At 43.1% G+C, this 72,089-nt stretch overlaps 1 protein-coding gene across 1 annotated transcript; it reads right to left on the bottom strand.

Annotated features, from left to right (window-relative positions):
• Positions 1 to 15,519: 15,519 nt before the first annotated feature.
• Positions 15,520 to 67,180, bottom strand: LOC137924711 (retinal homeobox protein Rx1-like). Its single transcript, XM_068768129.1, has 4 exons — positions 66,802 to 67,180; positions 50,442 to 50,683; positions 17,376 to 17,532; positions 15,520 to 15,802 (listed from the first exon to the last, which is right to left on the bottom strand). Exons 1-4 carry the CDS (start codon positions 67,178 to 67,180, stop codon positions 15,633 to 15,635), a joined length of 948 nt encoding a protein of 315 aa, XP_068624230.1. The 3' UTR covers positions 15,520 to 15,632.
• Between the last annotated feature and the right edge of the window lie 4,909 nt (positions 67,181 to 72,089).

Raw genomic sequence — 72,089 nt, 5'->3', positions numbered from 1 at the left:
TGACATCTTCGTACTCCGTGATAAAGAAGAGTACACGACAAGAAAGGTCAGAAATGTACTCCAATAAGTGCATGCGTCTTGGACAAAACTTACAAAAGTGGATTGACAAAATCCACCACATTGTTTCCGAATCTTCAGCAAAACATAAAGCAGCGCAAATTTGTGTATCTAGATCAATTATTTAAATTTAATTAAACGACAGAGATACTACAGCAAGTTCTGATAATTGTAAGAGAGATGAACAAGTCGTTCAACAAAATCTTAGTCATGTAACATCAGAGAACGGTCGGAATTAGGAAGTGTAGCCGAAATATTTCATCTTGCCAAAGTCAAAAAAAGTCTGCAAATTTGACAACCATCAGCAATAGGAACGCGCGGCTGCCCGTTCTGCAGCCACGAAACCTGCAAACGAATGTTCCACGCAACCAGATGAACATTACCTGGATCGTGCTGGCTCCGACTACGGCAACAATCACATAATGTAACCAAAGCGATGTGTACGTCTGGGAGCGTGCGGGCGGGGCGGCGTGGGGCGGGGGAAGGGGGGGGGGGTAGGACTCTCGCAGAATTTAATATTGGAGCGCGCGCGGGTTAAGGCGACGTACAAATAAAACTCTCCGAGACCGCACCCTGGCCTGTTAAGGGGACGTTACTACGACTTTACGTGTTTTTGGAAAGTTTTAATTATTGAATTTCTATATTGACAGCAGTGATTTGGCTGAATTGTCAAAGCTAGATGTTTGATGCTGCCGTATGCCAGTCGGGTCGAACAGGGCTCGCGTCCGCAGACTGGCCCTGAGACTCACTGAGATCACTTAATCCATTACCACTTACATTTTTACTCATACACGTAACGGCAGCAACCACGACAGCCTCTTTTTATGCTTTTCATATTAGTGGTCCCACACCGTAAATTCTAAATGCTTCGTCGTCATTATCTCTGGCACTGGTCGTGCTTTCAGCCCATAAACGCTCAATGAAAGGCATAGGCTTCCCTCAGAGATACCTATGGGGGGGACACCACAAAAGTCACACTTGGCGGGTGGGTTGTCGATCGCGATCTGTTTGTGGTATTTTGGTACGCAGAAAACGCTGCTGCCCATCCTCTGGAAAATTGTTTGTGAGCAGTGGCAATATTATGTGATTAATACAAAAAGTTTGAATTATGTGAGATTTTATCTTAGGAATTGGTCCACAGTTATATTTGATTTTAATTAAATTGGTACACAGAAGAGCAGGTAGTATTTAAGTTTGCAATATTACTAACATTGTTGTATTCTTTTATTGCATTAAATAACGAGACGCGTCATGCGTTGGTGAACTTGCTGCCAATAATTTTTCCCACTGCGGCGGCATTTTTACAAACAGATGCAGCCGAGCTGAGCCGACCGACCAGAAGGTCTCCAAAATGAAATGAAGCTGTAACAAGCTCTGCCGGCCGCGGCGGGGCTTCCCCTTAACGGTGTGTCTGCGGATATTTTTACAAACGTTATTACTACGGCGGCGCGGCGCGGCTTCAGCTTTCTTTATTAAATTGACGTTTGGGGGTCGCCGCATTAACTCGACGCTCGGCGACTCAGACCTCGGCGGCTCAGCCCGGCTTGCGCTGAGCGCTCAGCGCTGAGCCGCTCCCCGTCGACTGTGGAGTGCCACTGAAGCGAATTCGGTTTACGAGTTTATTTCGTATCTGTAAGTGATATTGCGGAACCCGGACGCGGGCGGTATTTGTCCGGCGGCTGTCGCTGCCGCTACGCTGCGGTCGCGCCGCTGTTTATCTGTGTAAAGTAACTCTGCTATCTTTTAATTAATTTCATTGTATGTAATATGTTTCGTGGAAATTTGGAACATTGTTTTTTCATACAATTATAATGTTGTTCACAGCGTAATATCTCTTATTTACACGTCTATTTTGGCAGATTGCTTGTTTGCACAGATGTTTTATGATAATCGCGTATAACTTTAAAATATGAAGTTAACTTTATCTCGTAATCGAATTAATATCGCTTCACAACGCGAACAAGCAGCAGCACGGGGCGGCTTCGTCGCCAGAAGTTACCAAAGTCATGACTCGGTCGCTGACTGTGACCGCAACGTTGCCTTCAATTTGTGGATTAATTAATTAGAAAACAGATCGATGTACTAAACGTCAAACAGATTAACGTAGGGTTGTAATTTCGTATTTTAAAATATTATTTCGCACCGATCACTTTGATTGCCACCAACGTCCTTCCGCACGCATGCCGGTCCGCCGGTAAATAGCTGCTCGACGGCTTTCTGTGGATCGGGAGCCACCGAGCGCTAAGGTTGCTTAAGCAGACAGGGCGTCGGGCGGAGCGACGAACGCGAGGACCTTGAAACAGAACTTAAGCTTGGTCACTCGTAATGTGTTCAGCTTTGCGATCCGACAATATCCGAGGGGCCTAACTTTGACAGTAACACTTTACAGAGCGTGGGCGCTGAAAGAAGCGATGGAAGAATCTGCAGCATCGTCTTAATTACGTAAACCTGTCCGGTGCGCGGCGGCTTCGTGAGCGCGCACTCGGCTGCGTGTGAGCTGTTAGAAAATCTGTTCAATTTGGGTGTAAGGTTTTGTTGTCGCATCTTTTGAGTTGTGTGTCGGTCCCCAGAAGGTGCGATGCTTGAATGTCCCTATTTATAACAAGTAGTAGTTGGTTACACATAATCTAGTGGATCGGTGTGCTTGGAAACAGTCAGAGTACCGACGTAGCCTTTTTAAAGAATTGAGCTGCGGTGGTCCGCCGCGGGCGTACACGAGGACTTGCGCTGCGCGCGTGTCATGGTCCGCATGCGGCTCTGCGTATGTATCTGTTGTTAATTACCTCCAGCTCGATGGGCGGCTATGACAGGGGAGTTGATGACGATCCTCTGGCTCGGGCTGGGTTTTGATTATCAGATTTTCTAGAGCCTTGACTGCAATCTGAAGGCATCGACTTACGGCGTGCATATGCTCGATGTGTAGAGCAAGTGTCGTTTGTATATGAGGGTTAATTTTTCGTGTGATGTCTATGTAATACTGGTACTGATACGGGCGGCATTGGGACCAACATTACATACTTGTGGTACCCGGCCCAACTTGAGTGCGGTGACTGCGAGTACACTCTCTTGCTGCAATACTTTAAGTTTCGATCTTCTAAGAAGTCACGCACCATGCCCACGGGGCGGCCTGGAGTACCGTGTTCAAGCGTCTTGTCCAAGGTTTCGCAGAACAGGGCTTCAGTGTGCTGCTCGTTAACTTGTTCGTCATCTCACACCAGATGACTTACATCGAAGCGATGGTGCTGCATGAACGAAGTTGAAGAGAGAAATTGCTGTTTATGCTACTTGCAAGCATAAACAGCAATTGCTTTACAGTAAGATTTGCTATTAACTTAAACTTATATCATAAATAGGAATCAAGTTGCGTGCCTTCGACGACGTGCCCAGCGTCACGGTGCGGACTGCAGGGCGGTGTTTCGATGAACGGTTATTTTGCTACGAATCGCAATCTTTAATAACAATTGTTTATAAAATCATTCATAACCGCCATTCGATTAATCCGAAGTAAATTAAATCCAAAAAATGTAAATGTATATGCGGTAAAATAATAGAAATATCGTACTCCCAAATAAAAATCAGCCGGTGAGGCCATACAAATAGCATCGTAACATTTTTTTGCTCGAACTTTATTCTTTTGTCGAGAGCTGTCCCAAATAACAAGTTGACGTCGCAGCGCGCACTCCGCGCCAGATCTCTGTGCGACATATATATCGACTCGCTGCTGTTTTGAAAAGCGTTAGACACCGCGTGCGTGTGAATGATATTGTATGAAATATTTTTTCAGCGCGACACCCGCGCGGTTTTATGGTTAGTACATACACAATGAGGTCGACGCGGCCGCGTGGGCCGCTCGTTAAGCTGTTTGGGTTACGTACAGTTTAATATCAACTATTTTTCTACAAATATAAGTAATGTATTGACGATTGCGTTGCTGGGCGATAACTCGATAACGGCTCTACCAATTCGGCGGCCTTTTTTCACATTATACTTAAGGCACAAGGAAGTTTTCTTTGCAGAGGTAAAATGGTAACTCTACAATAACAAATAATAGAAGGCTTTCGGGTAGCGACGAAGAGAGAGTGCCGGTAGAGGAGGCGCGGGCGGGCGCGTCGATATGCGCATCGACGACACACTCAAGATTATTGTGTTGATCTTTGGGGCGCCTAATAGCTGATACGGAAGAATGAATAATTTAGTAAAAATAACCCTTTTATTTACCACGCAAACTATAAAATAAATAATAACTCTCATTTTAATTGCCAAACAGCAGAGGTCTATTTAACCAAAACAACGAGAGTGAAACTTTTGTTTCGGTACGGACGCTCACTGTTGTCGATACAGCATTTGCGGATTCAGCGAGCTGGAGCGGCAGGGCGCTCCTAGCCTAAGAGCTCTTTTAGGTCACTAAAGCTACTAGAAGGTTACCGAGAGAGCCTCTGCTCGAGCCGGTACTTACTACTATTTTAACGGGTTCGGAGGCCGCCGAGCTCTCAGACCGATGCTTCGGGCTCTCCGTGAACTGACTACACTCCGAGGCTGTCACTCGTCGATAACAGTTATTTGCTCTAAGACAGTATTTATATTGAATTACGCCCGGCTAATAGCATTTGCTAGTAAGAAGTCGACGCGACTTGTTAAAAAAGAATTATTCGCTAAGGCTTTTTGCTATTGCGCTAATATTGTTATTTACGAAGGGCTTATGATTACTTAATGCTTTTTATTTGTGAAGCTCACAGCAGACATGCCGCGCGCTGCACAAATCCTGTGCGGATTCAGGTAAGTCGTTCACGTATCGCAACAATAATGAGACCCGCGCCCCCGCGCCCCCGCGCCCCCGCCACTCCAACCAGATTACGTTTGCGCGCGCGATTTGCTGCCGGTCGACATTATCAACTTGCATTTATTGACATCGACTACGTCCGCGTGCGCCGAACTGTGGGCGCCGGCGGGTCTGATTCAACCAATACTACCAATACTCTGTGATAACTAATTTCAAATAATATATTTGATCCTCCAGCGTGTGCGGGTTACTTTACAGAGAGACAAGTTGTCTTGTGTTTATAAAATAGATTACTTCGAATAAGCTTTGCTGACCACTTTCGAACGAAGTCGTAGCGTTGATACGTTAAGTTGGATATGTATGTACACAGAGACCGATTTTAAAATCGCTTACGTCTATTTGTCAACCTTTGTCGAAACCTCACAAATAAGTTGCGGATCACTCTTTGAATATATTGTTACATCGGGCGTGAGCGCTGCGTCTCCTGGCTCCCGCTCCTCGCCTGTGCAAGTACAGTTGTTGTTACTGCGTCGTGGGCGCGCGCGTAATCAGCCCTTTATTGAGCGCTTATCGATGTGAGCTATTAAGCTCTGCTTGTCCGCTCACGGCGCCGCGTCCGCCCCGGGAGCTGGTATTTTTAACAACTCTGTTGTTTCACGCGCGGCAGATAAACTTCGATGCACCTACTCCCGTCACTGCGCGCGTTCGTTCTACTGCTCAGTAATGTCTATTCATCAAATTCACGTTTACAGTGGTTTAATTTATTATTCGCGCGGGTTTCGCAACTTCGATGACCTTAATTAACGTCGCTATAAATCCACGGCGACGATGTTTATCGCTAAATCTTTTGACGAATTCCGGAAAAGTATCGTATTTATATTTTAAGATCCAATGACTTTGGGGCTAGAAAGTTTTTGAAATAGTTTTGATTATTTTTATACAGTGAGTTTGTGTTTTGTTTTTGTTCGTTCCGGGCGCAGCGGCTGGTCGGCCGCTATCGACACCTTAACTACGAGTAATTTCGTGTTTTTAACCACAAACTTTGGTTTAATTGGGGAGAGCGAATAATGTTGCACACAACGCGCCAGGCGCTTTGTGCAACATATCAAATCCAAGTTTTTTAATGTACCTCTGCATTTAATAATTATGCTACTGCGTTTTGCATATTTTTGGGAAATAATCCTTTTTTAAACTGAAGTACCTGCTGAACATGCGCGCGCGTGGTTAAGGAAGTTCTGTTTCAAATCTTGTAAATCGATATCATGAACGAATAAGACGTCAAACGTTGCACGCATTAAGCGCGGCCGCGGCTAAAATCATTTCAGTTTATTGACTAAATTACTTAAAAAGCATTTTCCATCTTATTTTTTTCTACCTAATCTCGCCGTAACTTCTGTTGCAAAGAAGTTATGCGATAATTTCTAAAAAGATTATTTTATTTTAAAGTTATACATGTGATTATGTAGAATGAAAAAGATATGTTATCGTACTAAACTAGTTATCAAAATTGTCTAACCTTAGCTTTAACGCTCGCTTTTAAACGGTCGGGCCATTCGTCGATGGATTTACGAACGGTTTCCATTGGAAGCTTAGTCGCTGCTGCATCTAAAGATTTCATGACCGTCTCAATATTTGGTTGCCGCTTAGAGCAGGCTATGTCCTCTAGCACTGACCACAATTTATAGACCAAAGAGTTAAGTTCGGACAAGTCAAAGGCCAATCATCAACCTTTATGAAGTCTGGAACATTTAGCTCAAGCCAAATTTGGGTAATGCGCGCCTTATGCCCGGGGCTGAATACCGTTGCAATGTACACACTTCGTTTTTTGAATAAGGTGTCGTTGACAGGTTGACTGTTGCTTCTAATACGGTATCTTGATACACTTTGACTGAAGTTTTCACTCGTTTTTCGACACGCCCGAGACACCCCACCAAACCATGACGTATCCTGGATGATGGCCTCGCTGAACTTTGGTCACTATCCCGGAAGCTTGTTTAGAGCTGTGTGCATACACTCATCAGCGTTTTGTTTGTTGTAGTGCTCCTCGATTGTAAAATTATTTTCATTGGTAAAGAGAATATTTTCGTGTTTTTCGTCCACGTATCGAAGTAACAGTTGTTTTGATCTTTCGACTCTCTTTTGTTTTAGTGCCTGATTTACGGCATGTCCTGTGCATCTCCGGTAAGCCCCAAGACTTAAGTTCTGTTTGATAATACGAGAAAGTGCCTTCGGTGGGATTACCGTTTCTTTGGAAAGGATTTTCTGCTTCCATATGAGATTTCGACGAATTCTGGCCTGGACTGCATCAACGTCCTCGTTTGTTCGAGTTGACCGCGGTCGGCCGGATCTCTCGCGGTCATCAATAGACATGGTTTCAGTGAACCTTCGGATGGCACGATACACAAACATTCGGCTAATCCCTAGCTTTTTCAATGTATCAAAAATGTCGGCTGGCTACTCTGTGCAGTGCAATTACTGCAATTCTATTTTCTTTAGTGCCTACTTCATTTTCAAAACAAATAATGTCTAAACAAAAAACATACAATAATGGAAGAAAGAAGTCTATTTTTTAACGTAAGAGCTAATTTTCGAAATTCCAATTAACTTTTTTTTAATGTATGTAAACAGCCAGTAACAGAATTTATGGCTAGACTAGGTACAAATTATTTGTTATAATTGTCAACCTTATTTGTTTTGGAGGAAATCTTCGTATCTGCACGATTAAAGTGCCCTCAGCGACTGTCCAGATCAAAGCCGAGATACTTGTATGTATTGCCTCTCCCATGCCCCTCAAACAGGACACGTAATTTGGGGCTTCTCTTGTACACAGTAACTTGTGAAACCACAGCTCTACCTTTGACACATAAACGGCAACCTTTTCTGTAGAGCAGCTGATTTTTTTATCGACTTCTTACGCTGAATATTTAATTTACAGAAGCAAGCTCACCCCGCGGGTGCCGGACAGTAATTTCTCTAACGAAAGGCGCCCCGCACGTACGGGTCGCGTAGAGTTAGAAGCAAACTGAGTGACGTACGTGTGGCTGAGAGAAGTAAACACTCAACATCATTAGAAAGCTGTGAAGCGGCGCGAGGGCGCTGCTGTCAAGTGCCTGTTGAAGAATAAAGTTCGGTACTCCCCAAGGAATTATGCCGGGCCCGCCCTCTTCGCGCATTATGTAAATGGTGAACGTGATCCGAGTTGTATCTGTCGCAGATTAAAGTAGATTCAATCGCTTTAAAGTCTAATCAGCAATAGAAGTGTGTGAGTGCGAGTCCAGACTGCTGTCTGACATGAGATTGTAGGCTGCCGTGAACATATTGACTGTAGTTGATCAAATTATGAGATCTGTCAGGAGATGATTTAAGCCTTTTATGTACACGGCCCAACTGTGGTGATAAGCCTGAGTGTAACATCGCTTATTCGTTATTAAAACTACTAACGAACCGAGTTGACCGCACGCAAGCTGTGTTCGTAGACCTAAACAAACGCTCGGCTCACCGCGCGCCGCACAACTTGTCACCAGTGAAAACACGCTCAACGTTTTAGACAATTAATTTTATGTGTAATACGCACAATGTACCATTTTGTATAAATTGTCATAAAGTTACTAATTTTGTGACAAAATATATATAAATTTCATTCATACAGCTTTGGTCGCTGTCCCACTGTCGGCATCACGTGCAAACAATTCCGACGTTTGGAGCTTCAACACGCAGAGACATCAAAGCAGAGTCCACTACTGACACCGCACAGTAACCGATACAGTTTCACTAAATATGTTAGTAAGTGCTACGGCAACTTATTTTGCCTCCAAATCCTCGTAGACCGCACTAATTTGAAAACTGGTTTTTGCGCCACCTATTGACGATTGTAAGAAACATTTTTACTAATTGTGAAGTCGTTATCTAATTTAAACTTGATATTAAACTTTAAATATGGACGATTATCATATTTGTTTCTTGTCATTGTTAAATAATGACAAAACATAAATTTAAAAATCTTCTGAAAGTCTCATGTACCCATCAAAATAAATTTTTATTGAAATAATATTTGTTTTCGTACCTGCAATGTAGGAAAGTTTTTAATAATTTTTATTTAATACAATATTTAAGACACCTCTTCTGCAGCTAAACCTCTAAGATACTTATAATATAATAAGTTATATAAATATTAATAATTTGTACAATTTTGTATTTTAACTCAATAAAATACATTATGAACAATTGGAATTATTTAATATTATTTTCGTATAAATCCCAAGTAAGAGAAAATGTCCCAATCTAGATAGTATTTATTTTATTAAATTATATATTGATTTTTTAAGCGAGCCCATCTATTATGTAAAAATTACATTTAGAATTACATCTACTGGTCACTAGATGGCAAAACTGTAAGCATAATTTTCATCCGGTTTTGTCTTTTTCTGGTAGATGGCGGTTTGGATTAAATTGTTTGGTTTAATAAATTTAATATAATGGCGTATTTACACAATTAATAAAATTATAACTTAACTAATCGAACGTCTTTTTATTGCGGAGTACATTTTGCTTAGTATATTTATGACCAAAATAAAGATCTTTCTTTAACTTTAACGCACTAGACCAAAATGACTGAGCACAGCATCGGCCGCGTCGTCCAGCCGGCGCCGCGCCTCCGTGACGTTGCGGTCACAGACTCGTTTTGCAATAAAGAGCCAATAAAGCAATCCAATAAGCCGGCGGGGCGGGGCGCGGCGGGGCGCGGCGCGCGGGAGGGGTGCACTCGATAAACCCTCATATCTCGGGCAATTACGACAAAACAAATGAGAGCTAACGAAATTCACCTCCGAGAGAGATCGTGGCCGGAACAGCGATTCAGTAGAGTAATTGTTATATTCGGTATAATACTAAAATAGACGAAGACTTTTCGATAAAAATATGATTTACATTGTATTCAAATAATTTTAATTTCTTCAATTTTAATAAAATGTCAGTTTTAATTAAAGCAACTAGGCACACACGCGCTTAGCTCGTGTCGCGCCCGCCCGCGCGTTTCGGCCTGCGGTCCTCGTTTGAAATGAAGTAAACAACTTTTTTTTGTTACAAAAAACAAATTGTCTTTGAAGTTACATTGTAAGTCTTTTCCTGTTATAAAAGGATGATATCTACATCACTAGACTATATTAGACACTACACTACTATTTAAATTTATTCATATTAAAATCAAAATAAACGATAAAGTATATTTAAGTTTATTTTAGAGTTCTTTACTTTTATTAACATATTGAAAAAATTGTAATATTTAAAGTAATAATATAAATTGTTATCGTGATGATACGACTCTAAAGATTTTTGAACACTACGAACGCCAAAGGGCTGTGTGTCGGGTGTTTTAGGGTTTTTTCAGCGGCTTTGACTTGCAAATTGTCGTCGTCGCGCCCCCAGGCCCGATGTAATTAAAAATTGGAGCGACTGCAGCGCCGCGGCGGCGAAAGGAGAAAACCAAAACCTCATTGGAACCTACGTTAATATGATATTTTTACTTTTTGTTTGTTAAAGGTTATAATTATTTTTTTATTTCGCATATTAAAATGTATATACATTCATTAAAAGTATTAATAATTGAAAATGTTCTCGCATCAGTGGTTTTTATTTGTTTTTGCTATTTGACAATAGAGGGCAACTTTATCAGTTCCAAAGTAACTGTTTTTACACGATTCTCTAAGATATTTGATATTATTTATATATAAAGATCAATATGTTATTATTGTAATATGCTGCTTCGATTAAGAGACGTAGAATCAGAAACCGTCGGCGTTCATAAGAGAAAGTCTAAAGAATGTAAAGTCAGTGTCGAGCGCGTTACGGCGGAGCTGGGCAGCCTAATTCAAGGAAATTATTTATATAAAAATCCTTTACCTGGGTAGATCGTTGTCAAAATAATCTTTCTTCCTTTGAATCTTCGTTCTTCTTTCTCTTGGTTTTCTCAGATTTGAGGCATTTCATCCGAACAGGTGGTAGATTTAACATGTCAACAACAGATAAAAATCTATCGTAAGTTGATTGTGTATCTGCTGGTGTGAGTGCGCCCGCGACTGCTAGGCTCCTCAGTTATTACGACATTGTCAACAAGCTGCCGCGTAAATCGTCACGTCGCCCGCAGCGCCGCGAGCAATGCGCCTCACGTGCCGGCACGCTGGGGCGGGCGCGAGGGCGGGCGCGGGGGCGCCTACGACTCTGTTATGCGAGCAGCAATGTCCGCACGCATTCGCGCTCCTCGCGTTGTTTGCCGGCGGTTACATTAAATTATAACCAATACATGGTTTTAAGGCGACGTATTTAGATGACGAAGGACTGCTCCCCGCCACGCTCGGCTTGCTGCGCAACATTTAATTCTTCGCGGTCACAGCGGTGTCTCTGTTTATTTTGGACAGTTGAAATAATTCTCTATTTTGTTGGATGCGAGCACGTGAAGATCCCCTTTACAGGGCTCACATTTGTATTTTTTTGCTACTCGGTGTGCAATGCAGCGCATGTCCGTCGACTGCGCACTGCCCGGCGCCTGCGGCTGCGCGTCAGCCGTTGCAGCGCAGGTTTATTACTTAGTTTAACCTTCCCACTCATCATGCCTTCTCTGTGTTACTGTGGACTTTTCGTGTTACTGTATTAGCCAAAACAGTTATTAATGACATTAAACAGCCCTAATTTTTAACTCCACTGTCGTTGTTCCGCATTTGTTATCTTTTTATATACCTTTTACATTGTAAGCATCGCATGATCTTTGTATCGTAAAGGAGATATGCGTGTGGAAACTTAATTTTTTTCGAATCTCCCACGGATAGCACAAATTCTAGCAACCACTAACGACCTCTTTCAAAAACTTTATACAGCCGGCGTTGTAATATGTAATCTAAAAGAAGTGCTAACTACTTGTTCTTAATTGTTAACTCTGGTCATAAAGTTTTATTCTAAAGGTGTCATCGGTGGCTTAGCGCTCGGAGAGCGGGCCGGAAGTCTGAGGCAGTTTCGTTAGGTACACATCTAAAACATGAGTTTACTTATATTGGCTGGAAGGACTATTACGAGTAACAAGGAATTACACCTAAAACGAAGGACATTGACATAGGCGACGCGGAGGTCGCAACAGGTGAACGGTTCGTTCTGATCATGGCTGGTGAGCGCGCAAAGCAAACACAGCGGCCGGGCGCGAGCGTTGAGCCCGCAGTCTGTTTGTTAAATGTTGTGACGTAGCACCCCCCCGGCGCTACGCAGCCGCTACGTGCCGCGCTACGCAGCCGCTACGCGCCGCGCTACGGACCCCGCCGACGACCCTGCTACAGGCCACGCAAACAGTAATTTCATAGTCCATTTAAAATCATACTTTTTATTTAATAATGAGGGATCTATTTAACTAATTAGATCCGATTTTTTGTGCTGTACTTTTATGGTAGCACTCGCCGAATTCGAACTTCGGCATCAGCCGCCGGCGAGTTGGACAGTGTCGAATATCGAGCATCGAGGCCCGGCGCGTGAGACGACACCTAGCTAGTGAACGCGACCGAGGTCAGGGTCCTTCCCCAGGCAATGGATGTAAACTGCTGTGGCTGATGCGCGGGCGCATTGGAATGTTTGTTATAAAAAACAAAGGTCCGCTAAACCAACAGCACGCTTCCACGATCCCACGCCACTTGAAATGTACAGTTTCTTGCCAAGGGTTCAACATTTTTTACTCTATTGCAATTTCTGTGACGTTTCCCGTTTTTATAATTTTTTGGTTAAAATTTTAACTTACATGTATGGGACGTTAACATGCAACGTTACACATGACGTGAACATCGGATTTGTGTTGTATGATGAAATGACAAATAGCCAACAAGTCCCGCATCAATGCAAACGGTTGTAAAGAGAATCAATTGCTTAAGTTATGTACTAAGGATGTTTGCCAAACTGATGACAGAACAATAAATGTACTAAACATGTGACAAGCGCGTTTAATATCTGGACGCGCTTAGAACTTTCGTAGTGTTAAGTTAGCGGGCGCCATTGTCATCATCATCATAGAATGGACATGAAGCGCAGGACGAATGGCCACTGCGGCAGGCTTTGGAGTGAAGATAGGCAGACGACCTCGCTTAGAACGTCGTAAGTTGCCGGATGCAGGTCACTTTCGACAGGATCTATTGGAAATGTGTAGGATGGGGGTTGTTTTGTTGGAATAAAACTCCGAAAACAGTAAAAAGTATATTATACACACATACACACACACACACACACACACAGGTACAGAGTCTCAAATAACCGGAACAAGCGGAGGCGCGCGAGCGAGCGCTGCGTGTGCGCCGCAAGCGCGGCACATGCAGCGCGCGGCGCTCGCCGGCCGCCGCAACATTACATCGCCGCTCAGGTTTCCACGATGAATTTTTAATGTGTGCATATATGTTAGTGTATGCACGTCGTTTGTGTTTGTGTTTCTTTTAAATTATGTGTGCGTACTTGTAATAAATTAATAATTTTAATTTATATTAAGTGTTTATTGTTATGACGTAAAACATAAATGTACGTATGAGAGAGACATATGTAGCCGTGGACATTTCGCAGCTGAAACACTGACGGCGAAAGTTATTTATTGGGATTTACGTAGGGGAGGTCTATGATGACGGTGATGATGTTCTTCTGGCAATTTTCTTTTTTAGTGCACGGGTCATTACAAAGTGTGTCATCTAAAGTGAAAAGTAATGAAATTATATGTAATAATGAATTAATGGGCCGAGGAAAGGTGGGAGTCACCACCCCAACGTGCGCAGCGGCACGCGGCGGTGAAGTAAAAGCTTTATGTATATAGAACACATTTATTTATCTGTCGGCGCGTATGTACACATAAATATTTGAACTATACACTCGCTATGTACACCCGCGGCCCGCGGCGACTTGCAAAAATATTAATTTACGAGCGCGCGCCGCCCACGCACGCGCACGCCGCTGTGGGCAGCTTCTGCCCTGCTGCAGCGCGTCGCCGGCGCCGCACCGCACCGCGCACGACCTCAGCGACGAGCGTACAGCTACAGTATGTTACATCAATCAAAATATAAAACTAAACCAGCTTATTGAAATAAGTCATATTATGACAATGCGCATGGAAAGATTATATGACGCCTGAAAGAGATCAGGCCAGCGAGAAACTAAGAGATACGTAATGGCCGGTAGGTAGACAGTCCTCACTAAATTTGAAAAATAAGCTCTGAGGGTCGGCAAACCATTTCAATATTAAAATGTAAATGTGCTTCCAAAACAATATTAACAGGCTTAAAAGAAATACAGAGCTGCACGAATGTTTGACAATGATAACTGTCTGTGAACAGATTGTAAAGTCCTGTACGGCCTACGAACAAAGATTTGTAAGTCGTAAGAATTCTTTGGACAGGTCTCTGATGACTGAACTCGAATGAGAGTGTGTTCCGTTTAAAAACATCAAGACTGTATTCAATCTGAACACGACTTACTTCGTTAAAAAAATGTCACGCCATGGGAAGTAGTTCATCGCCATAAACAGTCAAAAACCGATCCAAAAATTTAGTAAATCTTTCTGGCTGATTGTAAGTAAACACAGAGAGAAATTTAAAGAAAATATTCTGTTTGACATAACACACTGCAAGTACTCTGGGCGCCAAAGTTGAAATGGAGACGGGCGCAGCGCGGGGCGCGACGCGTGCGACGAGCTGTCCGTCCCGCTCGCACATCGCGCGCCGAGGCGGGCACACCGCACGATCGCTTACATCGACTTAAAAATAACATTCACTCTGTATCTGTGCGATCACTGTAGCTCTATCGTACCTTACGCTATGTTTATATACACGATGTATTTACAGTGGACAGACGAGACAGAAGGATCGTTTCTGCCGGATGCAGCAGCACACTCCGCCGTCCAGCGGAAAGGTCGAGAAGTCTCTTTTGCGACTTCCAGCCTTCGATCGCGCTCGGTAAGTACGGAGATACCCTCACAAACCCAGATAGAGCCTCAAAAAGGCTACGAAAGTTAAAAGTTCACATTATTTACACAGGTTTTTGTTCGCTAAATATAAATCGCTTGTCCAGTACTTTCGGAATGTAATTATTTATTTAATCCTTACATCTAACGCACAGTGGGGAGGGGCGCTTAAACTAATTTATGCACTAGTTACACAATAGGCTACAGTATTTTGGTCTCGCAAAAAACGGAACAGTCACAAACGTAAATGAAACTGGGTTACAATTATATATAGTGTCACAGCTGCTTCTTCTCGCGGCTGCGATTTGTCACGCAACTGTCTAACTCACTTCTTCCAGATATTCGAACATCCGCCCACCGCTCCGCTCATGGTGGTCCGGGCCACTTGTGCTTTGCTAAAGCATCCAGCTCTTCTGATTTGACAAGTTGTCTGCTTCCCGAAGTGACGCGGTTTCCACAGCGTTTGAAGAGAGGTTTTGATTTAGAGACCTTCAAAAATGTTCTAAATTTAATCTTCTTCGAATCGCCCAATCCTCTCTTCTCCTACGTCCTGTCTCCCTCTATCGTGGTTACGTGGTGCTTTTTGAAAAGTTCGAGCCTGGGTCGTGATGCTTTTTGAAAAGTTAGAGCTGTCCACTAAATGTAGTGAAACATCCGTTTATTCCTGTTTGCGTCGAGGTAGGCTTCTGTGGCGCTGGGTAATCGTGTGCTTGGCAAAGTCACCTATAGCAACACAAGCTATGTAACTTCTAAGTGCATGCGGATGCTTGGCAGTCAGTTGGCCGACGAGGTCCTGGTGCGAGGGGAGCGGTGCGTGTGTGCCTGTCTTTATTAGACCATCTGCATGCCTTTGCTGATGGACTCGACGTGCTCTTTCGCCTTCATGCGTAGCGCGGCGATGGAGGAGGAGCGCGGGTCGGGGGCGGAGGGCGCAGGGGGCGCCGGCGGCGCGGGGGGCGTCAGGTAGCTCGGGTAGCCGGACGGCGGGTGGCTCAGGAACCCTGTAACAATAACACCAACGATATCAAACGAACTGCGCTACTTTCTACTTAATATCTACTCGCATTTGAAACGGCAATCAAAAGCGACTCCGTGTAGTCACATGGACAAGTCTCTTAATACATATTGTTATATGTGCAGGAGGTGATGAACGACTACATGTCACACATATCTCAGTATATCCTGCTTTTGGTGTAAATTGATTTCGCTGAATAGGACAAGGGAACGGTTAGAAAACCTATCGGTGCCCTGGCCACTGTCTCGAGCGCCTCGCGTCCGCGGTGCCGATCCTTCGCTGTAATCACAGCACCGTATTGTCACATCGGACCTTTTAGTTAATTTCAACAAGGTTCATTTTGACAGCGTGTTCATCAGTTATGAAACTTTTGAAAAGAAGCTCTAGCATATTAGCCAGATAAAGTTGATCAATGGATTTACTTTCGTTTTGTTTGGCTGTTGTATGCCAGTATCAAATAAATCGTAAATGTTGTAGACGCAGCAGCATCATAGTGTTTATTTGTTGTGTCGCATTGTTGTACCATTTTAAAGCACTTTGCTTTTATAATAAAATAAAAAAAACATCATACTAATCACTATCCCCGATCTTGCGTTGCACACGACTAGGACAGGTGAACTAAAATAAAACCCATTCACTTAACGCTCCCACTCCCGCGCACTCCGCGCTCCCCAGCGCTCCGTACACTCGACCACTGCGCCGAGTCAGTGTCCATCCATCTTTCGCACCAAACGGTCGCCCGTTAATTTACACTTCTTTTACTATTTCAGTCTTTTTCTAAAATTCATGTCTTATTATAACTTAATATATTTTTTTAAAATGCTTCTGTGTGCATAAATATTTTTTTTTGTAACTGAAGCTGCAGAATTCAATTGAAAATTTCTCTTCTTTCTAAAATTTTGCAGACCGTGAAATATTGTGACTCGTTTTTGGAAAGTCTTTTTGTTTGCATGTGTTGTCGTACGCTTAGACACAACGGATGCGAGCTCCTGTAGCTCATAGCGGTCGTGGGAAAGCGCGCCAAAACGCAGAACAAGTCAGGAACTCCAAGCGCCGCTGAAGTGTTTCATCTTACTAATAAAAAAAATATATGCAGCGTTAACCATCAGGCTTTGAAATGAAATTTGAAATGAAAGCAGAGATATCACAAAGACCAGAAAACTAAAAACGAAGTACAATAAAAGTTTTCATCATCACCATTATTTCAACCACAGCGCGCTCGCGTCAAGACCTTTTCCGTAGATTCCGATAAGATCGGTTGGAAGTCTTAGGGAATAATAATTATGTGTGTCGTACAAAGACTTATAGCGAGTGTGAGGGCGCTACGGAGGGACTTGTCAAGGGCAAATAACTAGAAATCGTCCCGCTCTGCAATGGACTGATCAAGAGAGGTCCCTCATGGAATCACCATTTGTGCGTGCAAGCTGTCTCGGGGAAGAAGACATGGTGCCGGTCGTCGACTCCTTTGATCACGACTGCTTGGTCATATCATACAACTAAGACGAAGAGCGCCAACTGTCTATAGCGGATGAGAGTTTAATTATTGCTGAAGTAGTTACCTGGCAGCGCAGAGAGCAGCGGCGGCGCCAGCCACGGGTCCACGGGCAGCCCCAGGCCCAAGCGGGGCACGGGTGCACCGTACTCCGCCAGCCCCAAACGCGCCGCCTCCATCTTCTCCTGTCGCCGCCACTTGGCACGTCGGTTTTGGAACCAGACCTGCGGACCGTTCCACGTTCACTATTAATACTGGTATACGTTATGCAAAGGCATAGGAGGCCAGGCCTCCACAGACGTGGCTGACTGAATCTTAAGAAATAAGAAGACATCGATTCATAACTGTCTAGCTTCACTTAGGGACGGAAGCTCACAACCCGGCGCGTATGGTTACGACCGCACCGAACGCGGCGTGCGGGCGGGCGGGCGGGCGGCGCGGGCGTGCCGTGCGAGCGCCGCCACATCAACGACCGTCACGAACTTGTAAATTGTCAAACAACAGTCAACTTAACAGATTAACGAAGTGAACACGCTCGTACGGGGCTGGCAGTAATTGATGCCGCGCCATTTATTAGAGCATCAAACTTTACGAGAGGGGGGAGCAGCAGAACCCCTAAAAGCTTCGCCGACGCGCAATAAATCACGAGGAACACGTCAGCGAACGGTTTGTGAGGCCAGACATAACAAGACGAAACTAACTTTGAATACTGCGAAGCATGAAACACGAGCACAATCACATGAATGTACCATCACTGCGCCTCCACCCTCAGGCCACTGGCGGCACACGACTTTAAACCTTGCCGCGTCTAGAAAACAGTTCACTTTGGCTTTAACGGTAACAGCGTATGTTGTGAATGTGGTGTCAAATTGTAGTGTGAAATGATATATTCAGGGGGTCGGCGGGCGTCGCGTGACCGCTTCCATTTGGCTCAGGAGACGGCAGGTTAGAGACATGCGAGGCTCGATGGCTTTTCCGTCAAACCTATTAAACGTATCGTGTGACTGGAAAGCGGTTACAAATCTGACGACAACTGCAGTGTGGGCACACGATTTATACAAAAGCAGAAGGAATTTGCACCTACTTAATGAGTGTGCAGGTACCACGAAAGGAATTTTATAAAGTCAACTCCCAAAGTACGCCGCGGAGGAGAACGAAATGCACGAGGATGGATACAACGCCGCAAGTATTGTGGCGAAGGTCTGGCTGACTCTCGGGATGTAATCTTGTAGCGCTAGCCCGCGTGCTGATCAAGTGCAGCGCGCTGTATTTTGCACACCGTAATACCCTTTCTTATACGAAACCAACTTCTTCCTTGTGAATGAATTGAAATATTAAAGTCATAAATGAAAATGAATTATTAAAGTCATATCTACCCTGTATGCCATCCATTGTAAAATCAGGTAGTACACACTCAAGTGCCTTTGAAATACTTTCTACTGATCCCATTTTACAGAAAAGAGGTTTTTAAAAACACCGAGTTGAAACTAGAACTGTGATCTGGTCTTTGTTTTATTTTAAAGGGCGCGTGAAGTGTTGTGTTTGCCCAACGACGGGATGCAGGGATAGGTGGACGCATTTCTTAAAATTATGTGTTACGTGTGTACAATAAGCACTTTGTAAGAAATTATGATAAGGTAATTAATAAAACCAAAGAGCAATGGAGAGCTAATCTGCTCGTTACGCTCGAATAAGAGATGAGAAGGTCTGCAGAAGAACCAAAGTCACGGACGTAGATGGAAGAGTTCTTCATCAGATATGGTTTTTTTTTGTGTTATTGGCCCCCGCTATTGGGGGCCTCTCGTACCCCTATCTGGTGTGGGACAGGGACTTTTGTTATAATTTATTTAGGTTTTCACATATTATTTTATTTTCTTTCCCTTCATGTATACTTCTTAAGTTCCTTCGTGCAGTTTTCTTACATATTTCTCCTTTCATTCCCTTTCGCTGTGACCTTTCATTCCTCCCTCGTTGCACATTACATTTTATATCTTTATTTCTATTTGTTTACATTATTATCACATTTTGTATATTACATTTTATCACATTTATTTCTTATTATCTATTTACATTTCTGTTTTCTTTAATTTTTGTTTTTGTGTATCACATTTATAATGATTTTTTTGCAATATGAGAGGAAGTCTTTTTTAGTGTTTTATCCGCTTATCAGGGAGGCTATTGACTCCTCCCTGATTTTTACGCCAGACCGGCACTCGAATTCGAGCCGGAGTCCCCCGAATGCGGGACACTGGGCCACAAGGTGGATCACGGTCTGGTCCACGCCCGGTTCACAGAAGCACGAGGGGTCCTCCTTGAGCTTAAACCTGTGGAGGTACTCATAGAACCCCCCGTGCCCCGTGAAGAGCTGGGCCGAGACCGCGTCCACCTCTATACTGCGGAGCACGCGTCAGATATGGTTGCGAGGCACACGGTTCGCACAAGGGTTCGAGTGGCGACCACGACGTCTACCAGAGACGCTGCACGGGTGGGCGAACAGATGGGCGCATGGGTGGGCGCACAGTTAGTGAACCCATGACATAGTCAACGTTACGGGAAATCACCGGACGCGTGTAGCGAGGAGGAACTTTATATTGAGCCGTCCGGCTGTCTAGCACGGCTGTAATTTTTTGCAGCTCATTAGTAAATAATATTACTCATTAAACAATAATAACCCCATCTTGGACTAAACCCATACGTATCAGTCAGATGACAATTTTTCTCTATCAATCTATTTTGTTAAAACTAACGATATAAAGTCGAACGTGGCCATTGAATTAATATTGTCGCACTTATCGGAGCTGAGCGGTGAACTGCTCAAACAAACATAAAGGCCAAATAAACCAACGCTCAGAAATAATTACGGGAACAAGAAAATAATTGTAAAAACTACGCAGAGACCGCCGGAATCTTGATAATCCGGCCCAATTACAGTTCGTTAAAATAGCGGCGCGCGGCGATAGCCCGCGTGCCCGCCGCGCCCGCCGCCCCGCGCCACGCAGCAGAACAAATTAAAATCAGTTCGGAAATCTAATTATAGAAGCCAAACATGAACGTTTTGGTTATTAATAAAATAAAATTTCACAGGCGAGCATGAAGCGAGCGGCCGCCGCGCTCGGCCTAATAAGTGACGCGGCGACACGCGACCGAGCCCCGGCCCCTCCGTCGATACCGACGGCGCGGACAATTATTTACGTAATCATTCATTTACATTTACGTGCTTTTGCAATTAATTCCCACCGTCGCCCGACCACCCGACCTGGTGTGCATCGGTTCCTATCCTCTGTCAGCTATCAGCTGTGCAAACATCTTTTGCCCCGTCATTAACTTGGTTACTTCTACATTTACATCCTTTGTTTAGTTACGTCATGCACTACTCCTGCTCTTATGATTTGTGTATGATATAAACCGAGATGCTTATTTTTATTTACAAATATGTTTTCATTGTGTTTGTAGTGACAGAATTGCAAAAATGCTTGATATTGAATTGTTTATGGAAACTGTATATTTTACGCATGGCGGGTGCACGATAAACAGGTTGGTTGGATAAAGGTGTAAATGTTTTAAAGGGGTGAATGTATAGCTCATTCGTCAATTAATAATCAACAGTTTCACAAATAACAAAATAATAATATAATAAGAAAAGGCGTTTTAACATTCAGGTTAATGCGCGACGTAATGATTCGTTGTTAACTGTTTGCACCGTCGGAATGATGCGCGCTGCACGTCAACACAAAACATAAATTAATGTGGCATATTTCAGAGCTGTTATTTGATTTTATCCTATATCATCTTATATGTCGGTATTAAAAGTATATATAAATTTAAATACTAATTGCTATTTCAAATGTATCTGAACGTATTTAACATGTCATGGTGATGCCATTAACGAAAAGGCTCGCAAGCAGCCTTATATATTGTTCTAAATTAATAATCTGAGCCTCCGACCTTTCTAACTTCTAAATGGCAATTTTAAAATTTGGAAAAGCTGTAAACAAAAATGTAACGTTACCAAGCAGCGCTAGCGGGCCGGTGTTCCGCCGCCCGCAGGCAATAAAAATTAAACGCAATCGCTTCGGCGGAGCCGTTTGTTTCGCGCTACTTACACTTTTGTTACGCGGCGACGTGAACAAGAACTTTCGCTGCGAAACGAGACTTCGCAGCCAGGGCCGCCGTAACTTCACTAAATATATTAACAACTCATTTGTTTGATTCGACGCAGTCTGTCGACTTAATATGTCAATTCTTCGTAATTAATATCTTAATTCTTACTTTTTACGTTTTTCAACACCTCTATGTTTAAGCAATTACATCAAATGTTATGTCGACGAGTGACGTCCCAAGCCAAGGTCCCCTAGTGGGAGTTCTCCGGCCTAGTTACTCCTTGGAGCATCCGCGTCCTGTGCGACCTAAGTGTGTGGAGGCCTCCCAATCCCGAGAAATTGTAGTATACTGCATATTCCCGGGGCCCGACCCGAGGCGCGCCAGGGAGCACTCGGGCCTCGCTACCTTTAAAGAGGCTTTAGCCTAAGGGTCCTGTGTGCTCTACCCCTTCGAATCTGTGTAAGCCAGACCAAAAAAATTAAATTAAAGAATTGGTTAGTTTTTTTAACAACAATATTTTTAGAATTATTTTTTATATTTATATGTTTTATATTAAGCATACAAACAAGCAGACTGTGGTTCTGCACAGTCCGCTTGACACAGTCATATGCGACTCTTCGATGTAGAATGACATGAACGTTTAAGTCATTTTAATTAGTAGCAGATTGTAGAAAAACTTCGCTGTAAAAGCACGCGCCGCGGCCATAAAGCTCAGCCCGATTAAATTAAAGCTCGGCGTCATAAAGCGCCGGAGCAACGGGCGCGAGCTGCCGGCGCCACTTAGCGCCGGCGAAGTTCGCGCGCATTAACATGCAACTGCAACACCGCCCGACACCGCCCGACAGCGCCCGACACCGCCCGACAGCGCCCGCCACCACCGCCCCGACAGACACACTTTTATTGTTTTCACGAGTTGATATTTATGTGTAACAGTAGACGTTGTCGTAGTAGCGTCGTGCTATACGCGCCAGTAGGAACTTTGCACCTTGTTGATGTTATAATACTTCCGTTGTGCTGCAACGTTGCATTTTAGCGTCCCGTACCTCTTAATTAAAATCTTTACCACAAAATATATATAAAACTAGAAATGTCACATAAATTGCAATACAGTACAAAGTATTTGACCCTTGGGGGGCACGGTACATCTCAAGTGGTGCGGGATCGTGAAGCGTGCTGTGTAGCGGACCTTTGTTTTTATAACAAACATTCCAATGCGCCTGCGCACCAGCCACAGCAGTATACATCCATTGCCCGGGAGAAGGACCCTGGCCTCGGTCGCGTTTAGAATAGAATCTTTTAATTCACGTCACAACCTTTATGTCGCCTCACACCCCAAAGGGGTAAATGTTGAACAAATATTATAAAAACATCGATATTAAGTATCGCCTAGCTATAAGTCAGATCTCAACATTTTGTCTGTGTTCATAGTTCCATCATTATGTATTGCTTATTATTTTTCAATTTGTTTATTTGTTTTTGTCTTCTCTATTTGTTTTACAGTGCTTTCAATTTTGTAACTCCGTTCTGACAGTAAACAATCACATCAACTGCGGTTTCGGTTTCTTCCCTTCCTTCATCGCAAGGCATCTCGGGGTTTACTGTCAGCGAGCAAATTGCACATATGTTTATATATGTATATTATAACTGTGACATTTATTCACAGGTGCGAGTTTAATACTAAAATAACCTTCTGTCATTGAGGTTGAATCTATTCGTAATTTGCACCGGATCGAACGCACCGTACCGGCGCTCCTCGTTTCGACCTGCTGCCGTCTGACCAGTCCTGGGAGGTCGTGCGGCTGATTACCATCACCATCAGGGGAGTACCGAGCTGCGGTGTTAAATCAGACCAGGTCTTCTGCACACTACCCTTTTAAAATAAATCTTTTTTTTCTTCCGTTTCCGAGATAGCTGTTTCCTTTTTACCTTCCACACCTTAGGCTGGCTAGAAGACGTAACTGGTACAATGCTAAAAATTAATTGAAAAAGTTTAGTTAGGAAACCAATGTTAGACATAATTGTTAGCCCTAATTGAATACCGGTTCTTTTATAAATGTGAATTGAAAATATGTGTAAAAGCTTTAAAGGCTTCAATATGCCGCACGCGTGACAGCCTGAACTTTACTAGCATTTGCACCTGTTTCCAATCAATTCATATAAAGTGATCACTCTGGAATGTGAAATATTTCAATCGGAATGTGACGGGCTATTAACTTCTGATAACGCAAAGCCGGCAAGGTCACGTCGTACACAATATTTAATGTTAATGTGCAGTGATCCGAATTTAAAAAAGCCTTTTCTTTGAATCACGTTACTTATTATTTGTGAAGTCAATAACTATAACATAAGACATAGAAGAAAATAATTGTCAAAAAATGAACTAAACATTCACCTATTTAAAGCTTTCACTCCCACTTACAATCACCCTATGCTTGAACAATAAATTTTTAAATGCAAATGTAAAGATTGTATAATGTGACAAAAAAGTGTCAATTATTGTACCATTTGTGTCAGTTCATAGAAGAAAAATATATCAACATGTGTCCAGTAACAAAACGTAAACAAATCAAATCCTACAAATAAACTCGTTACGAATGTTATTTTACCGAGAGATTGGATAAAGCGTCACAATAACATGAAGTAGCGCCGCCCGCGCCGCCCGTACCGCCCTCGCCAGCTGGCGCCCGGGCGGCGCGGGCGGCGCGCGGACCTGCCAGATGTCGCGCCCGCGCCCGCGCCCGCGCCCGCGCCGCGGCGCCCGTGATTCGATTATTCAGTCTTTTAACGTTAATCGAGTGACAAATTGACTTTTTAGCGGCATGTGTGTTATTATTTAGCGTTTATTGAATTTGCGATATTGTTTCTCTCCCGTAACGAACGGGTAATGGTTTCTTAATGCACTTATGTTCGGAATGGTTGTAGGCAGAGATTAATTTTAAACAAGCGCTGATCAAGCATTATTCGCGGGGTTTCGCAGTTTGGAATAATTATTTGTTAATAAAATGGTGAAATATCATTGACTTGAATCCAACTTCGTACGACTTGTGTTGATCAAATTTGCATCGTGCCTTCCTTTTCGATTTTAGCCACAATTTTGTGCTGCCCATAAATATTTGGCAATTATTGTAGCGACAAAATAATTCGCCGATTTTACATTTAAACTTTGGCCAATTGTTATACTTTTCTTTGAGCTTCGGAAAATTAAGTAGCTCTTTCGTGGGCAACTGTGTGTGGTATTACAATTCACTCCGGTGTAATGTTGCGATGTTACCTTGTAAGAAATTTAAGAAGTTCATTATATAAATATTTGTAAAATAATATTTTGATAGTGTGAAGGTGAAATAATAAAGTGATAATAGAGCTTGCCAAAAAACCCGTCCGAGCTAGTTGTGCACTCTTCTCAGATCAGGGCACGATTGGAGTCCTCGAAGTTTAAAGTTGGAGGATGCCTTATAGGAGAGTACAATCTCCTTCTATTTTCAATCAAATTGTACTCTTCTGTCATTTTTCTCAAGACGGACACGAGTGGTTACTTGTAAAACTCGTTGTGGAATATTTAATGTTAAGTTAAAAACACGCTCACGATGTAGTTGCGACAAAACGAGGTCTAGTAATAGTAGTGGAATTGGAGTGATTGCAAACACTTTGACACGCGTTGTTTGAACTACTGGTAAAGTTATAGATAAGAGTGAGTGTCGTGCATGTGTGTACGTGCGTGCGTGCGTGCGTGCGTGTGTGCGTGCGTGCGTGCGTGTGTGGTAACATTCGGGCGACCGTTACCGTAGAGAGCGCAACGAGCGGCGGCGCTGCAGTTGCTAACCTGCCCGTGTGTTACGTGTGCCGAGCGGCCGCGGTGCGCTCGCTTCTTTAGTTTGAAACTTCGCAATAAAACGGGTTTCAGAATTTTGATGTACTCACGTAATAACGAAGTAATTTATGCGTCACCTTGTATGAACAAATCCAGAGAATTAAATAAGATAACGGCCGAAGCGACATCCGAGTGACGTCAAGGACTCGCCTTTGCTAATCCCAAAGCAGCGCATGGCATCAGCTAGTGAGCTAGACCTGTGGTCTATGTCAAAAGCCTTTAGCGACCAGTATTTTTATATCTACTGAAGCCGTAAATGCTTACGGACAAATAGTATTTATCATACGTACATCTGTATTACGACATGTAATTGCAACATCAACGTCCGATATTGTTGTATAGTCGCGATGCAACAGCTGCCTGGCGAGGTGACACAGTGTGTGCGGCACTGCGTTGCGCGGAGTCACTCGCTGAGCTTATGATCGCATCGGTTACGTCTTCGATACCGCATCGTGTGATCGCGTGGAATTGATTATTGTAGAGTAAGCACGTGTTTTATATACATCTGATTCATTATCATCAACATGGCTGATTGACGTCCACTGCAGGACACGCTCTTGAGCGGCCCGCTCCCGCTTTCGCTTCCGACGGCTTCACGCGACCCTCACTGCTTCATCGGTCCATCGATATCTGATTGCTTGTTTATTATCGTTGTCGGACAATTAGTAAGTCACGTGGGTAAGTATGAACAGCGACGCGCCGATAATGCAAATAGGGAAAGATATCGTTAGATCTGCCGGAATGTCCGAATTTTGACCAAGGTAACAAACCTTGGCAGAGTAACAGGTGGACAGTGTAACAAATGGATTCTCCGAAACTTTGTCGTACTGCAAGCGTTTTGTAATCCGCAATATTATATCAGAGACATCGGCAAAGGTGGCATTGCACACTTTTTTATATACTATAGAGCTAATTCTGCGACATATACATTGATGCGTAGTATGTTTGTATGACCTTGGAAATTATGGAAAAGCACTGGACGCTGGCCGCTTCGAATCGGTCTCACCAGAAATTAATAGGAGAGGCTGATGTCCAGCAGTGTTGCGGCTGAAATGATGATGATGATGATGTTGATATTTGTAATGGTTGTGCAAACAGCACAATCGCAGAAGAACTAGTGTAAAGTTCATTAACTCATGTTTTAGTTAAAACAGAAATCTTTAAGTCGACATCTTATTGTACACCTTAAGTAAACAATGTTGTTAATAATGATTGCAGTGTGCTCGCGCAGGAACGGGCGCGGAGGACCGAGGGCGGAGGGCGGAGGGCGCAAGTGCCGCGGAGCCTCGCGTGTCAACAGCTCCTCGCGTTATTAAATCGGATGCGCGCGGAGAGGAGCCGGCAGCGGCGCGGGGGACGCGGGGGGCGCGGGGAAGGCGGTTGGCGCAAAGTAGTTTTGCCACTGACACCTCCGCGCGTAACGAGACGCAGCGCATGTTTGTCCGGGAATGTCACAGATATGACGACGACTACTGCACCGGCGATCAATATGCGGCGGGAGTGGGATCGACTAAATGAACATTATTGTGCCGCTCAAGAAAATCAAATCAGAAATCAGAAGCCTTCACGAGATCGAATCAATACCTCAAGAGGAGAGTTTACGGCCGATGTACCATTGATGACTTACGGCAGTGAAACGAGCTCTCTCACTTCGGGTCTCATTGGTACGCTCACAGCCGCTAAATGAGCCATGAGGGAGGGGGCTATGATGAGATTGGTCTAAATCATAAATGAGAAACGATCTGTTGACGAACGAAAGCAACTGACGTAGCATAGCAGATTGTTAAGGTGAAGTAGCAGCGAATTGATGAGTCAGAACATTCTGATAATAATAAGTGAATAGTTAATTAAAGAATAACGATCAACTACAATTACTTACATTAGGATATGCACGTAAATAGATTTATTGTTGATCTGCTTTTTATTTGCTAGTCATGTTTTTTTTTGTTAATGGATACTGTTCCTCTATATTTGGGTATGTATTGTTGTTAATTTTCTTGACAATCCTTAATACAAAAAAATAATAAAACGGTTTCCCCAGGCGGCACACTCACGACTGTAATATCACAAAGTTAAATATTTATTTATACTGAGAGCTACGTAGTTTTGTCAACATAAGCATTTCGTATGGAACGGCACATGGTCAGCTACACAACAGTGGATTATTTTAGCTGGGATAGAAAGCCGCTCTCTACTCGCAAATATATTAAAAATCACGTTTGTTTGCAGTCACAGAGTTATGCTAGTGCAACCATTTAACTAGGAATGTTACCCGAAATCAAAAAAAATGTAACACCATCATAGCACGGGCATGGCGGGCGGTGAGCTGCTAGCAAAACGAATTCCGACCGCGTGACTGTCGATATGAAATGAAAATGGCAGAGAGTCGCCGTCTGTCGCCATCGACAACGAGTGGACCCGAGATGCCCATCGTCCTGCGACAGCTCCTGTCAGGAGGAAGCCGCGAGTGCGACCGCGCCGTCCGTCATCGGGCCGGCTCGCGCGGCCAGTTGTCGCCAGCGCGCATGCGAATGCACTGAGTTACTTTGCTTTTGTATTTATCGTCTAGACTGCAGCACGTCAGCCGCACGCCTTACTGTGGCCTCCATTGAATTAGTGATTCAGCTCACGTGCAGGCAACTGCAAAATTTTTAAATAAACTTGCTCTCATAGGCCTCACCAAAGGATTGCCAAGATAATCGGTTTCGCGCTGCCCGCGTTCAGCGAATGTAATTTATCATACAATAATTTTTACAAATTGATCAAATAAAAACCGGCATAAACAACTTGCGAACTTGACTGTTCGTTGAGTTGAGTTGTCCAGGGACGCGATTGAACCTCTCGTAGACTCGATTTTTAATTAGAACGATGCGTTTCATGTAAATGTTATGCTGCTAGCCGGCCTGAGCTTTGTGCAGCCTCATCAGGAACAGGACCTCCGTAACCATATCCCACACGATGCCCACGTAAATAAAAGTGACGTAATCAATAATTAATTCCCGTCGGTTGAGAAATGCACAATATTTTGTACTTGTGTAAAAAGTAACTCGATTAGCCACGAGCCAGCCCCGCCCCGCGCCCAAATTACGTACTGAAACTACAGCTGTCAAACCCACCTCCTCCTCCTCCTCCTCCCTCGCAATCCCCCTCCCCCCGCTCGCCTCCGCTGCCATCCCGGCGCGTTATTGCGTCTCCTTGTTTTCCCTCTTCCCGGTTTTTTGGTACGTAATTGGACGCGTGAGCAAAGCCTGTATTGAAAGGGTAATTGAAGTTTGCCTTTTACGTATCTATACGGCGGCAGCTGCGCGATGGGTGCTGTGTTTTAGTTTCTGTGCGCCGAGTTCTGTGTGTTGAGTGCGAATTGAGTTGACCACTAAAGCAAACTGGTCGGTATATCAGTCGGAGCTTAGTACTCGACTTGTTATCTTGTTATATTATGCCGCTAAAACAATACAAGACACGTTTCCGTGTTTTCGGCGGCTTAATTAAATTGTAGGCAATTTATTCCTATTATTAACGACATTTAATTATTTATAGTAATCTTTAGCGTACATCACAAAGAGAACTGCAGAAGATAATTAAATAAAACTCATCATATATTAACAATTTAAAATGGCTACATGGATACAACGGCTCCGAGCTCGCTCATCTGAGCTTGTAACAAACTCAATCGTATTTTTTCACAAATATCCTCATCCGGCGCGAGCTTTACGCTCTGAAGCTACACGAACATAATAAATACTTGTCACAGTAATGGGATTATTTACTTGTTTTGGTTTAATAAACTTTTTGAATTTAGCGCGAGATTTCAGAGGCTTTACACTGCAGTCCATTGTAGAAGTGTACACAGTTGCTAGCCTGTAATTTATTACTACATGTTAATACCGAACAGATACGGCCGATGACAATATATAGGTACGACGAGGTAGTCACATAAATTGTTTTGTTCAAAACCGAAAGTACTAAAAATTGCAAGAGCTTTGTAATAAAAACAGACCACTGAAATGATATACATATATTAGTTTAGTTTGAAATTGTTCAACGTTTAATTAACGAAACAGTTTAAGAAAGGACTTTATAACTTCGCGTTAATACAAGTAAACGCCGCGTCGCGCGAGAACAAGAAGAAAAGACAAAGAACATGTTAAATGCGGCTCTAAAGGCAGCGGCGCGGCGGGAACTGTCCGCGGAGCAAAGACTTCATAAAACACATGTCAATGAGTATTTTTGAAATGAAACGTGTGCGCTGTCACTTGCTATGACCTGCGCTGTCGACACGTGGTGATGATCACAAATGCAGCATTTAGCCGGCGTCGCGGGCGCGCGGCCGCTACAAAGGGCGCCATCAAAGACACGCCGTCATTATCCCGTCCGTGAGCCCTCCCCTCAAGGACTCCCTACAGCACAAACCTTATTAATTTCAAATAACACCTGCTCGGTAAAAAGCGGCCGTGTCCCCCACTGCAAACGGTGCAAATTCGTGCGAACTGTGCGCGCGACTTGTGCCGTTCCGCATCGAAGGAGGTGAGTTATTGGCTAACTTTTGGTCCGCGTTGCATCTAAGATGGCGAAGCATCCTGTCATCTTCAGACGTGTATTTTTGTAGATATCGCCCTCTCGCTCCGTTTCTTGCGTAATGGAAAGAAGGCGAACTTTGTTTGTGTTGGGCGTTAGAGGGAGAGGGGATGTCAAGAGTCAATTGCGTTCGGAAGGTAAATAAAGAGGTATCGGAGAGGATCGATGAGAGGCGCGGCGGGCCCGGGCGCCTCTCCGCGCAACCCGAGACTTGGCATCGCATTCAACATCTAAACTCAGACTTGACCAAAAGATTAAAAATTCTCTCATAAACTTTTGAACGCGGAGCTCCTCGTGGCCGGTAGAGCGGGCCGCAGCGCACGCGGTTCAATAACCGACCTCTGTAACAACAAAGATCCAATTGATACTTAATAACAAACTAACGAGTCCTCCGCTAAAATTTAATAAAGTCCCAAAGTGCGCCGGCCGCTGCCGCTGCACGCGACTCGCGGCGCCCCGGCCGCTCGCGGCGCTGTCGATACGGGCGGAAGTCGGGCGCACGCCGCGCGGCGCTGCGAAAGCCCGCCGAGCATCAAACGCGAGCCCAAAAACATCAATCATTCAAACTGAGTTAATCCACTACTAAATTAACTCTCCACAAACAAGCTCAACTCTCCCTTAACTAAATTCCCCGACTCACTGATCCACCCTATTGCAATACGACAAGGTTCAATTTTCTGAACCGCTCCGGGGCGTGATTAACTGTTTCCTTTCTTGATTTTGAACTTTATCCCCAGGCAGTAAAGTTTCATTTCATCTTTGAATTGTATATCTTTCTTGATTTCATCCTATCCTCACATCGTTTACCAACTATATAGCGATAAAATGGCATAGAGGTCAAATGCAATGTAACTCAATATAAACTTTAGGTCGGTAGTGTTAAGGTTCAGAGTAGATTGTATATAGTTAATTTACTTGCGGGCTGTCGAGTAGGATTTTATTCCATTCATTAGCGGGACATTAGGGCGCTATTAAGCGTGAATAAACGATCTCTTGTGAGCGATTACTGCGCAGAGCGCCGCGGACTGCAGCCGCTCTTTGCTGTGAGAACAACACTAATTGAATTTTTTTGGTCCGCGCCGCGGCGGTGTGCTAGCGGCTAGCGGTTCAGCCGACGGCGCCGCTCGGCCGCGAGCCCGGGTACACTCTCACATCGACGGCACAGATCTCTTCTCTCAAAATTACGTATTGCTTTGGGCGTGTCCATCGCACAGACACAAACAAAATCACATTCTTTCATAATTTGGCCTTAAAGCTCTGAAGTTACGACCTCGGATCGACAAGTCCAGCTTCTGTCCACCCACCAGGTAAATAGATAACCTGTGTCCAGCAGCGGACGTCACGTATGCGCATCTTGATTTTAACATATTTATTAAATTCGTTTTATATATTTGTAGTTTGTTGTTTTTAAATAATTGGATTTACAACAGGTTTACGCAGGACACGCAATGAAGGCTTTAAACTTAGTGCGCTGCCTATCCGAGATGTATTTACCTTTACCGTTCACCCTCTTGCTGCACCAATTTACCAAAACCCTTATACTGTTCAGCCATTTTCTCCATTTCGCTGTATCTCTTCTTTTTCATTCTCTTGGGGTCACTTGAGTTCAGAAACTGCCGGGTTTGGCTTGATATTTCACTCTTATATTTCTCGGGACCTATTCAAGAATTTTTGCATGATTTGAATTCCGCTTGTCTACCTCTGATAACTTCTATGGAATCTTCTGTCCAGTTTTATCTTTTCTGTTTGGTCCTTTATTTCATAGGAATTTCTATGAAATCTTGTAATATCAAAAATCCATATTGTTGGGGCCGCTATAATTTCACGTCGTCTGCTTAGCTCGCCCACTCTGTCATATTTTAGACTTCTTGTGAAATGTTTGAGAGTAACTATTTTGAACGCCGCGACGATATATTGTATGTAATGAAACATCTTCAACAAATGCCCGTGCCCGACGTGCTGGCTTGGGCACGCTGCCGATGTACTCGGTGTGTACACGGAGCTGTAGTTAAAACATTCAACAAATTCACTTCAAAGTAAGACGTTTTAAAAACTCGACCACAGTTAGAAGACTATGTCACCTCAACAATGGAAATTGACATCAAATCAAAAAGATAGAGTTTAATAGCTCTAACAGCATTTGCAGTGTCCTCTGTATACTTCTGTCGATCTGCCAGTAGAGCTAAGAGTGCGCGCAAGTTAAAATCCATTGTTATTTTTGTAGCGACCAGCGGAGTAATCCTGAGAGATGACTGTAGCACGTCCAAGACAATTCTCCAGGACATCGGTTTACTTTGTTCGCAGTTCAATCAAAAGCGAGTGACAGTGATGAGTGTGCACAGTGCTCTGTGTACTGAACGTCACCCGCGCAGTCACTCGGGGCCGACGCAACGCGCGCCGCGTGCCTCTGTTTGCCGGCGCGCTCGATCCGGGCTCAGCGTGTGTCCTCATAGGCTGTGCCGACGCGAGGCTCATTACCATAAGTCACAGTCGCTAAGCTTAATATTACACGCGCTGACGTGCGGCAACTTTGTCGAACTTGGAGCTTGCAGATCCGGGATCGGCAAGTCGATTTTGTTTTTAGTAAAGCCTTAGTCCAATAGGTGGAATGTTTGCTCTCAGAGAGAGGATGTCGTCCCGGCAGTCTTCTTTTCATTCGTGTGTTGTTGGCAAATCAATCGTCTTCATTTTCTATCGACTATACGCTAAGTATTTGACGAGATCTAGGATGCTACATGCTTGTCCAGAAGTAACCTCCCAAGTTATAGTTAGCTGGAAACAATGGGTTGTTCCATTCTTTGGCTGTTCGCAAACTCGCTTTATTCGCAATAAAAGTAGTATCAAAACGCTTAGTGCTGGTTGAAGTGATTTTAACCGTGTATGGATGTCGAGAAATCCTCGTCTTGTTGACAGACGGAAGGAAGGAGATGACGAATCGGAATGAGATGATGGCCTTTAATAAATTAAATAAATTGAATTAACAAAATTTGTGAAGCAAGGAATAATCTTTAGCTACTGAAGGATGGAAACGTTAGCGCGCCGCTGACTCTGCAGTTTCTGAGGATTTCTTCTCCGGCGCCACATTTCTAAGCGCGTTTTTGTTCTTCCTCCTTCACCGACCATGGATGTACCATAAAAGTACTAAGGATGCTACAGCACGAGTACTTTGTTGGTGTCGTAATGTTACGATCCGCGTATATTTCGGACAATTTTTCTTACTGTGGGTCAAGTTATTGGTATCCACTGCTTGGTTTTATCATCCGAGCTTCTGCTATCCGAGAGCAGACTGTCCGGACTTCACAGTTTCATTAGTTGTTGCCGAGCAGGTAATTGATCTATTATTCGAGCCGAGGCCCTTGACGGAGTCTTTGAGCTTCACTACTAAAAACGAAGTTCAAACACGGCGCTGCTCGCACTCTGCGCCCACAAAGCCGTGAAGCCTACGTCACGAGGCAACAATGACCTTTAAAAAGCATACGTTACTGGTGTAGCTGCTTTTGCGGTGCACCACCATCACTTTGGTGGTCAGTCGTCCCAGTGGTGCCGGTGAAATAAATAGAAAATATCTCTCCGAGCGCAACGATCCCGCGTCGTGGGGCCGCGCAGCCCCGGACCCCTCGACCAAACAACATTCGACAATCAAATAATAGGGCCGGCCGTGTCGCGCTCTCCATTGTTGACGGAATAACAAAAAAAACGTTACATCTCTTTTTACGCTCACTGAGACAATTGTTAATTATGTGAATATGGTATATATCAGCACGCGTGACGCGTATTGACATTGTGTAAGCCGTGTCGTGTGAAAAGAGGACTCTTTAAATTATCAGTGGCGAAAGGTTCTCGTTTGAGGAGCAGAAAGAACGTGTCTTACGATGTGAGCTCCATCTAGTAGTGAATGGATGCAAGTAGTGTAGTCGACCGTTATACTATTAAGTTCATAATCATTTACTTTATGTAGTATTACAAGGTGGTACACTCACGTACGTTTCTTCGATTGAAACATTTGAATGTTTCAATGTCAATTTCAATGCTGCTGAAATGCACGAGATGTTTTTAATACGGTCATATAAAAAGCTTTACCGACACCTCGTTGTTACGCTGTTTAGTTCCCGCAAATTGGTATTAAAATCAATTCCAAGTGTAATTATCACCTCTGGCGCGCGTGGTTGCCCGCGCACGGCTAATTCGACAGCAATGAGAACGCAAATATCAGTAAAAGTTAAACATCGAAAGTTGCAACCGGAGCGCGGCGTGCACGTGACGGCCGCGTGACGGTCACGTGCACAGCGCTAATTACCTGCGCCGGCGCAACGCCCTCGTCCCTCTCCTGTCCCCGCTGTGAGCCGCGCCCGTTGATCTGCGTCAGTGTATCCAGTTACCCAGCGTTGGGCGGACGTTGTTTGTGGGCGGCGTCGCGTGCTTGTGACGAGCCTAATCAAGCGGCCGCCCGCGCACGCACTCGCTAATGGGAAGCCTTGCGGTGACGCATTATTACATGAATAAAATAAATGGTGCATGTTGTCCTCCGGCTTTCGAGAGTACGAAGTAGAGAAATGGTTTCCTTTCTTACGATTTTTTTTCATTGAGCCTTTATCCCACAGACTAATAACAATAACTTTACTTTTGTTTGTCTCTGCACGGCATCGTGAGCGTCTAGCTTGTACCTAGTTTTTATTTATCAAGCTCGAGGAGGTTACATTGCTTGGTAACTGGGTTTAAAGCTGCCCAGCTCTTGGATCATTTGGAAGGACTTTCTGCGGAGTTCGCCTCGGGCTTGCTCGATACGCCTTTAGCATTCCGATTGGAAAAACTACTACTTATCTTATCGGACTAGTATTGATGCTATGGAAAAGTGGAGGCCAAAGGAACAAACATCAACGACTCTTTTTACTTACGGTCATAGAAAGTTAGTCCAGTGGATGCCGGGTCTCGTGTCAGTTTGTTTCCGTTTCCGGCAGCAATTTTTGTTTAATTTGATCTGGGCAATAGAGTTCATGTCACTCGGAAAGTCAAGCTCGCGTCACGGTTTCGGAACAGGGCATCATCAAAGCGTCTCCTGAGGATTTGCTTTACCGGTGCGACAGCGAAACTCGCGGCCTCTAGGGGGAGCGTGGGCTCGAGCTGCTGCTATGATACTACAATTTCGTACAGGGAAAGTGTTATGCATTTTCTTTATAGTTCAGTCCGTTGCACAGATAGCGATGTTAGGCGACGCAGGGCGCGGGGCGCGGGGCGCGCGGCGGGGGCGGGGGAACCGCTCGTGCGGGCGGACAAATCGCTCCGTGCTAATTGCTTTAGCGCTCCGGCACCGGCTGCGCCGCTGTGGAGGCGGCTTCCTAACTAAATGCCAGAGTTGCGCGGCACAAATGAACAATTGAACTTAGGTGCCAGTGTTTAAGAGAAACTATTTAACATTTGTCGTGCTTGGATGACGAGTAGATCTATTAAGATCGCTTTCCGCCAGAGCCGTGCATACACGCCGGTGCTGATGAATCAGCGCAGCTACAATTCTTTAAAAGTTTGATTAAGCTGTCGGTTAGGAGTCTCATATTGCAAGAAGAAACTACGTACGCTCTTTCGTATTTCCTTAAAAAACTAAAGTTAGTTGTAAGAAATACGAAAGACGAGAAAAACTAAGAGATAGTTTAAGAATAAAGTCTCACTCCGCAGCGGCGCGGCGCGCCCGCGAGCTCGAGAGCCTTAATTAAATTTCGCTCTAACGCCAACTCCGCCAGACTTTGCTAAAAGGTTAATTTAGTATTTGTCAGCTCAACCAATCGGCACGCGGGCGCCGCAACCGCCGCGCGCCCTGCGACCCAAACTTAACTCTATGCCTTACTTAATACAGCACAAAATCGGTATTTGACTTTGAAACAGTTCAGTACATTTATTAAATTAATTTAATTTGAGAGTAATGGGATCGAAAAATACAATATTGCAAATATTTAATTTTAAACGCGCACGACTGTGTAAAAATAAACAAAATTAAACGTAATCTCGTTAACGACACGGTCCATAATCCTATAAACGTGTTCAAATAACGTGATCATATATTAATGTCTTAACCGACAGCAATTAACATTGTGAAATAAACTTTACTGGTATAATTTTAAAGTTTAAGGTTCATTATATTCGTCGAGTAATTATGCGGTTCAATTTGTACACGAGAAGAATTTCTCGAGCGGTGGCTCATTGGTATTTATTAAGGCAGTCAAGAGAAGTAATTAGCGATTAGGTAATTAGCGAGCGACGGCTGCGGCGCTAGCGAACCTGCCCGCAATTATTCACTAGAATCGCAGCCCGGTTTCACCTGCCTATAATTTGTGAACAACTTGGCTATCAACTGACATCCGTGTAATGACTACAGAAGCTGGAGGTACAAATTAGCTGCTTAAGAGAGGAACGCAACAGATAGATACAGCTGGTTGATGGAGCCAGGAAGAGTCCCTAGTGATGCGGGAGACGGTCGGTGAGAGACAGGGATAACCAAATCGGTCAGAATTTAAAAAGGATTCTCAAAAGTTGTTATTAAAAAATCAGACACAGGTCGCCCCGCGCGGCGGCGTCACGACGAAGTCAGTTCTGTATTTATTTATCTTAGATTTGCCAATATGAAGGGCTACGTGTAAGTTAGAAATTAGTATTTAAAGTCACGGCGCGCGACAGAACAAGAAATCGGAGGAAGTGTGGGGTGTAACGGAACCAATAAATTAAGAAAAAATTGGTAACAAATACTTGAAGGATCAACTCAACGTATCTATATTTATTTGTTTATTTATTATAACCATTAGTTTTTTAACATACATATAATGTTAATAAAAGGGTTCCTAAATAGCGATGTTTTGATTTTGTTTTCTTTAAAAAAGATAAAATTCCTTCATTGAACATTTGAATTTTTAACAGAACTCATTGATCGTCAACTTGTTATTTATTTATATATTTAATTTTGATTTTACCCTGCTTTGCAAGGCAAGGAAAAAACTCCACAACGTCACATCTTTTAATAAAGTTTAGCACAGGTTAATAAATATACAATTCATCAGATATAGCCTAAACGAGATCAAAACAATCAGGCGACGTCGCTACCAAGGATTCTTATCTTTCTTTCTTTTTCTAGGATACTTTTATAATGCGTTTTCAATTTTGTTAATGGTAGTCAAATAATGTTTTGCAGAATTTAAAAAAATATCTGGTTCCGTTCATTACAAATAAATTATAGACATTTGCAGTTGAAACTTAGGCACTGATAGTTTTTCACGGTGCCTTGTAAATACACTGTGCACGTCCCCTTTTTAATTTGTTGTAATTGATCTTTTTCTTCGTCGCCTTCATAGTTTCAGACCACTTCAAGGCATAGACTTCCTTCAAAGCTACCTTTGGGGGGATGTGCCATGACCACCGCGCTTGGCAGGTCTGGTGCGCGGGAACGCTTTCACCCATCCCCTGGATACTGGCCATAGTACATAAAGCGTAGGTTACATAAGATTAAACCTCGGGAATCGAGCCCGCGAGCTGAGAGGTTAAATTTTAGTTCTCACGGCCGGGTGGTAACGCTGCTTGTAAAAAGTGACAGTTCAATCGCTTGCCCCTCTCTTCTGAATCATTACTTGCAAGTTCCATATTACAATACACGATCACGTTACACTCTCTTTGTAATTTGTATAGATAGAGATATTATTTCTTTCATTATTATAAACACTACAGCAAATTGCTTAATGTGGTCACTAATTTTCAAATATTTTAATGGTGTGAGATTATGATTTTAATGATTTTAATAATGTGAAGTAATTAGAAATAAGTGTAAAGGCATTAAAGAAGTGAATGTATAGCTGTTTTTTTTCTGTTTTTTTCCCTGTTAGTTATGTATACATGTATAACTGGTTAAATATATAATTGGTAAATATAGTACATACACCATGCCTAAAAATCAATAGTTTCAAAAATAATAAATAACATCATCATAATAAAGTAACAGAAAGAGTTATCAAAATTCGGATTACTACATAATAAAATGAATTACTAGAGGTTTGTTGTTTACTAGAGGTTATTTAGTCCGTCGCATTCTAATAGAAAAAATAAATTGTTTATTACTTTATACAGTATGATGGGAAGTAGGTGATAAAGCTTCACAAGCTGTCTGCTGAGCAGCGCGCTGCGCATTTTTAATGCTTTTATACGTTTACCAATCATCCCGCGGGAGTAAAGTGAAAATAAATAAAGAAAGAAAAACAAACGCAATTTAATATTTTATGCTTAAAAGTATGTTTACTAATTGTGTTCTAGCATTTTTTGCACAATGTTTCGTAATTGCTCCACAAATGCTTGATATATAAACAAATAAATAAGCTGCGACAACACACTCATCAGACAAAACGATTTATTTATTCAAGATAGGATCACACGTAGTGACCACTACTGTGCACGACAAGGGGGATGATAGTAGATCTCAATTTATAGCTTAAAGTACGTATACAATTACGAGCTTTCTAACTTGCCTTCTCAACTCATTAAAAAATTTACAAAAAAAAACTTAATCGGTTATCAATATCTTTAATACAGAATTACAGCATTTAATTCTCAACTAAAAACCTCGCTGTTATACGACATTTTTACAAGTTTATCGTATTAAGTGTATAGTTCTGGTGTTAAATTTAGGTACATTGTTATTTTCCTTATTTCACTTTATTTATTCCAAAAACCAGCTTCTGATCGTCCAATAATATGTAATCAAATGCAAATCGAAACATCCCGGCAACCCAAATAGCGTTAAACAACGATTAACGCGCTTAATCGATTGTTAAAATTGATCGGCATTACAGAAAATGGCGGTCAGTTATAAAAAGATACTTGCATTCAAGTGGTGTACCCGGGCAGCGCAACTTGAACAGGCTTAAGCTCTTTGTGTCCGCGCGGCTGTGTGCTGGCCGCTTGCCCGCGCGCCCCGGCGTCGCTTGAGACACTAGCGGGCCAAGTATAACATTTCAACGTCAGACAATGCGTCGGCCCCTTAGCTATATGGATCCAGGGTAATCTCCGGCTGATCGCGAACCTTATACTTCCAGGAGCTTGTAAAGAAATCTACGGGCTCAATGACAATCTCCTATGACAAACAACCTCACCGCTGGCGACAGACCGATGTCTCACCTTTATTGTCTAAAGCTAAGATTGATATTCCCTTGCGCATGTGTCGAGGTAAATTGGACGTATATGTTTACACTGGATGCCGAATTGAATGCGCTTCGATTTTGAATTTGGAATTGTTTGTGAAATTGGAGGCATAATCCGCTTGTACGCCTGCGCGCGCCGCCATTGTTGTTAGTTGCGAAACGGCCGGCTTTTGCGTTTGAAAGCCTAACGACCAAATGTTTACTAATGATAATTGTGAACAAATTTTACATTCGCTTTGAGTTTGAAAAAAAAGCTCTTCAACGTTTATGGTGCGGAATTGAATTGGAGTATGCAACAATAACAATACACAAAGTAATAAACGATATGTTTCCGTGATTTCATTCCGTTGCGTATTATCTTTAACAATTAGTGTGTATATCTAATGCTGAATCTTAAACACGAAAATTACAGCGACAATACAAGAGATCACGAGACATTACAAGACGTTACAAGAGATTACTTTGTTTCTGTACATTCACATTTTGCAAAAGAATTGTGTTTGTGTACTGCCAGCAATTGAATAACTATTACATACAATGGCTTATTTTTGTTTTCTAACTCAGGGCGTTAGCTGCTACGTGACCGACATTTTTTGATGGTGATCACAGTCATCATTTTACTTCTAGGACGTCCACTGCTGGACATAGGCCCCACATGGAGGAAGGAGATGACAAGAAAGGCGGCCTGCATTCAGCGTTCTCGAAAACCTTAACAAGGTTTCTGTTGTCATATTACAATTTGTAGTTTCCGCGGAGCCACTGGTACCAGGTAGCAAAGCTCGATTTGAGCCATCGGCCACTTACCCCAAAGATATCTATGGCGGGATAAACTATAATCGCCACGCTTTGCAGGTGGGTTGGCGATTGCAGTGTGATATTATGACACACAGAGAACGTTGCTACCTATCTATGACAATCCTTAATAATTAAAGCACAAAGTGTGAATTACATAAGATTGTATCCCGGAAATCGAGCCCGCTACTTTGATCGCAGGTTTCAGTCTACCGCTGGGCCGCCACTGCTCAACCTGGTATATACTTCTGTATTACTGGACCAGAGACCGAGTTCTTATGTTGTTCAACGAGCTGCTCAATAGAGTAACCTGAAGTAAGGGCGCCCGAAAGGTGACCCCAGCTGGGGCCGACACGCAATACGTTCAGTATTGCGGGTCAAATGCGCTCTGGACGGGCACTCTCAACTGGGTCGGCTGTCTTTACGTGGTTAACATTATTAGCATACATTAGCAGTTCGGAAAGTGTTCGCGCTGCGAGAAGTAGTGGCAGAATAGGCTCCTGCAACGCTTCTATCTATAACGTTTGAGGATCATCGTCCGCTGTTGCTTGCGGGCGTCCCTGGCCGAGGAGAGCTGCTTTCTATGAAATATTTTATATGTTGCTCATCTTGTGTTGTCGCGCAGTCCGGCAACTCTGCATCTTTTTTCATTCCCAAGACGGAAGTTAGAAAGTCTTCGGATGACCAACAGTGTGGCAACCTCTGGATCAGTGATCAGTTTAGGCAGATAAAGGTTCGGTGTCTAAATACGTCAGGTATTGAGGTGTTGTTTCCTCATTTTAAAAGATGCTGTAGTTTATATGGTGCACAGAATTAATTTCCTCTACAGCCAAGGCAGCGTGGCATGAGTAAACATTGCACTCAACATCATCTCAACGCCCTGCTAGTATTGGTCCTTGTCAAAGATCATTCACCTAGTAAACTATAGAACCATCTAATCATATACTCGTGAAAGAAAATAATTTTAAATTAGAATAATTCTTAAAAGGCTTCAGTGAGAATTTATTTGCTAAAAAGCAATAAAAATGTCTTCAAAGATCTTCTTTATTAAAAAAAAAGCTTTAACAAAAAAAGAATCTGCGTAGAATCAATTCAATCCACTAAGTTTGTTACAAGTGCATCTGAAAATGGCGCTCAATGAGATAACCTTTTGTAGCGAAACGCAATCATCTCATTTATTTTGAGCCTGCTAGTAGACCGGGTACGATTCTGACTAGCGCACGACTCACGAGGAAAGTTAGACGGCGGAGGTGGGCTCGATTTTAACGTGTTTTTTGGGTATGATATAGGTATTCACTCTTTTTTCGACACGCCCGAGACACCCCATCAAACCATGACGTATGCTGGACGATGGCCTCGCTGAACTTTGGTCACTATCCCGGAAGATTCTTTAGAGCTGTGTGCATACACTCATCAGCGTTTTGTTTGTTGTAGTGCTCCTCGATTGTAAAATTATTTTCATGGGTAAAGAGAATTTTTCTGTGTTTTTCGTCCGCGTATCAAAGTATCAGCTGTTTTGATCTTTCGACTCTCTTTTGTTTTAGTACCTGATTTACGGTATGTCCTGTGTATCACCGGTAAGCCCCTAGACCTAAGTTCTGTTTTGATAATACGAGAAAGTGCCTTCGGTGGGATTACCGTTTCTTTGGAAAGGATATTCTGCTTCCACGTGGGATTTCGACGAATTCTGGCCTTGACTGCATCAACGTCCTCGTTTGTTCGAGTAGACCGCGGTCGGCCGGATCCCTCGCGGTCATCAATAGACATGGTTTCAGTGAACCTTCGGATGGTACGATACACAAACATTTGGCTAATCCCTAGCTTTTTCAATGTATTAAAAATGTCGGCTGGCTCCTTGCCTACTCTGTACAGTGCAATTACTGCAATTCTATTTTCTTTAGTGTCTACTTCATTTTCAAAACAAATAATATCTAAACAAAAAACAGAAAGAAGTCTATTTTTAACCGTAGAAGCTAATGTTCGAAATTCAAATTAATGTTTTGTTAAAATGAGTATTAACAGCCAGTAACAGAATTTATGGCTAGACTAGGTATATCTCTTAATAAATTTCTTAAGTATTAATAAAATTAAAAAAGCTATTTATTATACTATACGACAACATGTAGGTTAACTAGTTTTAACATTTTATACATCAAGTCCGAAGGTTAGAAAACCCGTTGTCGGGAGCCGTGGTCATGGCGGCCACGGAGCGGGAGCGCAACAGATAAGATCGTTAAACAGGTCGCCTGTACGCACTGCATTGGCCTTAAAAAGGTCGGCAAAGAAACGGAAATATCGTGTTCAGGGTACCGCGGCCGCTTGCGTAATCCACACCGATATGATACGCACGGAGCCCGACATTAGCCGCACAATAGCAATTCGTCCGCTTTGTGCGGAGCGCCAGCGCCGGCTGAGCCGCGGCGCGGGCCCGCCGCCGGCCGCGCGCCGCTCTCGCTGCGCTGGCGACACACTACACCAGTAATTCAATTACCCTTATATTTCGTTGTTTCCTGTTATGTGTGTGTTTTAAAGGGTTTTTTTTTCCACAGGAAGGAGCCGTCAAATTTTAATGAAATTATTCGCCAACAAAGCGCGTTATGATCGGCCCCGTATTCCGTTGAGGAACCTTTTAACTATTGATTAGGGCCATTGTGCTCGGAGGCTCATAGCTCGACGGCTCTCGTTCTCCCGCGGTTGCGCGCTCTTATTTGTGATTGATAATTAATAGACGCGTCCATTAGGGCCGGCGGCGCGGCCGAGTGACTCGACATCTCTCCGCTACGAACGTCATCACAAACGAACACGTACGAATTAGACGAACCTGTGTTTTTATTGTATGAAACGTATTACTGGAAAATGTTTTACAGTAATTTGTTCAATTATACGCGATCAGAGCGTGGACGTCAGCTGCCAGCCGAAAGTTATGCGGACAGGGGTGAGCCACCGCCCGTGTATGTATTTGTTCTTCAAGTTCAATCCAAATGCAATGGCGAGAACCACATCACTGATGGCGTTAGAATTAGAATCTGATAAGTGTTGTGGTCGTGGAAGGAGCGCGAATGATGTAACACAACTATTGTGGCCATAGTGGCAAGTGATACGAAGCGAGAACTTTATTATGAATGAGTGACAGCCGAAGCCGATGCCCTCTCGCGGGGGTACTTGCACGGAGCCTCCGCCGAAGCGATGTAAGAGGTCGACGGCCTATCAATTCGATGAAACAGTAGTATGTGCTTCGCTACACAAAACGGGTCTAAGGACGGGCGTGCTGCGCGCCTTGCCGCCGGCTCGAGCCCGCGGAACCTACAAACGCAACTTGGGCAGCAGTCGGGTCCGAAAATAAACAGAGCGTGAACGCTAAAATGTTTTTATCTATCGTCACTACATTTCCGAGTTATTTCCGCGGCGGCCGCGGAGGCATTTACATGTTTCTGTTATCGCGCACGCGCTTCCGATCCTCCATTTCCCAGCTATCATCACACCCTCTAAGTACAAATTTCCCTTGTAAACAAAGATCTCCCTCTCATCGCCCGGCCCTCTGCAAGTAAGACGGAGGGCGAGGAGGGATAAATGAGTCTCAGCCGCCAACACAATTTCCCTCCTATCGGCTGGCGCGCACGCGGGCCCTCCCACGCGTCTTACATTTGATGATGTCATTTTAGGGAAGCCGGAAAAATAGCAATGCAAACAAAGCTGTCGACAAATCGCGTCAGTGAGGTATGCGCAGAAATGTTAATAGTCGTCTGCGGGTGCTCCTTGATTAGTGCAGGTGCTCTACGGGAACCGTATCAATTGCTGCATTGAACATTCAGCCGCGGCCAGGAGGCGAGAGGACGAAGTGGCGGTCATTAATTACATAGTTACATAAACGAACAGATTGTGAGGACAAAGCGTGCGTGTGGTACGCTGTGGCTATGTTCGATTGGTGCTGGGTGTTGTTAGCCTTTCTGTCTGTTACAGGTTCGTCGGACGCACGGCATAGGGACTCGGATCCCGCGAGCTAATTATTTAAATGATAACTTCTTCAGACGTGTCACACGACGTATTATGTTCACTAGCTGATGTCTACTGGATTGTCAGCAGAGGACGAACTCCTTCTCCGAAGAATAGCTTAACGGATATTAGAGTTGGAAGAGGAGCGGATAAAAAACAAAAGGCCTCTTCAAAGTATCTAATCTCTAGTTAGCCTAAATGGTCTACATCATAACATAAAACATAATATAAGAAATGCGAACAAAACACAGTATACAATGAAAGTAGTTTTACATACAAAAGAGCAGTAGAAATGTGTACGTCGATGATTTGTTTTATATAATTATAACAAAAGAAAAACGAAAAGCAGCGCTCTGAGAGCACTCGCGGCGAATGAAATAAGAAAGCAAACAAACGAGATGCACATCGCTTGTTGCTTGCTCGAGTGCGCGTCGTCGGCCGAACGGATCGTGAGCAGGAAATAATAAGCAAGTACACGCGGAGGCTCTGCGTTTTTTAATTTAATAACAACATTAAATGATCTGATATCATCGCTTTATTTGTACTGAAAAACGTGGGCCCATTTCAAGTTTGAAAGTGAAGGTATGCAATGCCATTGAATAATGAAGTATAAACAGATTTTCTCGGATCTACTGCATTCAAAATGATAAATCTGAACACGCAAATTTTACACTTTATAATGATTAAGTGCGCAATAAAATGCCAGAGGCGGCCGAGGGCGTCGCGCTGACCGAGTCCGTCAACTCTGTTAGGCCGTTCTTTTACAAGTCCTTTGATATTTACGAGTGTTCCTATAAATTAAAAGTCGGCTCAGAAACCAGCGTTTTTTACTTAAAGAATATCTTTAACCTCTATTTATCATAAATAGCAGTTATCACAACCACAATGGTTATCTTCAAATCACATCTTACAATATTATAATCCGCAGAGTTAGGGATGACAGAGCATTACATGCGTTAAGGCAGGATCTCTTTTATATAACTAGGCTGGAGATAATAGTGATGCGGCCGCGACTTTCGTTAGGTGATGCATCCAAAGACAAGGCGAGCGATGAAGGCGGCGCGGGACTATTTTACTTTTGCGAACAGACGACCCAAAAAAATTCATTCAAAAACAAGGAGGGTAAACGTACCACTGACCACATGCTTCACGGAGGTCTCTATGGACACGTAAAAGAAGAGTTTTACGGACGATCACAAAATAGGTCAACATACAGCTTTACAAAACAGAACTCCTGAGCTCTCACGAGAGCTTCGATTCGGGGCGTTACATAAGCTGTAAGACTAGATTAAGAGATTACCAAGCTATTATTGAGTCGCTAGGATGGTGTACAAGCGCTATGTTAATATGGACTTCCACTTTGTACAATATATAAATACAACTACAGTTAGCTGTCATCAGATCTGTGATCAGATTATTTGACGATAATAATACTTTATCGGAAAACTTGTTATCTATTTAATTTTAACTATTTATTAATAGTTAGTCTGTAAGCTTTCTTAACTGAAAAACATAAAATTATCTAAGATTGAGTACCGCTCGTAGCAGGTTAGGCCGCAGGCAGAATTAGGCTTTCTCACAAAAAGAGAGTCTGGGCAGGAATTGATTACACGGGCAGGTCTCTCCGTTTTGTACTACTGCACATCATATATAAAGAAGCTTGTGCTGCTGGAGCAGTTTCTGAACCACGCTATCCTATTTTGCCTACGCCGCGCCACACGTGACATATATAGCAGCTTAAAAGGGAAAGCGACAACAGTTTAAATTCATTTGAAAACAATGGCCATGGCAGTTGACGGTGCGGTTACAACCACAAGCGGAGGCGGGGGCGAACGTGGAATAAAAACGTTTATTAACACATTCTCGGTTGGCGGCGGGAGAGAGGAGAGGCAGGGGAGCAGGGTGTCAGCGGGGGGCGCCATTCTATTTGCTCTCGTAATAATGCGTTTTATTAGCGCGCTTATAGCGCAGCTAAATTTATTACGCGCACTTTGTTGTGAGAGTGATCCGCGTACGTTTTGCACGTGTACACACGTTCAATTGTATTAAAATATGGTTATTTTGTGGAATATTTTCATGGGTTTGTTTTGTGAACAGAATTATTTGCAAACAAGCAACGCCTATACAGATAAATATTCGTTTTGTTTTAATGCAGCGCATCCCTTGCGGCGCATCCATACATTACAGTTATCGTAAGCCGGCTCTCTCACCAATACATTATATTAAATAAGATATAAAACATAAATTAAGCCACCCAACAGCCTATCGAGATCCGTTTCATTAGTCCTTCGAGCATCTGAAGTTGTTTGGGAATCGACTGCTGCTTAGCGGCCTGCTGCAACCCCGTCACCGTACATTATATATAAAAAGCACTAAACAGCCGCCAGCGAAATAGACAACGACACGAATAGGACTAATAACAATCTTGAAGTGGTTTTTTGTGAGCCGCGCTTAAAGTTTGATCGCAATTATCAGAGAGCGGGCCGCGGGCCGCGAGCCGCTCGGCGCCTAATTCCCATTGAGTTTGTGTTGGCGACGCTCCCCCGGGCGGCGCGTTTCGCAGGCGCACGCATGGCCGCGCCCAGCGAACGTGACCCCGCTGCCGACCCGCCTGCATCCGTTCCGCGGCTCAGTTGATGCTGGTCAATAACGTACAATTTCAGTTAAGCCGTCACTGGGAACGTTTATTTGATGCGGGGCGCGAGGCGCGGGGGGGGGAGCGAGTACAATGCCGTTCAAAAGTGTTTATGTGACTGATTTTGTAAAGAGGCCCTAACGTGCGGAGAATTGCGACTGCATCAGATAAGATGCTTTTAAAGATATAATTGGTGCTCGCCGGGCGTGGCGCGCATTGTGCCGCTGGTACGGGCCATTACAACTGTTGGAGCCTCTTGTAGGCACTAGGCGCGCAATTGTTTGCAACTGTACCCTTTACAATTACTTTGTAATGCGCCCGGTGTGATTATATCCCATTTAAGTCTATTGGACTCACTCAAGCGCTGCAGCGGCCTTTGTTACGAGCGCTGATCGCTAACTGACACGTCTTGTCGCATCCAAAAGCACTTTATATTCTCCTAAAACGTCTCCAATAATTAAGACACGAGTTTTCTTCAGATGATTACTGTTCCACCTTTGCGTTACAAGTTTTTCATTTGAAATACTCCTCCGAACACGCCACATCTTCATCTCATATGCGGTTATCTCCTGGTGTGGCGACTCTTCAAGGTCTCACTGTTATTGGTTTTTCTCCAACAGCTTTGTTTTCCTCATCGACCTGTTCCTAGCGGTCTAAGGTCCATCTGGAAGTTTCTACTCCTCTTCGTTCCTTACGAATCGTCCGCTCCAGAACTTTTCTCTTAGACTTTTGACTTGCATTAAGCTTTAAATGTGATCTTCACGCTTTCTTATCGAACCCGGGCAAGTTGCAAATGCCAACGGGCAAACAGCGTTGCCCAAATGGTTACTTGTAAATTAAAAGTTATTGGATTATGAAGAAATTGATTAGGTAGAGTGCCGTCGTTTGCGAGCGGCGGGCGGTGCCGGGCCGCGGGCGGCTGCACGAGCGGCGCCCGGAACTCGCGCTAATTGCTTTAAAGTCGGCCGACACCCGCCGCGCTACGCCGTAGCCGCGTAGCCGCGTAGCCGCGTAGCGACGCCGCACTCGGCCGCTGCTAATTGGCGAGCGCCCTCCGAATCCTCTCCGAATAGCTTTCATTAAAAGCTTCACGATTTCGTGATCTAATACACAGCGCTCGGCTGAAAGTTGCATCGTGTACTGATTTGTGTATAGCTTATCGCTTATGTCGGCGTGTGTTAGCGCCCGTGTCGGATACACTGTCGAGTGAGGCCTGTGTCCAACAGCGGCTGTTTTTAGACTGAAATAATGATGATGAGATGGTTTCCAAATATTTGTCTATTCCTACAATAGACAATTTTTAACAATAGAGCGATGTTACAACGCGGTTAGAGAAAGAGTTTCTCTTTGAAAAAAGTTTAGTGAAGAAATATTGTGATGGTACATCATTTAGTAATCGATATATATGACAATATAGTCTATTTTCATATAAATAGTAATTCATTAGAAAAATAATTATGTTCATTAAGTTATCACTTAATTGCTCTACTATTTAAAAAAGTGTCCACAAAAAACAACCTGTCGGAGGTGGCTATTAACTCTTCTCAGATCAGAATTCGTTCGGAACTCTCGTTGATGAATGTTGCTGTCAAAGGGGAGTTCAACTTAACTCTACTTTCTGTCGAATTGGGCTCTTCTGGCATTCTGCGCATGAGGTACACAAGAGATCACTAAATCCATGTGGATTTGAATATAAATAAAAAGTCAATATGAGAATTTTAGTCGGTCGGGGGTTGAGATAGTCTGTGAAATTACATCGCTTTGGACTTTAAGGTCGATTGGCCACGGGCGGCGCGCAATTAGCCCGGGGTCGAAAGGATCGCAGGCGCGTTAATTGCGACCGTGAGTTGCTGTTCCTCAGACGGTATGGCGCAGTTTTTTGTGACCTCCAGCTGCCGCGCCAGCTCTACTTCACACCGACTTTACCATCTCAACTTATCCTTCACAGCTTTTTTCACTAATTACAGAACTTATCGACGTGAGCTTCTGGGGATGAAAAGCCTTGCAAATGTTACAATTCGTATCACCTAACAAGTGAACAATGCTTCAGACCAGACCTTTTTTGTATCATGAATGAATAAGCGATATATACTTATTAAATAACAAACGCACTATAAATATAAACATAACTTAGTCCGTTACTCGCGAGAGCAGGCGGCAAACGCGTGAAGCACTTTTAGTGATTTTAGTTTTTTGAGGCGACGTGTTATTTGCAGGTTCGCGTTTACAGTTTCACCGAGTTTGAAGTGGTTAAAGACGCTTAATGTAATCTTGTTACTTATTTAATAGTTAAGCTTAGAATCAAGACGATCGCAGGAACCGCAGCCCAGAATATAGAGGTCACACAATGACCACGAGCTTGGACTTTTGCTGTCTCTTTCATTATCACTATTGCGGGTGCTCGGTAGCGACACTGAGGCACTCTGAATGTGCCCGTTGACCGTCCTCGACGCTGTTCCCCGGCTCCGTCTCCGGGACTTTTCTCGGCCGCGACTATTAACTGCGGCGGCCGTTAATGGCGCGCGGAAGTAATCTCCGGGCGCTCGCCCTCCCGCGCGCGGTGGACTTACCCTTTATTAACTAAAGCGGGAGATTACCAGGACACCGCACTGTTTAAACGCACGTCCCGCGCGGCGCCGCCGGCGGACGGTGCGCTCCGCCGGACCCCTACGCCTACCGCGTTGAAACTATTTTCCTCTGCACTCGCACTTTTTTATCGCGGTGCGAGAAAGCAATTAGGGAGCATTCAGTTTACCTTGACCCGCGCGAGCCGCTCCCGCTCCCCCCCGGGCGCCGGCGCCGCGCGCGCTGCGCAGCGGGGCCGGGGTCCGCGCGCGCTGGGCGTTGTGGAATACGCTTGACATATGTTAGACTCGCGAAGCCAAAGGGGATCGAGTGGCATAAGCCCCTTGGGCTCATTATTGGCCCTGCGCGCCTCTCCCCGAGGGCCCTTCGCGCTCTCTTTGCGAACAGTTTTCATTTCACTTAATAGAGTTCCGTGCAGTTGATTTTCGCCGGATGATTGCCGGCGGCGGCGGCGGCCGCTTGCGAACAAGAGCTCCGCATTGTTTGACGTGCGTTTAATACTCATTAAATTTTGCAAAACAAATACAGTCAAACCGGAGTGAGCGAGCGAGTGGGTGAGCAGGGCAACACACTACTAATGGGAGTATTTAGCAGGTCCCGTCGTTATATCCTTCTAAAGCCTCAATAAGTGAGAAACATGCAACCTGCACAGGTGAGTTGTTTTTCACGCATGAACCTCTTTAATTGAGCTTGCAATGCGTTTGTTCCAACAGTACACTTGTGCTATTTCATGGCGCATTTTTAATTTCAAAGAGCCTTTATTTCATAGGAATGACTAAGAGCAAAGTTTAATTATTTTGTCATTGTTCTAGGACCTCGTACTCGGTAGGTCAAATGTGCGGATCGGCTGGTTCATGAATCTGATGCAGTCAGTTCATTAACCTTTAACTGTGGACGCGCGGTCTCACAGACCACTTGCAGTTTGTAATTTTTGAGTTTACACCTTTCCCCTTGCTCCCTGCGTTTAATGCTCTCAGTAGCTTTAGTTTTAGCGCCGAAACGTATGTTGAGACGAGAAGTTGTGTCGGCGGCCACAAATTAGCTGAGTTATTTTACTTTATACTTTAACCGCGGTCTGTCCGACCGCACGTCCACGTTTCCTGCGTAAATAATATAAACGGTGACTTTTTTAATTTGATTGTTTTATGTTATTTTCATTCAAAATGTCAATGAATATTGAACGAGAAGATGGCCTACGCTCATTTTATATCGCATTCTTCACTTGGTTGTGGTATAAATGCTCATGTACTACACAATGAGCACCAGAGCAAAAAAATAGAAAGTGGAGTATTCTTAAAAAAAATAGCACGATCTTTAGTCGTTCCGCATATGCAAAGACAAGCAATAAAACCAAAAATAATGTCCTGTATTTTGTTTTTGACTGTGCAAAGAATTAGATGAGAGGGTGCGACTGACCTGCACTCGGACCTCGGGTAAGTTGACCTTCATGGCGAGCTCCTCCCGGGAGTACACGTCGGGGTAGTGGCTCTTCTCGAAGGCGCGCTCGAGCTCGTGCAGCTGGTAGGTTGTGAAGGTGGTGCGGTTGCGGCGGTGCTTCTTCTTGTCGTGCCTGGGCGCGTCGTCGTCGCTGGGCGGCGGCGACTTGTCGGGCGGCGTGCGCTGCGGGTACCCGTCGTTGCTGTTGCACGAGCCTTCGCCTGTACAACGCCCAAGCGTTACAGTTTTATCAATATTGAGTACTATAATAAACATTAAGTAAATACTAAAGTGTTAGAGTTCTTGTAGGACGCTGAAGCCTTCTCCATCGACTACCGGTGACCTTGATCAAGTCGTCGATACACTTAAATGGTCAGATACAATGAAACATATTTTTAAATTTAATGAAAGAATGTGCGTCATTTGTTGGTGGAATTGCGCGAAATCGAATTAAGAGAGAGTGGTCGTCGTGCAGTCTATTTTGTCAGAAATAAACTCAAAGCCGCTAGATTATATTTAAGCCTTCGTGATAGGCTTCCGACAGGGCTTGAATCAAGCGACTTTCGAAGACCTTAACGTTCAGTCGTCTGTCCGTATCAGCCCGCGGTCTTCACCCAACACCCTTAGACCCCAGAGGTCTGTTCATAATCAATATTTAATAAAAACAAAAAATTAAAGTAATCTTTTGACACAAAATTAAGCAATAACTGAAAATGAAAATAAGCAGACACTAGTCCGCAATATTTTAATCCTAAGGCTTCTCGTAATGAGGTGTTTAAACTTAAAGAATTAGGTTATGTTCATCTCCTGCTTTAAAATTACTTTAAGTGAAGGTTTGTTATTAGCTTCCACCCAACTAGTTCACAGTTTGTATGCATTTATTTTCTCAGATACACCAGCAGTACACATGAGTTAAAAATACATTAATAGTTACCGTATGAATAAAGGTTCTGTTATGTTGTTTTTAATGCACTTTATACAACATTTTAGAAAGATCAGATTCTATCAAATAAAAAAAAAACGTTTGAAGAGAAAAGCGATGCCAGATATTTCCGGCTTAAAACTTTAGACACCAAAAGATCAACATTTTAAAATGTCTCCTGCGCTGCGCAAATGTGCTTGTTTAAGACTGTGTGCTTAAAGATCCTCAATTAAAATAAAAATCTGTTATGGATGCAGTGAATTACGAGTATTAGACGGTTTCTAGAGACTCTATGAGAGCCGCAAACGACATCGTTGGACGCCAATCGTTCAACTATTCTGTGATAAGAACTGGACATTCGTGAGATAGGAGAGTTTGACCTAACGTTGGTCCGACATTGGAGCCAAGCACAAGACTTTCATGAGCGTCGAGGCAAACGGCACGAAACCTGCAGCCGAATAAACCTTAAAAGGTTCCCCAAGAGATTTGGTTATTTAATATTTAATGTAAAAATATTAGAGCATGTGCTAAGTGACAGTGTTGTATAAATATTAAAATTTCATATGTTAATTAAATAACAAAGTATTTAGTATCGATATCACGAGAAAGTGAAAAACTTTCTGATCATAATGAACACAACAATGCATCATATAAAAACGAAGTTGCCAAGAAAAATATAGAAGACGTCTCAAATCAGAGAGCATATGAATTTCTCATAACTTTGAAAAAAAAATGCGGTTATGTGGAAGTACAATCTGATTTTAGTTTTTAACGAATTGAGATCTTCAAGCATTCTTACCATGACGTACACGTGTGGTCACTGCAAATGATCCTGAGCGGATCATAAAAGTCGGGCCAGCGGCGCAGAACAGGTGGCTGAAGCCCCAAGTGCATAAATTTAAGAGTGATCTCCTGAGTTCATAGGGATCGCTGACGACGCCATTGTCGGCAATGTTCACACAATACAAATTACCGACTTTATATAAAACACTTAAGTTTGAGTGTAACTAAAGCTGTAAACTGAATGATTGAAATTTAAATTCGCGCTTACAAGGAAGCCAGGCTGCGCGCCCCGCCGCAGGGGACTGCACTCTGCGCGCGGTGGCAGCTGAGCACGAGGACTATACTCTGCGCGCTGAGGACTTTTTGCTTCTCTTTTTAGGAGGATATTTTTACTTTATACGATCGACATCTGTTCGTAGTAAAAGTGAGCTGCAAGTATATTGCCAATTGCAAAACTCTAGAATAGCTGTAACAATTCAGCCCATCTCTTCACAACACTGTGAAGGCCGAAGGTTTCTCGTGAAAATAAATTGAATAATTCCGTAAAAATTATATATAAAAAAACATTCTTTCTAATAGGATCCGTTCAAAGACCTGAATTCGTTTTTTTCCGAAATTTTGGAAATGTCCGGGGAAGGCCTATTTCTCGCAATGGACATCTTGCGGTTAAAATGATGATTATCTTTTGCCAAATACACAGAAAGGTAAATCAAAAACACCTGGTCTCAGCTCAAAAACGTTTGAATTTAATCAAAACCAAAAAATAACGTGTTGGATGAAAGCAAACAAAATATAACCTCACAGAGTCACTAAAGTCCTGCAGTGTACGAAATAAAAGAGAGTTGTCTGCACGTAATCTTTGTTTATTACTGACGCATTAAATGTCTCGTGAAACGATCCCTCCGAATTACATTTCATAATATTATCTACTACTTTGACAAGATTTGCTATTTAACTCTAACTTGTAGCAGTTCTGAAATAGATCTGTTAAGACAGAGAATTTGATACGAGAAAAAATAAGAACCTTCACCGCGGCTTCTACGTAAACGACTACAGTCCAGAAATATCGTTTTTTGGTGCAAATATTCCACAATTCTCGTGACCTTGTCTCTGGCAAAATTACGTTGATTTAGGTAGGCATGAAATAGAAACTTGCGCACACGCAGCTCCGATTTATATGGTTTGCAGTATGATTAACACGAGGTGGCTGTTACACCGGTGGGCTGGTGGTGGTAGATGGTAGGCAGCGGGTGGTGGCCGGCGCTACAATTAGGCGCGCGCGGGCGGATGCGCGGGTGCGGTAAATCAAACAACAATGTTTGCTTGCGGAAATTCACGGCCGGCTTAATGCAATTATATTCAAATCAACAAGCTCTGCCCCCCACGCACGCGCCGCCGCGCGCTGCACAACATTTATTGCGGAGCTGATACGAGTAAAGCCATTTATCTCTAAAGTTGTAATTTGTCTGTAGCCGTTGATCATAAGATTTCGCCACCTGGTCTTCGGTCTGACTTACTGCTGATAGCACGACATTAGTCTTTCCGTGCGTGACGTCATCATCATTATGTCAACCGATGCAAGGCCTCTCTGAGAGGATCCTCAGTGGACCTAGTTAGGTTGTGGACCGGTCTTACGCTGCCCGCACCCGACGGCTCTCCGTGGCTATTGGCGTACTCTTTTCGTATGATAAAAGTCGTTAAGCATAAGCAATTCTCGACTTTGACGTTGAAGACCAACGTCTCTCAAAACCTCGACTTGGATCGCTGCAAAGGTCTGACAACACCTGCTGTTTAGTAGCACTAAATACCGCAATGAAAAACGGACACGTACATCGCCGGCTCTAATTGCGGGGGCATAAATTATCGCGCACCGGAGCAGCGTTGTATTCGGACATGGCATTCGTACATGATATGTATCTGTATCGCGTGTAAATACTGCGGGGCTTAATTAAAAACAAAGGGAAGTAGCGGCCGCGGTGTTCACTTGCGTCGACGTCGAGCTCGCGCAGTTTATAACGTGTTGAAAGGTCACTTGGTCGTGCTAGTGTTTATAATTTTTAGCGGGGCACTGAGGCTGCTCTTTATCGTTTGATTCATAGGTAACCTTACAATTCTACAATAACTTTCTATTGTCTCTTGACAGCTTTCATAAGCTGAGTGCTTTGTGTAAGGAGAATTTTTACCGCTGGTAGAACTTTATAAGCACTGTTTTATTTACATAGAAACAGCCTGTTTCAATTCGTTTACAAATTATTTATATGTCGTTTATTTATTTTTGTACGTCCGCTATTAAATTGTCTGATTGTTATATGATTAATTGTTATTCTTTCAATTTTTGATTTAAGTTTAAAGTTTGACTGTACTTTACTCTGGAACTTGTTTAAGAAAATAAGTGTGCTTTGATGGTATTTTCCTCGTATCTTTAAACTTTTTCTTCTCCTAATTTCTCTTTTATCTATAACGATATAACTGTAGGATCTCTGCTTCACTTAAAGTTGTCTAGCGGATAAGGCCTACGGCAACATATTTAGATAACTGAATCAATAGTGCTTACATAAACTCTGCAATCAAAGCAATTACTTAGAAATGAGTCGATACAGACTGGTATAATAAGCCTGCGTCCGGGCACGAGCACGCTGCGAACATTCGGTGCTGTCATTTTTGTGTGATGACGATTAAGTAAACGATAATGATTGGTTCATTGAATTGAGAAACTATAACGTCTAATGTGAAATAAAGACAATGTCTTTTGAACATATTATCAGTGGAGTTCATTCGGGGTGCGGGACTCCAACTACGTATACCGTACTTCTGGTTTGAAATAATAAAGTCAAATACAGAGTGACCAGTTGAAGGCGTGTCATAAGGGAATAGCGAACAGTGTGCCCTCTATCTACGTTCAGTTAACTTGGTCATGTTGCGCGCGGGGATGCCTTGCTGATGGGACTTAATCTTGTGTTTTCTTCGTTGCATTTGATTTTTACAGCGTGAGTGAACAGAAATTGCCTGCACCCCGAATACAACTTCCAATGACCAATACAAATAAATCATTTGTATTGTTCGTTAGAGGTTGTAGCGTGGAGCGCGTCACGTCACAGCCCGGGTGCTGGGCCGCAGTCGCGTTAACTGTTGCATCAGACGAGTCACAACAAACACGTGTGCCCGCGATCGCAGCGTGGCAGCCTGTCAATCGCGCAGCGACAGCGATTAAGAAACACGCAGTGACAACACGCCACCGTCCCGCTCGCGCACCGGCGCTGCGCCGCGTGCGCGAGCGGGACAGCGCTCCACCCGCCACAAAACAAACACGAGGCCGGAACGCATTAAGACGTCGCACAGCGCGCGCGATACGATCGGCGTCGCTCTTTTTGTAACAATTATCGGTAATCTGGCAACACTCGGCATTGTCGTGCATAATGGCCCGTCTCGATGTTTTTTCACCGGCAACCCTAATCACACGTCGGATTTGCCGCGCATTAATCATTTGTAAAAAGCTCTTTAATAAATATCTTTTTTTCTATGCGCCGCGCATTAATTGGTCGTGATTGAGTTGCGGCCCGGCGAGGCGCTCGAACGATTTAATGAGTTAATCGACGTTGCGTTAGATGCGGCTGCGGTGCGAGCGCGCTGCGTGTGCGGCGCGTGTCCGATGCGGATGCAATACGGGTACGATGCGGCTACGGTGCGGCTACGGTGCGGTTCAGGCTTATCTGCCAGCGAATATATTGCCAGTTGGATCGACATTCGATCACCAACCAGTCTGGAAACAAGGCCGGATCATACTACGTAAAAGCATTCCCATATTCCTTTATCATCCCAGTTCTTTGCCCCGCGCTAACGCTTTCCAAAGTGGTAGTTGTGATATTATCTAGTGTGATATATCTAGGTAAAAGTAACCGACCAAGTCCAGGTTCAGTCCTCTTAAGTGCTTTTGTGAGATCCCTCGAGCCTAGTCACTGCATGGACCGTCTGGGCGGCGAATCTCGAAGAGATCTCTCCCACTCCGGTAAAACAGTACGAGGCACCCCTAGGCCCACCCGCAAGCCGTCGAACTTCGCAATGCCTTCCGCGCTTTGCCGCCTCGGATCCGCGGAGTCTGCAAATGGCATTAAAACAACGGGGAAAGTCTGGTCAAAATAAAATGCTGCTATTAATCATGAAAGAACCCATAGATTAGCTGTATACATTGATTTCTCGCTCTAAAGGTGTAGTTGAGCCGCTACTACAATAGGCCGGTGGATCCAGAATTCGTCCCGGACCCACGGCTTTTACTTGCTTAACAAATAACGTTCAAGTAAAGTGTGCGGCGTGCGGGCCGGCGGCGGCGGCGGCGGCGGGGCAGGAGGGTCAGTAATCGAATGCTGCCCCTAATGGCGATTGCGAATCGATTCGCAGCCGCAAAATCGAGTTGACGTAATCGAGTTCAGTAATGAAGCTTTCGATTATTCGGCCGCAGTGCCGGCCCGCTGCCGTCGCAGCGCGCCCGCGGCCCGCGCGCCGCACGCCGCACGCACGCTGCCAACACGCTGTGTTATGATTATGCTTATGCTAAATTATTTACTAATTTAAAGAAAGAATACAAACATATACAATTTAGATATATCAAGTAATTTATCATATGTGCAAAAGCTTTAATGGGGTGAATGTATATGTTAGTAAAAACCATTAATATTTCTATTTCCAATAACAATGTTTCTAGTGGTTACTGTAACTAAATATATGTTAAATTAATTGTTTTTATCTATTACGATGAAATAAGTCAATAACTTTCGGCAATACGAAGTGTATATGACAATTAGCTAACAATAATTAATTTGGATATGTTGTCTTTTTCTTACTATACTATCATTACTTTATTTATTATATCTGAAAGCGTTGATTTGTGAATAAGGTGTATAACACATTATTATGAGACAGAAAAATGTAGGTGTGCATTAACTACTTCACAGCTTTAACACCTGCAGCTAATCTTCTTGTATGTAATGTACATATAAAAAGTAAATGAAAACAGTTTGATATGAAAAAGTCTTTATAAAAAAATAAATATAAGACACATCACACAACAAAAAAGCTATAAATAACATGACAGCTTTTTAACGAGGTTTTTTAAAGGAGTAACTTAGGCTAATTTTATTTTAGAAAAATTCTTAAACGACCAAAAAAACTAAATAGTCTAATTATTTTTGGCTAAATTCCACGCGGACGAAACCGCGCGTACTGCCAGTACAAAATATAACACTGTAAGTGTTAATAGTGAGACTAAACTATATCAAAAAAAGGAACGCACAACAATTGTTTCAAGTTATCTTTTATTTAATTCCCGTAATTTGTAACGCTAAGATCTAATGTTAATGACGTGATTAAAAGATGAAACGCTGAAGGTGGACCCCTTGTAATCTGTGTTATTGGACCTCTATGGGGGCGGGATTTGTCCAGCAGTGGGCGTCCTGTGACTGAAATGATGATGACGAGGAAAAGATCTTTTTAAGTTATCTAGCCGCGTGTTCACTTGTGTTATTCGCACCTATTGTCTATCCAGGAAAAGACCTCTTTTATGTCGTGTTGTGTCGTGACAAGTAATGAGATGCATTAGAGTCAGCTGTAAACAGTAAATACCAACTTTAAAGGGAGATATAGTCATAATGTTCAAAGGTATAAATGTAAATAGGTAATTCTTGAAATGTTATTAGAACAATATAATTTAGGATTCGTTTGTTGATTTATAATTTCAGGAGCACTGATGATAAGTTATAAGAAAGTGTGAAGTGGAAATAAAAATGTTGACTGATAAAGTGAAGAAATAAAGAATTATCGTTGTCAATACAAAGGAATGATTGATAGAAAGGGCGCGATAATAGATCTGAGCGCATCAGCTGCAGACGATTTAAAAGAGATTATTGTTTTTGTGTCGCGTTATTACCGGCCGGAGAAGAGAGTTGTTGTGAGAAGTCATTAAAGAAATTTACTAACGAACTGCAAAGTTTTTGCGCCTGCTGACTTTAGGTGTCCGTTAGTCCGGCGCCAGAAGCGGCAATGAGGCGACTAAACGCGAGTGCACGCGTTGAGAGAACTGAGACTACCTACTGTCATTACATTTAAAGCGGTGGAGGCTCTCGTCTCTCGGCCCGAGTTCGAAATGTGCAGCAGAACAGAGGAAGAAAGCGTCGCCTGCCTCGTCGCGACGATAACCGTCGCCCTGCCTTCCCACAGTCCGACTGCGATACGGTCCGACTGTATTGTTTATAGAACACAGTTTTCTAATTTACTACATTACAAACCCGAGTTGCACTGTCGAACAGTTGAATTCCTCTTTGGTCAATTTTAAAAATACTTGTGCTGGCGAATTGGTGTTGTCAAACTTTGCGATTACGATGACTCATTATTTTAACTGATTTATAAATAATAAAGCAGTTCAATTGCTGCCGATACAAATAAATTTAAGAGAAATAGTTTAGTAAATACAGTCCATACTGTGTTGTAGATACGGGGGCATATAGCCGCAAGTCAGTAGTCAAGCAGCATTGTGTGCGATCGTATTAAAACCGATGACAACATTTTGTTCAGAAAATAACTTTCGCTAATATTGCTTAATATTGCTCATTCAAACTTTTAGTGTTATTTTATATGCAGCGCATACTAAATTAAGTCGCTAGAATAACACCCCATTGTTTATTATGTTTATACCTTAGCAATTCTATGAAAATAATCACACATGCAATGATTATAAGCTGCAAGTTGGTAGTGCGTCTCTGCTTAGAATATAGTCAGTTAATTATATTCTATCGCCGTGTCCGTGTCTTAGCGAATTCACAAATTTGCGATATCGGACTGACTAAACAAGTCGGAGATGACAGCTACTGCCGTGTTTGCTGCTATATACTTAATGCAGTCGTCTGTCGCTTGCGTCGCCAACCATTTAGTGATGGGGTTAATTTGAGTCTTAAAGAACACCGACATCGAGAAGAGCAGCGCCGCGGCGGCGGCTCGCTGCGACGCGCCCGCTGCTCAAAACTTGCTAATTAGTACAAACGGGGCACTCGGACGCAGGGCGGCCATGCAGTCGCGGCACGCCGGACTTTCCTCGCGGCACTAGAGACCATTGGCTAAGATTTTTGTAGACTTGGTAACACTTTACATAACTATTTAAATTATTAGCTGGCCTTTCGATGAAGCCTACAGTGACGAATTTGGAAAATCGCCGAGTGTCACAGGAGCCTTGGAGAAAAAAAAGTTAGGAACATATTATATTAACCTCTGGTTATGTCGTATTACGACCATCATCGCGGTACCCCAATAAGAATGATAGTTTAGTTTACAAGATACATTATCTGTGTAAAATCAGCTGATTTAAAACCATTCGGTATATTTATTCCATAGCAACCCTGATATGATTGACGTGTTAAAATTAAATCAGTTATATCTGATATCTATATAAAAATAAACTGCCTCAATTGGTTCTGTATTGTCAAAAGGTATTGGGCTTTTGCATTCTAGTGGAAAAAATAAAAAAAAATTAAATCGTATTTAAAATGATCACTTTATCAATTAATCTGACAATTTAATAATAAACAATAATTAAATATAGTTTTATAGGAGCATTATATTTACATTTCGTACTCTGCAGTTATTTAGTAATATCTTAATGTCATTGTAATGCTTATGTAGCATTTGCACAAAGCGTTACAATGGATACACAATCTAACTCGCTTTTTTCACGTTTGTTGTAAATTGCTTAACATGAAGGACATATGATTTTATTATCACTGTATTTTTTACGGGAAACGAAATGTATCAAATTTATACAATTTTCCCAGCATTTTTTAACTACGTAATATACTTCTTCGATGAGTAATTATCTGAATTGTATAAACTGAGTTTCCCAATAGATATGCTTTACTTGTGCAAACTAAAAACACTAAATTAATTGAAAAAAAAAATCAGTTCAAAAGTACACCAAGGAATGTAACAGTAAAAGATGTATGTAAACACATCCTTATTGCGTTGTTACCAACGAACTAGTGATTGATACTGGATCTTTAGATATTAGAACGATTCAGCGAATCGTCAGTGGCCAGCCGCCCGCCGCGCGACACAGGGATGCCCCGAAGTTCGGCGTAATGTCCGGCCCTGCGCCGCCCGCGCAGTGCATGCGGCGATTTGCCGCGACTTTGGACATGTCGTCGGACCAGCTAGCTCGTGCCCTGCCCGCGTACACTGTTACAAAAGGGAAGTAAATGCTTGTGGGCATCACTTCTATACCTCGGAGGTCCGGCTGAAGGTCCAGCATAAACATTCAAGTCAGTTAATATGTTAAAATAAAAGTTTACGTTTTTATTCATTGTGTTTATCGACGTAAGCACTTTACATTAAACTTGTATACTTAAAGAGCAATTCCAAGTCAAGTTCACCTCGGTCTAGGTCCGCACTGTACACACCAAACAACACCGAGCGAGCGCGTCGCGTGCCTGCAGCGGACACGCGACGCGGCTTATTTGGTTTGCGCGGCCTACTCCACTGCCGCTACTAAGATCACGAAAAATTAACGGGAATTAAATGTGAAACATTGATTTTTCACTTTACATTTGCGACGGCGCGCTTTTTTGGGCAGCGCCAGTCTAGGGGCAGGCTGAGACTTCCAACCGTAAGTCGTGAGTTCGATTCTTAGGATGCAATCTTAAATGTTTCACAATTTATACTTAAATTATATAGAATTGGTACTGTTCACTAATAAGTGTCAAAGTTATTAGTAGCAGTGTCCTCTGCGTACCATAGAACTATATACCCTTCTGCCAAGTGTGACGATTGTGGTGTATCAGCACCTAGACATCTTTGAAGGAAGCCTATGCCATGCGGTTAATACTACTTATTTATTTCGTCATTGCCGGCAAAATGTCACTTTTATATATTTTCAATAGGTCCGGTTGGCACCGGCTAGCATCCCGTGCCTTTCGAACTCAACAAAGCAGTTTACCTATCTTTTGGACGCACCGTCTACGCTGGACTTATTTTTATTTATTTCTGCAGCGATGCGTGGAATCACTCAAAGTGCGCAGCAGATCAATTTATCTCGGCAATCACGTGTGATGTATAGACTATATTTTCACAAGAGATTTGAGAGTATCGGCGGAGATGTGTGTGACAATAAATATTATTAAACTATGGTCTTAGGAGTCACGTTGTCTATGGTAGAGTTATCAAGATCACAGTTTGCCCATATTTGCGATGGAAGGAACAACAGTGGGTAAATTAATTTCTAGCAAAATCGCTCCAAAGTTTGTGCGCGCCAAGTACTTTGGCAAGGACCGTCAGAAGGCTCGTACAAAGATTCTCATGACCACGACTGCTCCGCCAAGAACATACTACCAAGAAACTTGGAGACGGCCACAATAGATTAAATGCAACGTTTTTTTTAACGCACTACAGTTCGTTCGCGTTAATAATACACTGATACGTCATTGTTGGCAGTCCTAGTCACCCTTAAATAATTCAGTCGTCGCGTTGAACAGTCCGGCGCGCGACGAACCTGCAGTACCCTGGGTTTTACATTTAACTTGAGCGGCAGACACTTGCCGCTCGCAATGCGCGTTACTTTCTAGTTCAAAAGTAGTGGTAGCTATGGCCGCGCGCGATGGCGGCGGCCGATAGAGCGATTATATTAATTAATAATTTCACACAAATTAGGGCGGCGGCGCGCGTGACGCCGGCTCCACGAATAATTAAACATTTGCCGTAGTCGCGGGCCACGGGGCCTTGTTGCTGTTCGCCTAATCAAATTTTATGAACCACGCTAATTTGATACACTTACTTTTAAAAACGTAATTTTTCTACTCTTACAAGATTTCCGTTGAAATAACCGAGTAGGGCACGCACTGTGTTTTGGTTTGAAAGCGACGTGTTGTTAAAATAATAACAGTGACATTCTTCCATGTATAAAGGCGGCAAGACAAACATAAATGATCATGATTTTAGTTATAGGACGTCTGTTGTTGGACATATGCCTCCCGCAAAGATTTCCAAGAGCGTTTAGACGATCTAAACAACAACGTCAGTCGGTGGACGTCAAGCGCTAAGCTTGTTGAATTCAGGTTTCGAGCCCAGAACCTTCATGACATCCGTCATAACTAGCCATATCTTTGATTAACAAAAAGTATTATTTATTATCAAGAATATACCTTGCCAGTAGTCTCTTTGTACTTTAACCTCTCTGTACAGCACGCACAGACCTTCGTCGTGGCGTTCGAGTATGCCGTCACCACGCGGTTAAATAAAATATATCGAGTACACTGTACTGAATTACTCAAATTATTTTTTCTTCAGTGACCAAGGCGTAAATTTTTTATAAATAAGTCTAACTCTGGTGTCGATTCAAAAAAAGTAAATGTTGATAATAATAAGGAGAAATATTAAAAGCAATTAATCATAGGCAGGATTACGAGTAGAAAGCTGGCGCCTGGGCCGGACATTACCTAACATAACGGGCTCGAGTCAAAGCCAAGCAGAACTCGTTATTAGACGAACTTATTATTATAACAAAGTATACTTGTTACTGGTGCACCGGGCTGCAGATCTCGCCGGCTTAGCTTTTGTCTTCTATCCTATGCAGAGTTTCCCAAGACGGATGATATCGACTTTGAGTCGACTAAACAAATTTTGAGCAAAGATGACTTTAAAAATGTGCTATTTTTGATAATCTGATATTTTAATACCCAGGGTAAGGTATTAAAATATCTTGCCTAACGTAATTCTAATAATTAACAAAAGTTTTTTTTTTTGAAGTTTAAAAACACTCTTGTGTTATGTATACTATTTTTTGTTAAAATTATTTATACACATATATAATAGGTTTGTTGAAATCATCGACGTCGTTTCAGTGGACAGATGCGCACTGCAAGACTTAGGCCCGCCCTGAAAGTGTCTTCCTCGTTCACTCCTATTTATAAAATCAAGCTTACTTTGATCATGTGAAGTCAAATTATTCAACGCACTTGCGGATTATGGAAGAATCAATTATAATACAAAACGTGAGAAGATCAAACAGTGTTGATAAATTTCAGTACATTCAAAGTGTTTTGTAACTTGGGTAAATTGTTTTTTATTCTGATCCTAGTTTCAGCATACAGATACCGTGAAGCATAGGCCTCCTCCGCAGATATCTATGGGGTATAGATTATATAGTTGCCATGCTTGGATGACGAGTTGGCCATTGCTCTGTAGTATTATGATACGCATAGGACGCTGTTGCCCATCCTCTGGAAACTTGTGCATGACCAGAAGAAATTCTTTTATTCTCATCTCAGTTTTCTATCGCTGGGCTGGTTTTGTTAAAATACTTCCATTGCAATTTTGTTTATGTCATAAATAAAAGTTCCAATTTCACGTCTATTTCAATGATAATATTTACTCGTTATCTCTGCAAGCGACCAATTGTTGAGTCATGTCCAGGCGTTGCATCACGCGGGCGTCGCTGCGGGCTGTGTGCAAATCGATCGCGGACAACACGGCGATAATCACATCGCTTTTAATTGATTCACAGATCATCGGATCGATCTCAAGCCCGCGTCCGCTTGCGCAACCCGCCCGACATTTGAATAATGGCGGCCATTTTGTTTTAATGCAGTTAAAACTTGCTGAACAGATACTTAATTGGGTTATTACATGTTATAACATATGAAAAAGCGTTCGATTGTATTAGATATTTAAGTGCGTCATGCAAACTACATAAATGCATTAGGAGCTAATCATTTAAACGAAGTGGAATCTTTGCGTGACATCGACATGCTAACGCTTTCGTAGAATCGGATATTACGTTATGGATTGAAATGTGATGTCTTTTCTACGAATTGCAAACAAAATCAGTTTTGATGTTATATAACAAAAACATACCTCTAAAACTATCGTTGAGCGCCAAATTCACGGACGGCTCAATAAGGTCCGCAAACTTTTGTTCCTACTCTCTTTAAGGTACAATGAAGGTTTATATGAAAAGTAAGCGTAGAATAGTTATGAGGTAATTAAAAAACCCCAGAGTAAGTTAAAACACATATTTTAGTTGCCAAATATTTCCCGTCAATCGAAATATGAAAGAAGTCATATCAGGATGTCGTCGATCGTCGTTTCTGCCCTTAGACGCGCACCACAAGACATAGGCCTCCCCTAGAGATATTTATAGGGCGCATTTACCATAATTGCCTTACTAGGCAGACGGCTGGCGATCGTAGTGTGCCATGTATGTGGTAAGGTGGTCGTAGCTCTTGAAACTTGTTCGTGATAAAATGAATGCACAAAGTGTGAGTTATACAAGTTTGTATCGCCGGGAATTGAACCCGCGACCTACGACCGCAAGTCTCAGTCATCTCTCGCTGGGCCACCGCTGCCAACCAGTATTAGAATGTAATCAAACAAAAACTGTGTGTTGCAATGTACAAAACAGTAAGCTTAGTTTGTTATAGAATACATTCTGTATCATTACGAGCGTTAACATATTTTAACGGTTGGCTGTTACAGATATGTTTAGTATAAGAAGATACTACAAATAAGCTAATCAGGTGTTTTTTTTGGTACGGACTGTCATTGCTGCCCAAACGGCACGGTGCCTAGCACAAAACCTTTTTTAAGAGCAGCAAATTTAGATAGCATCGATACACGCTCCTTGAGTGACAAGGCTCAAGAGGCTCCACGAAGGCACCGCGGCTGGTATGTCACTCGTTGATAATATCCGCATAGTATTCTGCCACAAGAGCGCCCGAGAGGGCACAACCTCGACATGGTTGCTACAGCCTGGCTTATATCAGCACTACCAGTTTGGGAAGCATTAGCGCTGGGAGAAGAATGACAAAAGAAATTCCAACAAGCTTTTAACCAGTGAGACTTAACATCGCACGTCTGTTAAAGAAACCGTAAAACTGCTACGGGCTCAACAAAAGTAACTCAATTGTTATTACTGTGGATAATTAAATGCACTGACGACATTACAACAATTGTGTTTACAAGTGGAGGCTAATTAAACACAAGATAAGATCTTATATTAAACATCGTTAACGAACTTTTGAATTTAATGAGTATGGCTAATGTTGAACCTTTCAGTTAATATAATCTCATTTTATGAATTGTTCAAAATTAACACGTACATAAATTTAATCTTGAAGTAGGAAAATTTATATTTATAGCAGCTTTCTTTGCAGGAGATTTGTAGAGCCTGACTGCGGTAGCCGACGGCGAAGGCGAGGCGATCCTATTAATTCCGCTAAGTTGGTTTTTAAATGATCTTTACGTTTGTTTTTATAACCTTTACTAAATTCTTATATGCTCTCAATGTTAAACTGTAAGTTTAAATTTTGTCGCAAAACACAAAACAACTGGTTTCGCGCGATGGGTTTTAATCTTTTGAAGAAACTGTGCCAGGTTTAAAAGGACGCGAAGCACGCAGTGTTCTGGTAATGGGTTCTCTTCAACAGCCCGTCGGCAACATCTGCGCGCAGGATTTTTTTTTATTTTTAACCAATTTCGCATCCACTATCCCTGGTTTCAGTCTATTTTTATTACTCTCTCTCTCGTTCTCTTTCTCTTCTATTAGTTCTATTTCTCTTCTATTAAACTTTAAAGTCTTTCAATCTTTTTTTTCAAAGCTAATGAATAACTTTTACCCTGATAAATTCCTTGCTATTGGAGAAGCAAACAACAATTTTTGTTTTAGAAATGAACACCTAATTTTATTCTCTTTATTTCGTACTTTTAATATTTACACGTGGATACTTAACAGATCCATAACGTATTATGACGGAAAGACTGCGTTACCGTCATTGAATAAGAGAAAGTGTGACTTGACTTTGATAGTATTTTCAGCAGAGAATTAATAGAATAAAGAAGAGGACGCAGCGCGTTCGTGCAGCTCCGCCCGCAGCTGTTGTGAAGCGATTCGATTCTTAGACAACAGACGGGTGTTCCAAACCTAAATCACCCCCTCATCTAGGCAAATAAAAAGATTTGGATAGATATTACCAATTAAATGAATTCTTCAGCAATAATGTTGAACCAAAACTAATTTTCTGCGCGCATAGTGTCTAACAAAAACACCTTTTTAAACATAGACCTTCTAATGTCAATTTGAGTATTTACAATCAATTTTAATAATAAATAATGAGTATCAAGGATTGTATATAAAGAGATTAAGTGGGCATAAATAAATGTTGATCGCGGAGGTTTCGACGGCTTTAACGAAACAATTGCATAGCTCAGTTATAACTCTCCCGGTCGGGCAGGCCGCGCTGCATCTCGCGCTCCGGCGGGGGCGGGCGGGCACGCCCACTCTTTATTTTTATTGCACTTCGAGTGCAGTCCCCGGCGACGGCCGGTCCGCCTACAGCGCGGACACGTCCCAGTTATTATCGTTAACGTGAAACAAACAAAAAGTCAAACAACTCTGTAGCTCGCGTGTAACTTTTTAAAGAAATAAGATTACAATTAAGGACGCAATCATGTTCACAACGATTATAAGATATAGATAGAATTAACATTCGTCCCACCTAAGAATTAGTTTCAAATAAAAATGCCGATTATAATGTACATTTTGATGGTAATGGTTGGTTTAATTCGGAACAGTTTGTAGTAGTTGGTAGTCGGAAGCACAGCACTCACCGGCACTCTCGAGCGCACCCGGCGACGAGGGCACAGGCTCGCTCTCCTCCCGGCGGCCCTCCAGGTCGGCCGGCACTCTGCTCCCCGCGCGCCCACTGCTCAGGCCGAGGATAGCGTCTATGGTGTGCCTGGGCCCCTGACTCACACTGGCCACTTGAGTCAAAGCCAGTCTCGACTTGACCGCGTCGAGGCTCTGGTTAAGCTGCATGTGTTGCGCGTGGAAGAACATGCCCATCCTGTTGAGCGTGTCGATGCTGTGCTGGTGCTGAAGGGAAAGCGCACCAGAGGAGCTCGAGTTGGGGCTGCTCATCTGCGAGCGCGGGCTGTTCGTGTCGGAGCGGTCTTCGGCGCCGAAGAACCGGTCCTCGGAAGCGTCCATCTCGGGCGAAGTCGCGGCGCGAACTGCGGCGGGGCGGCAGCAAACGGCGCTCGTGGGGGGGATGGGGCGGGGCCTGCTGGGGTCAAATTGCCCGCTCGAAGTGCGAAATTTGGGGTCGCGATGTGATTTTGTTTGCGCTGAACGCCGTATTAGCATTTTCCCCTTCGCGGCTCCTTTCTCAGCGGAACTTTTTTGTGCACCGCGCCTGTTCATCCTCTATTAACGAATTAATGTTGCTCCCCGTCAATGAAAACCTCTCTCGAAATAACTGTTCCGATCGTCCAAAGCTGTCGCTATCGAGCCATCGAAACATTAACCGCTTTGACTCATTAATAACAATGTCTCGGTGGAAATTAAAAACAAATTTTACAGCATCTTAGAGCCTCTAAGCCCTTTCATAATTAATTTGTAATCAGTTGGCAGTTGATAAGGACCGGCACAGCTGAGGCGGACGCGGGGCGTCTGCCCGCCGGACACAAATTTAACCAAATCGGTTAACCCGTAACCAAACAATAACAGCTTTTCCGACTGACCGCCTCTGCTATTCTCTCGTTACTTTTTACGAAGAGCTCACTTACCGAAATGAACTTTAACTGCATGTGGTAGAGTCCAGTTTTGTTCGGTACACGGTGACACAGGAGTTGTCCCTCTCTCACGCGCGGGGGGAAGAGGTAGAGGGTGAAGGGGGCGGGTGCGAGTCGTGACGTCACGCGGGCGCGCCAATCGCGTCGCTCTCTGTTTTTTGTTCCGCGGGCGACGGCGCTCTCGTACGTTTTTTGACAACTAAATTGGCTCCGATATTTACAGATGAGATTTGGTCTCTCCCGGCGGCGAAGCCTTAAGGACGCCGGCGCGGCCCGACGCGGCCCGGCGCGGGCAATCTCACTTTCTTTCGCTCTTAGACCTTTGGTTTGTTTATTTCGCTGCGCTCTGGGCCCATCGCTCGGGCCGCTATCACAATAAATTACCCCGGACAAAACTTGAATCACTTAACACTTATGGCGTCGCAAGATCCGGAAGTCGTGAGTTGCTCCTGTTTCTGAGAGCATTAGCTGTACTGTTTGAGTCTATAGGACTATATAAAGCAAATGTCCCAGGTTCAAAGTGTTTAGTTACGAGTACCCGAAATTTTCGGATAGACCAAGTTGAAGAAACAAAGAGCTTTCCATTATAGAACAATTTTTATTGATGCATGCATTATGCGAAACACGTATTACAGGCTGCGAAATTATTTTTATCCGTTCTATTTTTTTAACACTGGCTACACTAAGAAGTTGTAAAATATACCACAAAAAGTTTAAGGAGTTTTTGTGGGTTCTTCCCAGACCAGGATGCGTTTAGAACGCTTGTAATTTAAGTTGTCATTACAGGGGAGTTTAATTTTATTCTTTTTTGTATCGTATAGGGCAAAAGCCCAGGCATTATTCCTATCATGTACTTTGACATTTTCTAGCCTCCCGACAGTCAGTCCTTACACCATCGGCATCTAACGGCAATTTTTTTAATTTGCGGACAATCTGTTGTTTATTTCTAAATTACTTTTTAAGGGCTTTATTTGAAAGTCATAAGAGTGATCCATAATGGAAAAAAGTTTGTACAAATGGATTTAAAAAGTCATTATTTGGCCAATCAGCCGATGAATCCAAGATTAATACAACGTGTTTACCATCGCAATGAGTAATGTATAGTATTTTATTAGTAACACTGTTGAGTGCTGGCTTCGATTGGGCCGAAGGCGCGGTGACGAACCCGACCCGTAGGTAATAATCAAGCTCGCTAAGTAATCAGTGAAAGGGCTACGCAAATTGAATTGCATTCAATAATGCAGCGCGCGATAAAATCCGACCGCAGAGCATTAAATATGCAGCGGCAATACGCTAATGCGCCGCCGCACGCCTCCCCGGAACAATCGACCAAAATCAAAACAACGACCGCCGTAGTCTAATTGCGAATGAATATCGAGGCAGCAACGACGGTCTCTGACCGATGCGTGTTGCTGGTGATGGGGTACAACATTAGACGTGGTAGCTTGCAATGAACCTTGTAAGAAGGCTCATGAGCACCAGGAGAGTCCGCAGAAGAACCGAGGTCACCGATGTAGGTTGAAGTTATTGCCGAGAAGGCTCATCGCTCGTGCAGCCGACAGTCGTTGGGACAGTAAGGTTGTCGAGCGGTGAGCACAAGGCGGTCGACGCGGCGCGGGTGCAGGCGAGAGACGTTTTTGAGTGCCCCGCTGCGCTTGGACTGCGCGGGACTACTTCGTTCATACAAATAATGTAATATATTATAATGCAACGCAAGCCTCGGCTGTATATTGGTAGACAACAAGTTAGATTTAGCGCAGGTTATGCAATTTCTGTAAATTTTATTTTTAAGACGTCAAACTTGCAGGTAGTATTTACACATTATTATTAGTAGCAGAAAGCTAATTACATTTTTACTTAAAGGTAAATACATACAACATTTCTGAAACTCTTACTTTCGCTAAGCGTTTGTCCCGTAGATGGGTTTTGCTTTGTGTTAATCCACCTTCATCAATCTCTAATGTCCTCCTCTGAGAGACCGCAGTCTTCAAATTCTTTCCTTACTGACGACCACAACGCAGTTCAGCCTATTCTATCTCAGTCCTATAACAGCACATGCTGTCATGTGCGATCCACAAGTCCTTGCTAAGTCGATTTTTTTCTCTCTCATTGACAGACGTCTTGTATACTAACTGTAATCCTTGTAAGACTAATAACAATGCACGTGTCAGTCTGAAAAAAAAACGAATAAAGTTCGATAAAACGCGCACACGCGGCGTCGTGCGGGATCTCCTCTCTCTCCCCCCTCTCCCTCTCCTGTCTCCCGCCGGCGCCATCACGAAAGCCGACCGCAAACAATAACAATGAAGTTGTAATCAAACAGCGTCCGGACGGCGAGCGCCTAATTGCGAATTCAACGTTAAATTAAACGAATTTGCGTTGGAGATTGATTGGGATAAGTAATGGGTGAGGGGGCCGGGGCGGGGGGTGAGCGGGGGACGTGGGCGACGCTAATCTACACAGACCATACAACAATTTAGTCGTAGTGATGCGCCGAACGTCGATATGCTGAGCGCTTAGTGCTCATGTTAAATGTGAAGGCTTCTTGCAGGACACCTGGTGCATTTGAGATATCTCCAAACAGAGTGCAAGCCAGCTTGATTGTAGTCCTTTAATAAATACAGAGCTCAAACATACACAAATATCAAGCAGCATATCTATAATAAATCTCGTGTGTGTTCGCTTTATCAAAATAATGAGTCATCGAAACTCGACCAAGAATGTAATGATTACAGCTATGAAGGTTTTCGTTGCTGAGTTCAAACCAAGAGTTCATAGACTTTCACTATCAAATGCAGATATATTTTCGTAAACCCACGCTTACGAATTTTGTACCCCTTATTTTTTATTACGTGTTCCGTGGACCCTTGAAGATCTATTTTGATAAGAAGTGATCTAGGTGGTTACTTCACAACGAATCTATTACTACGTTCAGTGCTTCAGTGCGAGTCTTCAGGAGTTAGGTGCAGCAGATCATGTGTCGACATTCAAGTGATTAAGGATATCGATACGGCGCCCGCCCGCCCTGTCGCCCGCCCGCCGCCTGGCAGTTGACAGCGACCTCTGTAATTGTTGAATGAGGCAGCATTAAAGCGCCAATTAACTAACATTGATTGGTTTTGAGCGCCTCGTCCCCCCCTCACCCCGCGCGGCCGCCCCGTCCCCGCGGGCGCGCCGGCCCGCCTGCGGTCCGCGCTATTTCCGCGAGGACCGGTTATGGGAGGCTTTAATTCCCGATGAACCAATTTTGCAGTTTGTTTGTGTCATTACGGGCTCACGTCGCAGCACTTGCCGACTTTATATTTATACTTTAATATAAGACGAACACCAATTCATTCAACCTTTTTGGGACAACCATTCGACAATAAATCCTCGAAAAAATTTAAAGCTAATGTTACTGTTACGGATAATCAATAAAGTATATTATTGTATTAAAAACATTTCAAAGATAGAAGGTAAACACGCCGTGATTAGTGCCATCTCAAGTTAACTTTAAAAGAGTAACTATCGAGCTTCTTGCCAGGATTCTGTCCTCTTACCCGGCAGTGATGTATGGGGAAAACCTCTACGAATAGTATGTGTAAAAATTTATGCGTATATTATATCAATATCACGAGTTTTTGAAGGTCAAACTGAAAAACAAACAAACGCAGTAACTGAGTGTTCATCAGAAAGAAAAAAACTCCGATCTCCCAGACGAACAGTTCAGGATACAGAGACGTGGAGGAAAAGAAATAGTAAGAACAAGAACACCTTCCAGCAAACTCCTGGAAAGAAATGTTCTAACCTAGTAGGGATGTTTCATTTTAATGTATAAACATATAAATATTAAAAAAAATTACAATTTAGAATAACGCTGGCTATTAATCAGCATTTTTTCCTTATGTTTTATTTCGTTGATGTTGATTGATAAACTTACTCATGTCTCACATAAACACTCAAACTACCTCTCTAGTATAAAAGCTTTGAGGGGTGAATAAATGTATTGCTCATTTGTCAGCGAAGAAATTTAAGACTTTTACATATATTTCGAATCGCCCTGTATAAAATAACCACTCTGAAATACGTTACATTAATTTATTTTCTCTATTAAAATGCGTTACAGCAATGACTTCAAACAGTACAAAGTCTACAAGGAGAGATAGTAAACATTAATTTCAATAGGTTGTAATTCGAATTTTGAAAACGTATTTATAATTTATGGAACCGTTGATTTTTGGACAGGGTCTTATCTTGTCTTGTACTGCACATTATTTGATAGCAAATGAAAAAAAAAATCACCAAGCTTTTAAGCCTATACCTTAACACCCTGTGCATTAAATTGT

This window comes from Battus philenor, unplaced genomic scaffold (genome assembly GCF_028537555.1).
Source record: "Battus philenor isolate CCGP_79_NKW_IND1 unplaced genomic scaffold, ilBatPhil1.0.hap1 SCAF_24, whole genome shotgun sequence".
Taxonomy (NCBI): domain Eukaryota; kingdom Metazoa; phylum Arthropoda; class Insecta; order Lepidoptera; family Papilionidae; genus Battus; species Battus philenor.
This window is presented reverse-complemented; position numbering and strand designations above follow the sequence as displayed.

Excerpts from the sequence above, each read along its gene's own strand:
- LOC137924711 (XM_068768129.1), bottom strand. The coding sequence starts at position 67,180 with ATGGACGCTTCCGAGGACCGGTTCTTCGGCGCCGAAGACCGCTCCGAC. Across the intron at positions 17,533-50,441 it reads TACCCGAGGTCCGAGTGCAG|GTCTGGTTCCAAAACCGACG; the intron begins GTCAGTCGCACC and ends AACGGTCCGCAG. Across the intron at positions 15,803-17,375 it reads GCTGCTCTCTGCGCTGCCAG|GGTTCCTGAGCCACCCGCCG; the intron begins GTAACTACTTCA and ends TTATTGTTACAG.